Consider the following 72,089-nt stretch of genomic DNA (forward strand, 5'->3'; position numbering starts at 1 on the left):
CTCATCCTCCTATGCATCCCTGTTCTTAAACACTTTTTCTGCTATTCCTAATAACTCAATCAGATTATTCCCTTCAAATCCTTCAATTTCCTGAAGTTTCCTCCTTATATCCAGGGCTGACTGACTGGCAAAAGCAAGATTCATTGCCCCCTGCTTTTCGGGTGCCTCAGGGTCGATTGTGCTACACATTTTATAGGCCTCGATGAGCCTTTCTAGGAAAGCTCCTGGAGACTCATTCTTACCTTGGGTCACCGTACTAATTCTGGTTTACTGCAAGTGCAACTTTTACTTCTGGAAATTAATTTCCTGGATTTTGATGTATCAAGGAACTATATTTGTTCTGAAAATCTCCCGTATGAATTTCCTTTAAGGCTGAATTAATCTTATAAGAGAATTAAAACAATTACAAATGACAAAAAAACTCAAAATAGATATGGTTAAATATCAAATGATGACCCTTATCAAAACATTAAAACATTAGAAAATGTATAGATGCTCAGGAGTAGTTACAGCATTTATCCAAATGTAACCCAAGGTTTATCATTGATTTAGCAGTACTTCCTGAGTAACTTAGCATATCAGGGAAAAGCCTGTGAGTCAAAGGGATCTCATTTACAATTCTGGGTGAGCAAAGAGACCATTTACATTTTCTTAGAAACATCTCAATCTCTAGTGAAGACTAAATATTATCCAATTGTGAACTGTTGCAATAGCAGTTAAGCATAAAACATGTTTACCAACAGATTTCAAAAGCAAAAACCTAGTTCCAACAACCAGTGCCCTAGCATTTCATCCCATTTATCATCCAAGCAAAACTTCAAAGCTTCAGGTTACCAAAGACTCTTGAAGCTACTTTAACAATTACCCACTGAAACCCTGAGACAGACAATTAACCATCAGTTCAGTCATCTCTTTGCTAAGAGATTTCATGTTCCACCTGGGCCCATTCCACTTCAGACTCCATGCTTTCTTGCCAGCAAGAGGGAAGGGCTAGGGAGTCCACGTCGGGCCAGAGAAGGCAAGGAATTCTCCAATACAAAGGGAGTTTCGGCAGCTGCTTGGGAATATTCCTTAAAGTCTCTGTCCCAAGTTAGACTAAACCCAGTTGGCTCCAGTTATAGCCCTTAACACAGGAAATGAGTGATAAAGAAGCCCCACATCTATTATGAGGAATGGAGAGACGAACGTCTGAGTCCCCTTACTCTCTGCCTGACCCATTCCCCCAAACACAACAAACAACACAGCGGACAACAAAAAGACAAGACAAAGACAACTGCAGGCCTAGCGGTACTGCCAATGCTGGGTATTTTCTAGGGGGACTCAAACCTCCTCAACGCTTTGGGGGACTCGAACCCCCAATAACACCCTCGGGGGCTCCAACTCCCCATGACTGCCTAGGGGGACTCGAAACCCCTGGTGACCGTCTACAGGGATTCGAACCCTCTGACCATCTATGTGGACTCGAACACCCCTGACCGCCAAAGGGGACTCTAACCCCATGTCCATCTACCAGCAGAGGGATGGGGCATCTGCGCATCGGCTCCAGCCCTGGGGAGCATGGCTGAATCCAGATTGCCCCCGGTGGACCTTACCCTGGAGCTCCAACCAGAAAGATGAACAAGATTCCAACACTTCCAGAGGCTTTTCCCATAAATTCCGATGCTGGCTCATTTCTTGTTTTTTGATCCCTGGCGCGCCCCCAATGTTAGGGACCGTGACAAAGGAATGAGAGTGACACAAAGCAAAAATCAAGCAAAGCTTTATTTCACGCCAAGCATCAAAAATCAAACTGACAGTTGGGGCCATTTCTTACGTAGAGGCGACAACAATAAGGACGCTGCTCCCAATGACAAAAAGGCGAGGATGACGAGGATGACAACCCTGACAAACAGACTCTGCTCCCTATGAAGCCACTTCAACAGGGCCACTCCCCAGACGAGGCCGCTGTGGACAAGGATGCTCTGGATGAGGCCGCTCCAGACCAGACCACTCCCCAGACGAGGCCACTCTGGATGAGGACACACGCTGGATGAAGTCCGCAACCGATGATGAAGAGGCCGCTCTGGACCAGGCCACATACCGATGGGGCAGCATGCCAAAGAGGCAGCTCCCCGGAATGACACCGCTCTGGAGAGGCCGCAGCTCGGGGCAGCGAGGCGGTCATGGCAGGACCGTGGCGTGGCAGATCGCGGATGACGCTGCTGCTCGGGGAGGCGAGGCCACTCACAGTGGTGCTGCTGCTCGGGGCGGACCTGCTCCCAGCAATGAAGCTCCCAATGCTCCTGATGATCCTGACGCTCCTTTGCTCCCGACGACCCCGGCGCTATCACTCCTACTACTACCCTAATGGCTCCCAATGGCTACTCTAATGGCTACTCTAACTCCTCCTACTAATCTAATGGCTATTCTAACTCCTCCTCCTTCTCTAATGGCTATTCTAAAACCTCCTACTTCTCTAACGGCTATTCTAACTCCTCTTACTGCTCCCAGCCCACCCCACCCCCACCGCCAGCCTCACAGACTAATCTTTATAGAGGTGGTTGATCCTGGCCCACACACAGGTGGCCAATGAGATTTCAACTCAGCACAGTTAATATATGCGCAACCCACTGATTGGATACGTCAGTCAGGCCTGTCCCGCCTCTATATCCGGAGTTTACAAGTAAGTTCCTCTGGCTAACCAGACCCCTACATTAGTACCTACATATGTCCCAACGCTGGGTCCCTGATCCAAAAATAAGAGCAGGTCCTATCCCCAGAAGGCAAGCTGACTCTTGGAAGCTGTGTCCAACCCTCAGGGGAGGAGAATCCTGCATGGCGCCTGAGCTCCTGACACATTCTAAGGTCTCCTGGGACACAAGCCAGCAGGGTGACCCATCAGCATGACTCTCCCTGTTAAATCATCCCCTGGGCACTTGTCTCAGAGCCACCAGATCGAAACTGCCTTGTTCCTGGGATGAAAGAATAAGCTGAGCTGGGCTTTCCAGACATCTATGTGGTGAGCTCTGCTACCATGTCTTTCCATATGGGGGACCATGGAGCCATCCAAACAAACTCCCCCTATCCTGCAGAAGGAAAGCTTGCTGTTCAGAGCAGCTCAGGAGCCCCAGCCTTGGAAAACCTTCATGGCCTCATGAGGTCACCCTTCCATTCATCTAGTATCATAAACACAAACTGCAGAGTGAACGACCATCCAAAACTCGCCCTGACTCAGGTGCTGGAGATCTCGAGTCAGACGCTGCACATTGGAAATGCCATCTGCTCGGCATGGAACGGAACCGGTGCTTGTGCTTTCAGACTTCTGTTCTCACCCATCTGGCCCGCAGCAGTCCAGATTGGGAATTCTAGAGCGAAAAACAGCCTTCTGCCTGCCCTCCAGAAAGTAGGGCCCTATGGGCCTTCTCAGGATCCCCCTGTGAGAATCAAACTGCACGGCCATTGACGGACCCCAATATCCAGGAAGCACTGTGCACTAATGCTCTGTCTGACACAGCCTGAGCCCCGACCTCCTCCCTGACCCAGGTAGCGGGTGCCATCTCCTGCTGGCCAGGGCCCCAGGCTGTCATGTCTAACTAACCTGGGTGTTCAGGTATCAGTGCCCAGACCATAACTCAAATCCCGGCCTATGGGGGAATCCTCAAGCACAAAAGAGCACTCCTCCTTCCCCATGGCCAGAAAAGCTTACTGTGGGGATAGGGGCTGTACCCTCAGAGTGGGAGCCAGCTACATGGCGCATGAGACCACGCCCACTCAGCAGGTCCGCCATGGGCACAAACAGGCATTGTGACAATCAGCCTGAGCCTGCTTTCAAGCCAGCCCCCTCGCTAGATGGACCAAGAGCCCACATATCGGGCCTACCATGCCCCTAGACCCAAATCCTCATCCTCAGTCTGGTTCTCCAGGCACCAGAACACAGAAGCCGACTCTGGAATGCCTGCTATGGTGGGAACCCTGAGACGGAAAACAGCTCTCTTCCCTTCATCCAGAAGGACACCAAAACTGGAAGCCATGCAAATTCCGCACAGAGGCAGAATATGACATGGTCTCTTAAGACCACCCCTCCATTCATTGGCCATCATGGACACAAACACCAGCATAAGCAACCAGCTGACCCTTGCCCTGACTCAGGTGCTGGAGATTTCCATTCAGACGCTGCATATTAGAACTGCCATGCGCTCCGCACTGAACTGAACTGGCACTGGTGCATTCAGAATCCCGTCATCAACATCCAGGCTCACATGCCTGCCAGATTGGGAATTCTGGAGCCACAATACAGACTTCAAAATAAAGAATGCCTCCCAAATGAAGAATGGCCAGAATCCCCATGTGAGGATCAAACTGCACGGCCCTCCATGGCACACCTACATCCTTGGCTGCGCTGTGCACTGATATCCTATCTGACTCTGCCTGAGCCACGACGTCCAGTCAGCCCCACAGGTAGCAGACCCCTTATCCTGCAGGGGGGAGCGGCCATGGCCTGAGGTTGTCATCTCTACCCTACCTGGGTGTTCAGGCATCTGTGCCCAGACCTTAGCTCAAATCCCAGCATATGGGGGAACCTCAAGCACAAAAGAGCACTCCTGATTCCCTAAGTCAGGAAAAGCTTGCTGTGGGGGTGGGTGTCAAACACTCAGAGTGGGAGCCAGCTGCGTGACCCATGAGACCTCACTCACCCATGAGAGCTTCCCTGGTCACAAAGAGACATCATGACCCTAGTCCTGTGATGATTTCAAAAAAGCCCCCTCGCAAGCGTTATGAGGAGCCTGCATAGCAGCTCACAAGCCCAGGCCTGGGATGACCTCTATGGCCACATGAGGCCACCCCTCCATTCATCGGCCATCATGGACACAAACTACAGCGTGAACGAACATCTGACACTTGCCCTGACTCAGTTGCTGGAGATCTCGAGTCAGATGCTGCACATTTTTAATGCCATGTCTCGGCACTGACTGACCAAGCACTTGTGAGTTCAGATTCCGTCATCACCCTCGTGGACCACAAGCCCAGTAGACTGTTCATTCGGGAAACACAACGCTTTCTTCTGCCTGCCCTCCAGAAGGAAGAAGGGTCCTAGGCGTCTGCCCAGAATCCCTGCATGAGGATCAATCTGCACGGTCCTCGATGGCACTCCAATGTCCTAGGCTGCCCTGGGCACTAATGCTCTGACAGAGCCTGAGCCCCGACCTCCCATCAGCCCCCCAGGTAGCGGGCCAAATATCCTGAAGGTGGGATGTGCCAAGGCCAGAGAGTGTCATCTACACCAACCTGGGTATTCAGGCATGTGCCCAGACCATAGCACAAATCCCGGCCTATGGGGGAACCTCAAGATCAAAGAGCACTCCTCCTGCCCCACAATGGGAAAAGCTTGTTGTTTGAATGGGGGTCTAACCCTCAGAGTGGGAGCCAGCTGCATGGCCCATGAGAGCACACCCACTATGGAGGGCGGCCCTGGACAAAAAGAGGCACTGTGAACCTAATCCTGAGCCCACTTTCAAACCAGCTCCTCACTAGCTGGACCAGGAGCCCGCATATTGGGCCTGATATGCCCCTAGGCCCAAATCCTCACCATCAGTCAGATTCTCCAGGAGCCCGGACCCAGAAGCCGACTCTGGAACCCCTGCTATGGAGGGACCCCTGAGATGGAAAACAGCACTCTTCAGTTTCCCCAGAAAGACACCAAACCCTTGGCAGCCGGGCAGAATTCTTACAATGGCAGAATCTCCCATGGCCCCATGAGGCTATCCCTACATTCCATGGCAAACCGAGACCCACTACCCAGACAGAAAAGCCTGTGCTCCCGCCACCCCATCGCCCTTATTTCAGATCGCATGGTACTGCCCTTATGGTCCGCTGATCAGGCAGGGCATCTCCTTGCCCAGAACCCTATCCCAAGATTGTGTTTGCAGACTTTTGTCTCTGAAGCCCTGGCCTACAGGCCGTCCAGGATGGGGCCTCTGGAGCCACAGCACAGGATTCTGTCTGCCCACGAAAAGGAAACTCTGCCCGTCACATTTGCACAAACCCTCCAGATTGGGAGACAAGTTCAATTCCCCTGTACCCACCCCAAATTCATTGGCTGACTTGGAAAAAGGTGCATTTGGACCCATGCCAGACCTCTACCTCCAGGCAGACACTCAGGTCAATGGCCCTGAGTCAGAAGTTGAAACCTGACAAGCCCTTAGGACCGCAACGGAACCCTCGCTTAGGTTTGCAGGCATCTGCCTCTAGAGGCAATCTCTGGAATACCTACATATGGCCCAACACTTGATCCCTGAGCCACAAATAGAACACCACCTATCCCGAGAAGGCAACCTGGGTCTTGAGAGCTGTGTCCAAGCCTCTGTGGAGGAGAATACTGCATGGCGCCTGAGCCTAAGCCATATTTTAAGGTCTCCCTGGACACATGCTATCCTTGTGACCCATGAGAATGAGGCTCCCTGTCACCTCAGGCCCTTGTCACTTTGCCCCAGAGCCACCATATCCAAATGGCCTTGTTCCTGGCCTGGAAGGCTAAGCGGAACTGGGCTTTCAGGCATCCATGTGGTGACTTCTGCTACGACATCTGTCCATATGGGGGACCCTGGTGCCATCCAAATTGACTCCCACTGTCCCACAGAAGCGAAGCTTGCTGTTCGGAGCAGCTCCCAAGCCCCAGGCTGGGAACAAACCCATGGCCTCAGGAGGCCACCTCTCCACTCATCGGCCATCATGGATACAAACCCCAGTATGAGCAACCATCTGAAACGTGCCCTGACTCAGGTGCTGAAGATCTCGAGTCAGAGGCTGCACATGGGAAATGCCATGTGCCAAGGCTCGGCACTGAATGGAACGGCACTTGTGCGTTCAGAATAACATCCTCACCCTCTTGCCACGCAAGCCATCTAGATTGTTCATTTGGGAGCCACAACGCAGCCTTCTGCCTACCCTCCAGAAAGAAGAACTGCCCTAGGGTTCTGCCCAGAATCCCCATGTGAGGATCAACCTTCAAGGACCTCGACCACACCCCATTGTCCTAGGCTGCCCTGTGCACTAATGCTCTGTCTGACACATCCAGAGCTCTGACCTCCAACAGCCCCCCAGGTAGTGGGCCCAATATCTGGCACTTGGGATATGCCAAGGCCTAAGACAGCCAACTCTACGCAACCTGGATATTCAGGCGTCTGTGCACAGACCATAGATCAAATCCTGGCATATGGGGGAACCTCAAGTCTCAAAGAGCACTCCTCCTTCCCCACGATGGGAATAGCTTGCTGTGGGGATGGGGTCTAACCCTCAGAGTGGGAGCCAGCTGCATGGCCCAAGAGAGCACGCCCAGCCAGGAGGGCTGTCCTGGCCACAAACAGGCATTGTGACCCTCAACCTGAGCAGGCTTTCAAAACAGCCCCCTCGCTAGCTGTACCAGGAGCCCGTATATTGTACCTGACATGCCCCTGTCCCAAATATTTACCTTTGGTCGGGTTCTGTAAGCGCCCGGACCCAGAAGCCGACTCTGGAATCCCTGCTATGGCAGGGACATCACTCTTCCCTTCCCCCCAAAAGACACCAAATCCTTGGCAGCCTGGCAGAATCTTCTCAGAGGCAGTATTCCTCATCGCTCCATGAGGCTACTGCTACATCCTGTGGCCAACCAAGACACACAACCCAGGCAGAAAAGCCTATGCCCCTCCTTCCCCATTGCCCTCATGTCCGACCCCGCCGCAGTACCATCACGGTCCGCAGATTGGACCTGCCATCACCTCACCCAGAACCCTATATCGAGTTTGTTTTGGCAGACTTTTGTCCCTGAAGCCCTGGTCAACAGGCCCTCCTGGAAGGGGCCTCTGGAGCCACAGCGTAGGATCTGCCTGTCTACCCGAAGGAAACTCTGCTGGTCACATTTGCACAAACCCTCCACATTGGGAGACACCTGCAATACCCCTGAGCCCACCCCAAATTCTTTGGCCGCCTTGGAACAAAGGTGCATTCGGACCCATGCCAGACACCTATCTCCATGCAGACACCCAGGTCAATGGACCAGAGTCAGAAGATGGAAATTGACATACCCCTAGGACCCCAAAAGAACCCGAGCTTAGGTTTGCAGCATCTGCTTCCAGAGGGAAAATCTGAAATACCTACATATGGTCCAACACTTGATCCCCGAGCCACAAAACAGAACACCTCCTGTCCTAGAAGACAACCTGGCTCTGGGGAGCTGCGTCCAACCCTCAGGGGAGGAGAGAATCCTGCATGACACCTGAGCCACTGCCACATTCTAAGATCTACCTGGACACAAGCCAGCATTGTGACCCATCAGAATGAGGTTCCCTGTCACCTCAGCCCCATGGACACTTTGCCCCAGAGCCACCAGATCAAAAAGGCCTTGTTCCTGGGCTGGAAGTCTAAGCAGAGCTGGGCTTTCCAGTCATCCATGCGGTGACTTCTGCTACGACGTCTTTCCATGTGGGGGGCCCTGCTCCAATCCAAATGGACTCCTACTGTCCCGCAGAAGGAAAGCATGCTCTTCAGCAGCTCACAAACCCCAGCCTGGCAAGACCTCCATGGCCTCATGAGGCCACCCCTATACTCTTTGGCCATCATGGACACAAACTCCATCATGAGAGACCATCTGACACGTGCCCTGAATAGGTGCTGGAGATCTCGAGCCAGACGCTGCGCATTGGCAATGCTCTGTGCTCGGCACTGAACTGAACCACTGCTTGTGCGTTCAGAATTCCGTCCTCACCCTCTTGTCCTGCCAGCCCTCCACATTTTTCATTCGGGAGTCATAATGTAGTTTTCTGCCTGCCCTCCAAAAAGAACAAGGGCCCTAGTGGTCTGCCCAGAATCCCCAAGTGAGGATCAACATGCATGGTCCTTGATCGCACCCCAATGTCCTAGGACGCCCTGAGCTCTAATGCTCTATCGGGACACAGCCTGAGCCCTGACATCCCATCGCCCCCCAGGTAGAGGGCCTCATATCCTTCAGGTGGGATGTGCCAAGGCCAGAGACTGTCATCTGTACCCAACCTGTGTATTGAGGGGGTCTGTGCCCAGACCATAGCACAAATCCCAGCCTATGGGGGAATCTCAAGCATCAAAGAGCATTCCTCCTTCCCCACGATGGGAAAAGATTGACGTGAGGATGGGGGTCTAACCCCCAGATTGGGAACCACCTGCATGACCCATGAGACCACGCCCACCAAGGATTGTGGCCCTGGCAACACAGGCATTGGGAGTCTCAGACTGAACACGCTTTCAAACCAGCCCCCTCACTACCTGGATCAGGAGCCCTCCTGTCATGCGTGACATGCCCTTAGCGCCAAATCCTCACCCTCAGTGGGTTTCTCCAGGCGCCTGGACCCAAAAGCCAACTCTGGATTCCCTGCTATGGCGGGACCCCTGAGACGGAAACAGCATTTTCCCCTTATCCCCAAAAGACACCAACCCCTTGGGAGACAGGCAGAATCCTTACAAAGGCAGAATCTCCCATGGCCCCAAAAGGTTACCGCTACATTCCGTGGCCAATAGAGACACACTACCTAGACAGAAAAGTCTGTGCTCCCGCCTCCCTGTCGCCCACATTTCAGATCCCACAGCACTGCCCTTATAGTCCGATGATCAGGCCGGTGATCACCTCGCCCAGAACCATATACCAAGTTTGTGTTTGAAGACTTTTGTCCCCAAAGCCCTGGATGAAAAGCCCTCCAGGATGGGGCCTCTGGAGCCAAAGCACATCAGAGGTATCATCTGTGGCCTGGATGGATCACACCTTCTTTATCCAGTAGCCTACTCAAGGGCATCTCAGCTACTTCCACAGTTATGCTAGAGTATGCATGGAAGGCTATCAATTTAGGCAGTTCCTTTTCCTCTGAATTAAGAGAGTTGGTCAACATGGCTGTCCCCAAGACCTTGGAATGTAACATTAACTGATGATGACAGGTGTGCTGTCCAGGGATCTTCTTTCAAGGGTAGCAATCATGCCGAATCTCACTCTCCTAGAAGCCTTTGCAAAGGTTTTTCAGTAAAGTCAGGTAGACAGAGCCCTCCTCCCTTAGGACTGGTGTTTCAAAATACCAGGAGATCATGACACGGACAGCACAATGCATCCATGCCCTAGCACGTTTCCTTGAAATGTGACTTTCCTTCCCTTATTCCTTCCCTTATCTTCCATGCTGACCAAGCACCAAAGACAGATCCTTCTCCCTAGAACAAATTGTGAAAAGAACCTATGAAAGGACGATATCACCCAGAGGATGTCAAACCTCCCAGAGATCTCATGATACCCAAGAGGCCTCCCTGTTGATTGAGATCTCTAGACATTTCAGTGGAAATAGGAACACCTGGCTCTCTCTGGAGAAATGTTGGCTGAAAAGATGGTTCACAGATTGTCATGTTCTTTTCTCTTTGAATAGAAAGGTGAAGTGGGAAAGAAACCACAAAGACCACCTGAGTAAATGAACAGGGAATCAGGGCTCTTTTTTGGTCCTTCCCAGGGCTTCCTACCTAAAGCCATAGGACTCATAGCTCATGAGAGGGATTGCTGCTTCAGTGAAGTCTGCTTCTGTGATGTCACAAAGTCTTGAGCTCCTCGCAACCACTCCTCCCCAAGCCATGTCTAATCACTCCACATGGATTTAGTAGTCATGGGTCAGCCAGGATCTGCTAAAGCCCTCCCAAACCGTGGGAGCCTCCTGGGTATTTCACCAAGACAGTTTGCAAAGCAAGTCGGTGTCACCTTCTCCATGGCTGAATTTATAGTCTTTGGCAGGGACTGTCATCACCAGCCCTCTGCAATCCTGAGAAGTGCAAGGATCCACAATTCCATCTTACCCCCAAAAGGTCAAGAAATGGTCAGAACCACAACCAAGCCTCATACCAGGAACTCCACGCTCTGCACATGTGCATGGTCTTCCGACCCAATCAGGACCCTTGTGACCAGGACAAGGGCCACCTGAGGAAAGCTTCCAGTGAACACCCACAAGCATGTCAAAGACATGCTTGTAGTCTTCAACAGCGAGAACACGAGTTCCTCTAGCATCTCCAGTAACCATACCAAGTAGGCCTCCCCATCTTCCAAGCTGACCAAGCTCCAAAGACAGACCCTACACTCTAGAACTTTAGGCCCAGGACAGACTCATCGGTTTGAAGCCAACAGGAGCAATCATGGACCCTGGTGGAGGAGAAACATTCCAATGTGAAGCCATCGGAAATGCTTCCATGCCAGTATCAGGAAGGCAACCTGTATCTACAAAGGGATGACTTGAAGAGAATTCAACAGCCTAAGATCCCTGAGCATTCCCATAGGGTGGTGCAGCTTCCTTCTGTGGAACTAAAAGGAGATGTTGAAGCACAAGCCTGCCTTAAGCCTCCCATTTTCATTCCGCAGTGGTTTTCATGGGATAAAGAAACAGTGCCTGTTCCAGATAATGGGTATGTGCTAAAGATCCAGGTGAGGAGGAACACTGGGGGAACAAGGGGCCATTGCAGCAGGACAGAGAGTGGAAACTCCATGCTGGTGGGGAGATGCAGGAAGATGAAGAAGAGGAGAACAAGCACGAGAGCTCAAAGCCAAGGTCTGGCATTTTAGGATTGTGGGAGGTGATCTGGACCTGGCTACGTGCCATGCAGGATTCTCTCCTCCCCTGAGGGTTGGTCATAGCTCCCAAGAGCCAGCTTGTCTTCTAGGACAGGAGGTGTTCTCTTTTGTGGCTCTGGGAACAAGTGTGGACCATATGTAGGTATTCCAGCGTTTCCCTCTGGAGGCAGATGCTGCAAACCTAAGCTCGGGCTCCATTGGGGTTCTAGGGGTATGTCATTTTCCATCTTCTGACTCTGGTCCTTTGACCTGGGTGTCTGCCTGGATGTAGGTGTCTGCTTGTGTATGGATGCACCTCTGTTCCAAGGTGGACAACGAATTTGGGGTGGGCTCAGGGGCATTGCTGGTGTCCCCCAATCTGGACGGTTTTTGCAAATGTGACTCTTAGAGTCCATGATAAAAGGAACGAGACTGACACAAAGCGAAAATCAAGCAAAGCTTTATTTCGTGCCATGCATCAGAAACCACACTGACCGGTTGAAGCCTGAGCCCCATGTCTTAGAAATCAAACTGACTGATAGGTGCCTGAGCCTTGCTGGGGGCCACCGCCTCCTTGCCCTGGGGTCCCACCTGGAGGCTCCCTGCCTCACCCTCACTGTACCACAAGCCGCTCCTGATTTGGCTGCTCAAGACGAGGCCGCTGCCAACGAGGCCAATCTCCGACCTTCTAGTGACATCGCCACTGCTTGGGTGGCGAGGCCGCTTGGGGGCGCCGCTGCTTGGGACAGCAAGGCTCCCAGCAATGCCTCTCCTGATGCTCCCAATGACGAAAAGGGCGCTGTAACTCTCCACAACCCCAACATTACCACTCCTACCACTCCCCTAATGGCTCCCAATGGCTCCCCTAATGGCTACCCTAATGGCTCCTGCTACCGGCTACTCTAAGTACTCCTGCTACCCCCGCCCCGCATCCTCACAGACCAGCCTTTATAGAGGTGGTTGAGCCTGGCCCACACAGGTGGACAATGGGATTGCAACTCACCTCAGTAAATATATGCATGGCCCACAATAGGCCGTCTCTATCTAGCTGGCCTGGCCCACCCCTAAAGTGATGGGCAGAGTTTCCTTTGGTTGGGCAGGCAGAGTCCTTCGCTGTGGCTCTAGAGACCCCATCCAAGAGGGCATGTCAGCCAGGGCATTGGGGACAAAAGTCAGCAAACACAAACTCAGAATAGGGTTAGGGGCGAGGTGATGGCAGGCACGATCTGCAGACCATGAGGGCAGTGCTGTGCTATCTTAAATGAGAACTATGGGGATGCAGGCACGCAAGCTTCTCTGTCTGGGTAGTGTGTCTCGGTTGACCACAGAATGTAGCGGTAGACTTATGGGGCCATGGGAGATTCTGCCTCTGTGTAGATTCAGCCCAGCTCCCAAGGGTTCAGTGTGGAGCACATGGCATTTCCAATGTGCAGCGTCTCACTCCATATCTCCAGCACCTGAGTCAGGGCACGTGTCAGATGGTCACTCACACTGGAGTTTGTGTCCATGATGGCCGAAGAGTGGAGGGGTGGCCTCATGAGGCCATGGGAATTTTCCCAGGCTGGGGCTTGAGAGCTGCTCCGAACAGCAAGCTTTCCCTCTGCGGGACAGGGGAAGTACGTTTGGATGGCACCAGGGTCCCCCATAAGGAAAGACATCATAGCACAAGTCACTGCATGGATGCCTGGAAATCCCAGTTCCGCTTAGACTTCCAGCCCAGGAACAAGGCCATTTTGATCTGGTGGCTCTGGGTAAGGGCCCAGGGGATGAGTTGACTGGGAGCCTCATTCTGATGGGTCACAATGCTAGCTTGTGTCCAGGGAAACGTTAGAATGTGGCGGGGGCTCAGGTGCCATGCAGGATTCTCCTCCCCTGAGGGTTGGACATAGCTACCAACTGCCAGGTTGCCTTCTGGGGACCGAAGATGTTCTGTTTTGTAGCTCAGGGATTAAGTGTTGGAACATATGTAGGTATTCCAGAGATTCCTCTGGGGGCAGATGCCTGCAAGGCTAAGCTAGGGTTCCGTTGAGGTCCTAATGGTATGTTAGGTTCCATGTTCTCACTCAGGGCCATGGACCTTGGTGTGTGCCTGGTAGGTGTCTGGCATGGACGTTTTTTCCAAGGTGGCGAACGATTTGGGTTGGGCTCAGGGGCATTGCAGGTATCTCCCAATCTGGAGCGTTTGTGCAAATGTGACGGGCAGAGTTTCCTTCTGGTGGGCAGGCAGAATATTGCACTGTGGCTCCAGAGGCCCCATGCTAAAGGGCCTGTTGGCCAGGGCTTTGGGGGACAACGTCTGAAAACACAAGCTCGGGATAGGGTTCTGGTCCAGATGATGGCAAATCCAATCTGCGGACCGTGAGGGCAGTGCCGCAGGATCTGAAATGAGGGTGATGGGGATGCGGGATGGCAGGCTTTTCTGTCTGGGTTGTGTGTCTCGATTGGCCACGAAATGTAGCGGTAGCATCATGAGGCAATGAGGGATTCTGCCTCTTTGAGGATTCTGCCCAGCTCCCAAAGGTTTGATGACTTTCGGGAGAAAGGGAACAGTGCTGTTTTCTGTCTCATGGGTCCTGCCTTAGCAGGGATTTGGAGTCAGTTTCTGGGTCCAGGCGCCTGGACAACCTGACCAAGGTTGAGGATTTGGGCCTAAGGGCATGTCAGACCCGATATACGGGTTCCTGGTCCAGCTAGCGAGAGGGCTGATTTGAAAGCAGCCTCAGCCTGAAGGTCACAATGCCTGTTTGTGGCCAGGGCAGCCATTCTGTGTGGGTGTGGTCTCATGGGCCATGCAGCTGGCTCCCATTCTGAGGTTTAGACCCCATCCCCACAGCAAGCTTTTCCAGTCGTCAGGAAGGAGGAGTGCTCTTTGATGCTTGAGGTTCCCCCATAGGCCCAAATTTGAGTATGGTCTGGGAACAGACCACTGAATACCCAGGTAGGGTAGAGATGAGAGTTTCTACCTTGGCAAATCCCACCTGCAGGATATGGGGCCCTCTGTGTGCGGTGCTGATGGGAAGTCGGTTCTCAGGTTGTGTAGACAGAGCATTAGTGCACAGTGCAGCCTAGGAAATTGTATTGCCGCTGAGGTTCCAGAAGGGTGATCCTCACGTGGGGATTCTGGGCAGACCTCTAGGGCCTTTCTTCTTTCTGCAGGGCAGGCAGAAGATTGTGTTGTGGCTCCCGAATGAACAATCCTGAAGACTGGCGTGCCAAGAGGGTGAGGATGGAATTCTGAACGCACAAGTGCCCGTTCCGTTCAGTGCCGAGTACATGGCATTTCCCATGTGCAGCGTCTAACTAGAGATCTCCAGCACCTGAGTCAGGGCACGTGTCAGGTGGTCGCTCACCCTGGAATTTGTGTCCACGATGGACAACGAGTGGAGGGGTGATCTCATGAGGCCACGGAGGTCTTCCCAGGCTGGGGATTGTGAGATGCTCTGAATAGCAAGCTTTCCTTCTGCAGGACAGGGGGAGTCTGTTTGGATGGCAGCAAGGTCCCCCATATGGAAAGACGTCATAGCAGATGTCACTGCATGGTTGCCTTGAAAGCCCAGCTCCGCTTAGCTTTCCTGCCACGAACAAGTCCGTTTTGATCTGGTGGCTCTGGGGCAAAGTGCCCAGGGGACTGAGGTGACAGGGAGTCTCTCATTCTGATGGGTCACAATGCTGGCTTGTGTCCAGGGAGACCATAGAATGTGGCGGGGGCTCAGGCGTCATGTAGGATTCTACTCCCCTGCGGGTTGGAATCAGTTCCCAAGAGCCAGGTAGCCTTCTGGGGACCGGTGGTGTTCTGTTTTGGGGCTCAGATATCAAGTGTCGGACCATATGTATGTATTCCAGAGTTTGCCTCTGGAGGCAGATGCCTGTGAACCTAAGCTAGGGTTCTGTTGAGGTCCTACGGGTATGCCAAGTTCCAACTTGTGACTCAGAGCCATTGACCTGGGTGTCTGCCTGGAGGTAGGTGTCCAGCCTTTGACTGAATGTGCCTTTTTTCCAAGACGGCCTACAAATTTGGGGTCGGCTCAGGGGCATTGCAGGTGTCTCCCAATGTGGAGAGTATGTGCAAATGTGACTGGCAGAGATTCCTTTGTGGATACAGGCAGATCCTATGCTGTGGCTCCAGAGGCCCCTTCCAGGAGGGCATGTCAAGCAGTACTTTGGGGACAAAAGTCTGCAAACACAAGCTCGGGATAGGGTTCTGGGCGAGGTGATGGCAGGCCTGATCTGTGGGCCGTGATGGCAGTGTGGCAGGGTCGGACATGAGGGCGACGGGGAGGCAGGGGCATAGGCTTTTCTGTCTGGTTTGTGCATCTCGGTTGGCCACAGAATGTAGCAGTAGCCTCATGGGGCGATTGGAGATACTACCTCTAATAGGGTACTGCCGAGCTACCAAGGGTTTTGTGTCTTTTGGGGGGAAGGGAAGAGTGATGTTTTCTGTCTCAGGGGTCCTGCAATAGCAGGGATTCCAGAGTTGGCTTCTGGGTCCGGACGTTTACAGAACCTGACCAAGGGTGAATATTTGGGACAGGGGCATGTCAGGTACAATATACAGGCTCCTGGTACAGCTAGCGAGGGGGCTGCTTTGAAAGCCTGCTCAGGTTGAGGGTCACAATGCCTGTTTGTGCCCAGGGAAGCCCTCCTGGCTGGGCGTGCTTTCATGGGCCATGCAGCTGGCTCCCACTCTGAGGGTTAGACCCCATCCCCACAGCAAGCTTTTCCCATCGTGGGGAAGGAGGAGTGCTCTTTGATGCTTGAGGTTCCCCCATAGGCCGAGATTTGAGCTACGGTCTGTGCACAGATTCCTGAATATCCAGTTTAGGTAGAGATGACTGTCTTAGGCCTTGGCACATCCCATGTGCAGGATAATGGGCCCACTACCTGGTGGTCTGATGGAGTACGGGGCTCTGGCTGTGTCAGAGGGAGCATTAGTACACAGGGCAGCCTAGGACAGTGGGGTGTGGTCGAGGTCCTTGAAGGTTGATCCTCACATGGGGATTATGCGCAGACCCCTAGGGCAGTTCTTCTTTCTGGACGCAGGCAGAAGTCTGCGTTGTGGCTCCCAAACGAACAATCTGGATGGCTTGCGTGGCAAGAGGGTGAGGATGTTATTCTGAATGCACAAGTGCCGGTTCCACTCAGTGCCGAGCACATTGCATTTCCCATGTGCAGCGTCTGACTCGAGATCTCTAGCTCCTGAGTCAGGGCACGTGTCAGATGGTCGCTCATGCTGGGCTTTGTGTCCATGATGGTTGAAAAGTAGAGAGGTGGCCTCCTGAGGCCATGGGTTTGTTCCCAGCCTGGGGCTTGGGAGCTGCTCCGAACAGCAAGCTTCCCTTCTGTGGGACAGTCGGAGTCCATTTGGATGGCATCAGGGTCCCCCATATGAACAGATGTCATAGCAAAATTCACCGCATGGATGACTGGAAAGCCCAGCTCTGCTTAGCCTTACAGGCCAGGAACAAGGCCATTTGGATATGGTGGTTTGGGGCAAAGTGACAAGGGCCTGAGTTGACAGGGAGCCTCATTCTCATGGGTCACAAGTCTGGCATGTGTCCAGGGAGACCTTAGAATGTGGCTGCGGCTCTGGCGCCATGCAGTATTCTCCTCCACTGAGGGTTCGACTCAGTTCCCAAAAGCCAGGTTGTCATCTTGGGACAGGAGGTGTTCTGTTTTGTGGCTCAGGGATCAAGTGTTGGCCTATATGCAGGTATTCCCAAGATTGCCTCTGGAGGCAGATGCCTGCAAACTTAAGCGAGGGTTCTATTGAGGTCCTAAGGGCATGTCAGGTTCCATCTTCTGACTCAGGACCATTGACATGGGTGTCTGCCTGGAGGTAGATGTCTGGAATGGGTCTGAATGCACTTTTTCCAAGGCGGCCAACGAATTTGCGGTTGGTACAGGGGAATTGAACATGTCTCCCAATCTCGAGTGTTTATGGAAATGTGACAGGTAGAGTTTCCTTTGGGTGGGCAGGCAGAATCCTGCGCTGTGGCTCCAGAGGCCCCATCCTGGATGGCCTGTCGGTCAGGGCTTCGGGGACAAAAGCCTGCAAACACAAACTCGGGATAGGGTTCTGGGCGAGGAGATATCCTGCCCGATCGGTGTACCATAAGGTCAATACTGCAGGATCTGAAATAAGGGCGATGGGGTGGCAGGAGCGCAGGCATTTTTTTCTGGGTAGTGGGTCTCAGTTGGCCACGGAATGTAGGACTAGCCTCATGGGGCCATTGGAGATTCTGCCATTGTAAGGATTCTGCCAAGCTCCCAAGGGTTTGGTGTCTTTCTCGGGGAACTGAAGAGTTCTGTTTACCATTTCTAGGGGTCCCTCCATAGCAGGGGTTCAAGAGTCGGCTTCTGGGTCCTGTATTCTGGAGAACGTGTCCGATGGTGAGGATTTGGGCCTAGGGGCATATCAGGACTGATATGCAGACTCCTGTTCTAGCTAGCGAGGCACTGGTTTGAAAGCGGGCTCAGGATTAGGCTAAAAATGCCTGTTTTTGTCCAGGGCCGCCCTCCATGCTGGACGTGCTCTCATTGGCCATGCAGCTGGCTCCCACTCTGAGGGTTAGACCACAATTCCCAGAACAAGCTTTTCCCACTGTGGGGCTGGAGGAGTGCTCTTTGATCTTGAGGTTCCCCCATAGGCAGGGATTTGTGCTATGGTCTGGGCACAGACGCCTGAATACCCAGGTTGGTATAGATGACACTCTCTGGCCTTGGCATATCCCACCTGCAGGATAAGGGGTCTGCTACCTGTGGGGCTGACTGGACGTCATGGCTCAGGCAGAACAGATAGAGCATCAGTGCACAGCGCAGCCAAGGATGTTGGTGTGCCATCGAGGGCCGTGCAGTTTGATCCTGATGTGGGGATTCTGGTCAGACCCATTGGGCCCTTCTTCATTTTGGAAGGCAGGTCGAAGTCTGTGTTGTGGCTCCAGAATTCCCAATCTGGCAGGCCTGCGGGCCAGGAGGTTGATGACGGAATTCTGAATGCACCAGTGCCAGTACAGTTCAGTGCGGAGCGCATGGCAGTTCTAATATGCAGTGTCTGAATGGAAATCTCCAGCACCTGAGTCAGGGCAAGGGTCAGATGGTCGCTCATGCTGGTGTTTGTGTCCATGATGGCTGAAGAATGGAGGGGTGGCCTCAAGAGGCCATGTCATATTCTGCCTCTGTGCAGAATTTGCATGGCTCCCAGTTTTGGTATCTTTCTGGATGAAGGGAAGAGAGTTGTTTTCTATCTCAGGGTTCCCGCAATAGCAGCAATTCAACTTTGGCTTCTGGGTATGGGCGCCTGGAGAACCTGACTGAGGTTGAGGATTAAGGTCTAGGGGCATGGTCGGCCTGATATACGGGCTCTTGGTCCATCTAGCGAGGGAGCTGGTTTGAAAGCAGGCTCAGGATGATTGTCACAATGCCTGTTTGTGCCCATGGCAGACCTGCTGGGTGGGAGTTGTCTCATGCGCCATGCAGCTGCCTCCCACTCTGAGGGTATGGTCTCTATACTCACAGCAAGCTTTTCCATCCATGGGGAAGGAGGAGTGCTCTTTTGTGCTTGAGGATTCCCCCATAGGCCGGGATTTGTGTTATGGTCTGGGCACTGATACCCAGGTTAGTTAGACATGACAGCCTAGGGCCCTGGCCGGTACCATCTGCAGGAGATGGCAACTGCTACCTGGGTCAGGGAGGAGGTCAGGGCTCAGGCTGTGTCAGACAGAGCATTAGTGCACAGTGCTTCCTGGATATTGGGGTCCATCAATGGCCGTGCAGTTTGATCCTCACATGGGGACTCTGAGCAGACCCATAGGGCCCTTCTTTCCGGAGGGCAGGCAGAAGGCTGTTTTTTGGCTCTAGAATTCACAATCTGGAGTGCTTGCGGGCCAGACGAGTGAGAACGGAAGTCCGAAAGTACAAGCACCCGTCTGAGGTTTAACATTTGGGCCTAGGGGCATGTTATGCCCGATATGCTGGCTCCTGGTCCAGCTAGTGAGGGGGCTGGTCTGAAATCGGGCTCTGGCTGAGTGTCCCAATGACTGTCTGAGACCAAGGCAGCCTTGCTGGGTGGGCGTGGTCTCATGGGCCATGCAGCTGGTTCCCACTCTGAGGGTACACCCCCATCCCCACAGCAAGCTTTTCCCATCGTGGGGTAGGGGGAGTGCTCTGTTATTCTTGAGATTCCACCATAGCCCACGATTTGAGCTAAGGTCTGGGCACAGACGCCTGAATTCCCAGGTTGGCTACAGATGACAGTTTCTTTGCTGACACCCAATACCCTTTTTCCTGCACAGTCTCTAGGGGAGCTCTTGTCCCCCACAAGCATGACTCATAGTCCTCAGCGACTATCAGCAAGTCAACATACTGTAACAGAGTGACTCCTGTGTTGGAGTTTCTACTCATGCAAATCCTCGTGTAGTGCCTCGTCTAAAAATAATAACTACCCACAAGGTTGGTAATCCCAATCTTGGTATTTTTGATGGGGAACAAAGGTGTGTTCCATGGAGATTTGCAAGGAACTAGAATCCTATCTCCTCGGAGGCGGTTAATGTGTTTTCTGATCCCTTCCTTTGCTTCCCAGGGAAGGGGGTACTGCCGAACGTGAATAGCCGTAGCCATCGCCTTTAATTGTACCACCATTGGAGGTTGTTTCTTGGCCAAACCAGGGGGCATCCCTTCTTCCCAGACAGTCTCCAAGAGACTAATTAAATCCTGAGGTTAGACAGAAAAGGATGTGTTTCGGGTCTTCCAGTTATAGATGTTGGAAGAGGAGAAAGAGATATAGCTTAGGTGGGGGCGCCTTCTAACATCTGGTAGAGCAAATTCCCAGAGAGGTATCACTGGTGCAGACAGTACTGGTGAAGTAAAAGGGGGATGAGGGGGAAGGAGGAAAGGGGCAGGATAAGGACGGTCTATCTGCTTGGTGGTCCCATAGGTAGATCCCGACTGCGTATGAGATGGACTGGTAAATGCAACTCGGGATCGAGAGTCAGATTTAGGGGATAGATAAAGGGGGGGGGAATTCCACATCCTCCACATCCGATGGAGGTAGGACGGTCTTCTTCCCTGGCTCCCCCTCATATGTCTGTTCTGGTTTTGGTGGTCTGACCTGCCTTAGAGGAAGATAGATGGTTTCATTAGCAGGGGGAATGTGGGACTTGAGCCATGACGGTGGCTCTTCTATCAGATATCGCCAGGCCACAGTGTATGGTATTTGGTCTCGATGTAGATCAAACACCTCACTCAGGATAGAATAGATCTGAGCCAAAGCAAGTGTTCCTTCCGGCGGCCACCCTGTGGAGAAAGTGGGCCACTCTAATTGACAGAGTGTTTTTTAGTTTTCGCGGGTAAACCTTGTCACCTGACTGAGTTCCTTTACCTTGGAAATCCTTGAAATGTTCGAGAACAAGACCTAGGGGTGTCACAGGTCCCTTACTCCCTGCTTGTCCCATTTCTCCAAATACAACAAACAACACAACAGACAATAAAAAAACAAGGCAGAGATAACAATAGGCCCAGCAATCCCCATCCAGAGCCTGCTGCTGGTGGGGACTTCCTTGGTCCCCTGTAAACACAACAAACCACACAACAGACAACAAAAGATCCAGGCAAAGACAACTGCAGGCCTAAAGATTCTTACCCAGTACCTAACACTGGTGGGTGCTTTCTTTACCCCCCAACTGTCTAGGGGGACTCGAACCGGCTGACCTTCTAGGGGACTCGAACCCCCCCTTATGTCTAGGGGGACTCGAACCCCCCATATGCCTAGGGGGACTCGAACTCCCATACACCTAGGGAGACTCGAGCCCCCTGTCAATCTACCAGCAGAGAGATGGGGTATCCCGCATGAACTCCAGCCCTGGGCAGCATGGTCGCTTCCAGCTTCTCCCCAGTGGGCTATACACTGGAGCTCCACAACCAGACAGACAGACAAGATCTCAATAGAGGCTTTTTCCAGAAATTCGAATGCTGGCTCAGTTCTTGTCGTTTGATCCCAGATCAAGCCCCCAATGTTGGGGTCTGTGATCACAGGAACAAGACTTACACAAAGTGAAAATCTAGCAATGCTTTATTTCACAATGTGCATCAGAAATCAAACTGACCAGTAGGTGCCCGAGCCTTGTTGGGGGCCACCGCCTCCTTGCCATGGGGTCCCTCCTGGAGGCTCCCTGCCTCACCCTCACTGTACCATAGGCCACTTCCTGGACGAAGGCCACTCCTGAGGAGTCCACTCCTGATGAGGCCTCTCACGATGAGGCTGCTGCCAAGAAGGCTGCTCCCTGGACGAGGCCCCTCCCCGGACAGGGCCACTCCCCGGGACGAGGCCGCTGCAGATGAGGCCGATACTCGATGGACTAGTGACAGCACCGCTGCTTGGGCAGTGCCGCTGCTTGGGGTGAGGCCACTGCAGATGAGGCCGCTCCCCGGGATGAGGCTCCCAGCAATGACTCTCCTGAGAAGGCCCCTCCCGGCGGCGCCGCTACTCGGGGCAACGAGGTTCCCAGCAATGCCGCTCCTGAAAAGGCCACTCCCGGTGGCGTCACTGCTCAGGGTGGCGAGGCTCCCAGCAATACCACTCCTGACGCTCCCGATGACGAAAAGGGCGCTGTCACTCTACACAACCCCGATACGACCACTCCTACCACTACCCTAATGGCTCCCAATGGCTCCCCTAATGGATACTTTAACAGCCCCTGCTACCCGCTACTCTAACAATTCCTGCTACCTCTCCCCCACAGGCTCAAGGAACACCCTTTATTGAGGTGGTTGAGCCCAGCCGAGAAACAGGTGGCCAATGGGAATGCAACTCAACTCAGTAAATATTTGAATGCCCCACTGATTGGACGTCTCTATCTAGCTGGCCTGGCCTTCCCCGACAGAAGGGGGCCTCTGGAGCCACAACACAGTACTCTGCCTCTCCACCCAAAGGAAACTCTACCCGTCACATTTGCACAAACCCTCCAGATTGGGAGACCACTGCAATGCCCCTGAGCCCACCCCAAAATCGTTGGCCACCTTGGAAAAAAAGCGCATCCAGACACATGCCAGACACCTACCTCCAGGCAGACACCCAGGTCAATGGCCCTGAGCCAGAAGATGGAACCTGACATACCTCTAGGACCTCGATGGAAACCTACCTTAGATTTGCAGTCATCTGCCACCAGAGACAAACTCTGGAATACCTACATATTGTCCAACACTTGATCCCTGAGCCACAAAATAGAACACCTCTCACCCAGAAGGCAACCTGGCTCTTGGGAGCTGTGTCCAACTCTCAGGGGAGGAGATACCTGCATGGCGCCAGAGCCCCTGCCACATTATAAGGTCTCCCTGGACACAAGCCAGCATTGTGACCCATCAGAATGAGGCTCACTGTCACCTCAGCACCATGGATATTTTGTCCCAGAAACACCAGATCAAAATGGCCTTGTTCTTAGGTTGGAATGGTAAGCAGAACTGGGCTTTCCAGGCATCCATGCCGTGACGTCTGCTATGACGTCTTTCCATACAGGGAACCGGGGTTCCATCAAAACTGACTCGCTTGCCCCCCAGAAGGAAAGATTGCTGTTTGGAGCAGCTCACAAGCCCCAGCCTGAGACGACCTCCATGGCCTCATAAGCCCACCCCTCCATTCGTTGGCCATCATGGACACAAACTCCAGTGTGAGCGACCATCTGACACGAGCCCTGACTAATGTGCTGGAGCCACAACTCATACACTGCACAATGAAAATGCCATGTTCTTGGCAGTGAATAGAACCAGTGCTTGTGCATTCAGAATTCCATCCTCAGCCTCCTGGCCATGCAGCCTTCCAGATTGTTCATTCTGGAACTGCAACGCAGTCTTCTGCCTGCCCTCCAGAAAGAAGAAGGCCCCTAGGGGTCTGCCAGAATCCCCACGTGAGGATCAACTGCTCGGAACTCGAAGGCAACCCAGTGTCCTAGGCTGCTCTGTGCACTAATGCTCTGTCTGACACAGCTTAATCCCCGACTTCCTAACAGCCCCCCAGGTAGCGGGCCCCATATCCTGCATGTGGGACGTGCCAAGGCCAGAGACTGTCATCTCTACCCAACCTGGGTATTCAGGCCTCTGTGTCCAGACCATAGCTCAAATTCCGGCCTATGGGGTAACCTCAAGCATCAATGAGCACTCCTCCTACCCCACGAAGGGAAATGCTTGCTGTGCGGATGGGGGTCTAACTCTCAGAGTGGGAGCTAGCTGCATGTCCCATGAGACCACGCCCACCAAGGAGGGCTTCCCTGGCCACAAACAGGAATTGTAACCCTTAGCCTGATCCCAATTTCAAAACAGACCCCTCGATATCTGGGCCAGGAGCCCGCATATCGGGCCTGACATGCCCTTTGGCCCCAATCCTCACCCTCGGTCGGGTTCTCCAGGTGCCCGGATCCAGAAGCTCATTCTGGAATTCCAGCTATGTCAGGAACCCTGAGACAGAAAACCGCACTCTTCCCTTCCCCCCCAAAGTCAACAAACCCTTGGGCACCGGGCAGAATCCTGACAGAGGCAGAATCTCTCATGGCCACAGAATCTCTCCGTGGCCAACCCAAACACACAACCCAGACAGAAAAGACTGCACTCCCGCCTCCCTGTCGCCATAATTTCTGATCCCGAGGCACTGCCATCATGGTCTGCAGAATGGGCCTGCCATCACCTCGCCCCTCATTCTAACCGAGTTTGTGTTTGTAGATTTTATCTCCAATGCCCTGGCCAGTAGGCCCTCCAGGATGAGGCATATGGAGCCTCTGTGCAGGACTCTGCCTGCCCTCCCGTGGGAAACTCTGCCCGTCACAGTTGCACAAACCCTCCAGATTGGGAGACACCTGCAAGGCCCCTGAGCCCATCCAATTTCGTTGGCCGCTCTGGACAGAAATGCAGTCTGACAAATGCCAGACACCTACATCCAGGCAGACACCAAGGTCAATGGCCCTGAGTCAGAAGATGCAATCTGACATGCTCCTAGGACCTCAATGGATCCCTAACTGAGATTTGCAGGCATCTGTCCCCAGAGGCAGGTTCTGGAATACCTACATATGTTGCAACCCTTGGTCCCTGAGCCACAAAACAGAACACCTCCTTTCCCTAGAAGGGAACCTGGATCCTGGGAGCTGCATCCTGCACTCACGGGAAGAGAATCCTGCATGGCGCCTGATCCCCCGCCATATTCTAAGGTCTCCCTGGACACAAGCCAGGATTTTGACCCTATAGCATAAGGCTCCCTGTCAACTCAGCCCCCTGGGCACTTTCCTCAGAGCCACTGGAACGAAACTGTCTTGTTGCTGGGTTGAATGCATAAGCTGAGGTTGGCTTTCCAGAAATCTATGCGGTGAGCTCTGCTACCATGTCTTTCCATATGGGGGACCCTGAAGCCATTAAAACAGACTCCCCCTGTCCCACAGAACTAAAGCTTGCTGTTCGGAGCAGCTCAAAAGCCCCAGCCTGGGAAAACCTCCATGACTTCATGAGGCCACCCCTACATTCATCTGGCATCATGGACACAAACTCCAGCATTAGCGATGATCTGACACTCGCCCTGACTCTGGTGCTGGAGATGTCGAGTCAGAAGCTGTACATTGGAACTGCCATGTGCTCGGCACTGAACTGAACTGGTGCTTCTGCGTTCAGACTTCCATCCTAACCCGTTTGGCCTGAAACCAAACAGACTGGGAATTTTGGAGCCACAACGCATCCTACTGCCTGCCCTTCAGAAAAAAGGATGGCCTTACGGGTCTGCCGAGAATCCCCATCTGAGAATCAAACTACACAGCCCTAGTCGGAACCACAATATCCAGGCTGCACTGTGCACTAATGCTCTGTGTGACACAGCCTGAGTCCTGACCTGCAGTCAGCCCCCCAGGTAGTGGCTGCCATCACCTACAGGTGGGACCAGCATAGCCCCAGCCTGTTATCTCTACCCAACCTGGGTGTTTAGGCATCTGTGCCCCGACTATAGCTCAAATCCCGCCTATGGGGGAACTTCAAGCAGAAAAGAGCACTCCTCCTTCCCCACAGCCAGAAAAGCTTGCTGTGGGCATGGGGGTCCAAACATCAGTGTGGGAGCCAGCTTCATGACCCATGAGACCAGGCCCACCCAGGAGTGCCGCCCTGGGCACAAACAGGCATTGTGACAATCAGTCTGATCTTGCTTTCAAAAAAGGCCCCTCACTAGCTGGACCAGGGGCCCGCATATCGGGCCTGCCATGCCCCTGAGCCCAATGCTCACCCTTGGTGGGGTTCTCCAGGTGCCAGGTCCCAGAAGCCCACTCTGGAATCCCTTCTATGGAGGCAACCCTGAGATTAAAAACATCTCTCTTCCCTTCATCCAGAGAGACAACAAAACCTTGGGAGCCATGAAAAATCCCCTCAGAGTCAGTATCTCCCATGAACCCATGAGAACACGCCTCCATTCCATGGCCTAGCAAGACACACAGCCCAGAAAGAAAAGCCTGCACTCCTGCCTCCCCGTCGCTCTAATATCAGATTCCGAGGCTCTGCCCTCACGGTCTGCAGATTGGGCCTGCCCTCACCTCGCCCCTCACCCTAACCCCAGTTTGTATTTGCAGAGTTTTGTCCCTAAAGCCCTGGACAACAGGCCCTCCAGGATGGGGCCTCTCAGCCACAGGACAGGATTCTGTCTGCCCTCCCAAATGAAACTAAGCCCGTCACATTTCCACAAACCCTCCAGATTGGGAGACACCTGCAAGGCCCCTGAGCCCACCCAATTTCCTTGGCCGCTCTGGACAAAAATGCACATTCTGATGCATGCCAGCCACCTACCTCCAGGCAGACACCCAAGTCAATGGTCCTGAGTCAGAAGATGGAAAACGGCATGCCCCTAGGTCCTCAATGGAGCCCTAGCTGAGTTTTGCAGGCATCTGTTCCTAGAGGAAGGTGTTGGAGTGTAAGGGTCCATGATCAATGTTACTAGACTACACAAAGCGAAAATCAAGCAAAGCTTTGTTTCATGCCAAGCATCAAAAATCAAACTGACAGTTCGGGGCCATTTCTTATGTCTAGCAACGATGACGAGGACCCCGCTCCCGATGACAAAGACGTGTGGACGATGAGGACGACAACACTGATGACACAGACTCTCCTCTCCATAAGGCCACTCCCCAGACAAGGCCACTGTGGATGAGGCTACACACTGGACGAAGTCCATACCCGATGATAAAAATGCCGCTCTGGACCAGGCCGCTCTCCGTCAAGCTGCAAGCCAATGATGCGGCTCCCAGGAATGACGCCACTCTGGTGAGACTGTGCCTTGGGGCAGCAAGGCCAATCTCGATGGTACAATGGTGAGGCGGGTCGCGGGCTGCGCTGATGCTCGGGGTGGCGAGTCCGTTCGTGGTGGCGCTGCTGCTCGGGGTGGGGCAGCTCCCAGCAATGTCGCTCCTGATGCTCCCAATGATCCTGAAGCTCTGACGCTCCCGACGACCCCGAAGCTATCACTCCTACGACTACCATAACAGCTCCCAACGGCTACTCTAATGGCTATTCTAACTCCTCCTACTACTCTATGTGCTATTCTAACTCCTCCTACTTCTCTAATGGCTATTCTAACTCCTCCTAATTCTCTAATGGCTATTCTAAATCCCCCTAATTCCACACCTCCCAGCCTCACAGACTAACCTTTATAGAGGTGGTTGAGCCCGGCCCACAGACAGGTGGCCAATGAGATTTCAAGTCACCACAGTTAATATATGTGCACCCAACTGATTGGATACGTCTATCTGGCCTGTCCAGCTCCTATATCCGGGGTTTACAAGTAAGTTCCTCTGGCTAACCAGGCCCTTACATGCCCCCCCCACTTTTCTTAGGAAATTGGTCTAATCCTTGACATTTCAGCCAGTTATATATTCCCCTGTTGTAAAGGGGTTATATTGAGCATGTAACACTAACTTTTTTATCAGTCCAATTTTCTTTGGTATAAATGACATTAGGGAGGTTATAATACAGGGGCCAAAAAGTAACAGTAGTGCACAGTCGACTGATGAGTTAGCCATTAAATGCTTTGCATAACCTTTTCCATTTTTTTTCCTAATTCTGTTCATCTAATTTCTCACCTATACTTTACATGAACAGGTAACAATAGGAGCAACAATAAACTCAGTTTTTTTAGTTTTAGCTTTAGTCCATGGTCAGCGGGGTCTGTCAACTGCAGCTTCCATCTCGGGGGGCGTCCTCATCCTTAGCTCGTTTTATGTGACCCTCATGAATCCAGGTTCTAATGCCCTCTACTTTTACAGTAAATGGTCCCTTCCAGAGAGGCTCCAATTTCTCCCTTCATAGAGATGCATCCAAACCAAGTCCCCTAGGTTAGTAAGGATGTGGTTCCACGACCGTCTCCGTCCAAGTGTGGACAGTCCAGATACATGAGTGGGCTTTTTTTAAGGACAGACTGTAATGCCTGAAGTGATTGGAGTACAGAGTGATCAGATATTTCTGTTAGGGCAACCTCTTGTAGTTGAGGAGAGAATGGGGTCACACAAACATTAGTTCAAATAGGTTCACCTTGCTTAAATAGAGTGTACATCATGCCCTGAGGAATGAGAAAGAAAGGAGTTCCACCCATCCACCACCAGTCTCCATAATTAGTTTTGTCAAGGTCTCTTTAAGAGTCCGGTTCATTCTCTCTCCTTGCCCGGAACTCTGGGGCAGGTAAGCACAATGTAGTTTCCAATTAGTGCCCACGGCCTTGGCCAATGCCTGTGAGACTGACCTCACAAATGCAGGGCCATTGTCTGACCCGATTGTGAGAGGCAGCGCAAACCCAGCAATTATTTCTTCTAGTAGCTTTTTGGCTACCACTCGTGCCGTCTCATGATTGGCGGGAAAAGCCTCTACCCAGCCTGAAAATGTATCTACAAAAACTAACATGTACATTTGCCCATATTTTCCAGGTTTCATTCTGTAAAATCTATTTCTCAATAAATTCCTGGTACCTTACCTCTTTCCCTTTTCCCTCTTCCCATTTTAGTTCTTCCCACATTAACTGCCAGGCTTTGCCACATCTTTCAACTACATCCTGAACCATAAGCCCTAATTTAGAAACCTGGAACTGCTTGTCTATAAGCTCCTTGAGTTTGTTTATCCCCAAATGAGTACCCTGATGTATCTGGTTTACTAACTTTTTGACTAGTCTTTTAGAAAGAATTATTTTTCCTGCTTCAGTCTTAGCCCAGACCCCTTCATAGTCCAATTTAACCCATTTCTGTAAATACTTTAAATCTTCTTCTGAATTGTTCGGTTTTTCTGATAGGGCCAGACCCGGGAGTGTATCCAGTTCTTGCATTGTTTCTCAGGCTGCTTGCTTTGCGGCTTGATCTGCTAATAGGTTTCCTTTTTAAATCAGAGCAGTCCCCATTTGTGTCCCAGGCAATACATAACGGCCAACTCTTTTGGGTCCCAAATAGCCTGGAGGAGAGCCAATATTTCTCCTCTGATTTTAATTCCTTTTCCATCTGCTGTTAATAGACCCCTTTCCTTTTAAATATCCCTATGAATATGGAATGTAACAAAGGCATACCTGGTGCCCATATACATATTGACAGTTTTACCTTTGGCCATCTGCAGTGTCTTAGTGAGTGCTATCAGTTCCGCTTTTTGTGCCGAAGTTCCATATGGCAGGGCTGATGTCCAGAGATTCGGGTCAGGAGAAACTACCGCAGTCCCCGCATACCTCTATCCATTGACCATGTGGCAACTCCCATCTGTGAAGAATGTTATCTCGGCATCCAGGAAGGGAATGTCTCTGAGATCTGGCCTTATTCCTGCAACTTGGGTTAGGACCTCCCACAGTCATGTGGGTGGTCAGCCAGCTCCTCTGGCAGCAGCGTGGTTGGATTTAGCACTCCCAGGAACTGGAAGGTCACTCTTGGTTCTTTGAGGAGGAGGGTCTGATACCCCGTCACTCAGGCGTTTGTCACCCATCAGTCTGGTGGAGTCCAGAGAAGGCTCTCAAAAGCATGGGTGGTGGTCTAGATAAGATTTTGACCCAAATTCAATTTACTTTCATCCTTGACCAGGAGGGCGGTGGCAGCAATTATGCAGAGGCAAGAGGGGAATCCAGCCAGTACTGGATCTAGTTTCCTGCTAAGATAGGCTACTGGCCTTTGCCAAGGCCCCAGGATCTGAATCAAAACTCCTTTGGCCACCCCTGCATTTTTTATCCACATACAAGTGGAAGGGCTTGGTAACATCTGGGATGGCCAAATGCACTCAGTACAGCTCTTTGTAATTCCAGAAATGTTTCTTCTGCCACAACTGTCCACTCTATCATTGTGAGCTCCCCCCCCCCTTTGCCAATTAGTAGGGAGGTTGGGCAATCTCCTCAAACTGCAGTATCCACAGCCGAAGGAAGTCCACCGTCCTAGAAACTCCCTGACTTATCGGGACCTGGTGGGGCGGGGCTATCTGGTGATCACCTGATTCCTGGAGCAGTGAATGATCTCGTGGAGATCAAAGCTTAGATATGTGGCATGGCTCTTATAGGGCTGTGCTTTCTTTGCTGACACCTGATACCCTTTTTCCTGCAGAGTCTGGAAGAGAGCTCTCGTCCCCAGCATACATGACTCATAGTCCTCATGGCTACTAGGAAGTCAGCAACATACTGTAGCAGAGTGACTACGGGATTGGAGATTCTGTACTCAAGCAAATCCTCGTGTAGTGCCTCGTCAAAAAATAATAGTGGGTGAATTATTGAATCCTTGGGGAATTCTTGTATAGGTGAGCTGGCCTTGGAATCCTTCCTGTGGGTCGGACCACTCAAAAGCAAAAAGGGGTTGAGATTCCCTTGCTTAATATATGCAGAAAAATGTATCCTTGATATCTTAGATGGTATACATGGTTCTTCTGGGCCCCAGGAGGGAGAGTAGGGTATAGGGGTTAGTCACCATCTGGTGGATATCTTCAACCTGTTTATTAAATTCTCACAAGTCCTAATGGGTCAGTACTCCCCAGTCTTGGCCTTTTTGATGGGCAGAAATGGTGTGTTCCATGGAAATTTGCAATGAACTAGGATCGGGTCTCCTCAGAGGTGGTTAATGTGTTTTATGATCCCTTCCTTTGCTTCCCAGGGAAGGGGGTACAGCAGAATGTGAACAGACATAGCCATCGCCTTTAATTGTACCACCACTGGAGGTTGTCCCCTGGCCAAGCCAGGGGGCTTCCCTTCTGCCCAGACCTTGAGGAACTCGACCTGTAGGACTTGGAGAAGGCTCTCCAACTTTGGCTCCTCTGGTTTTGAGACTGGCTCATGAATACAAGGATGTATTCATCTACTGCTTCCATAAGCACCTGTACAATATGTTGTCTCAAGGTTATAGTCATGTCTCTTTCTGAGAACTGAATGCCAGCTTGTAACTTGTGTAGGAGATCTCTTCCCTTCGAGTTATAGGGGGCATTAGGGAGGACCAAAAATCGATGTTTCACTACTCCCAAGGCCAAATTTAAAGTCTTTCTGTTGTCCATTTATGTCTCTCTGTGCCATTTGCTCGTTGTACCCAAACATCCTCTCCAGATAGTTATCCCATAGATTTAAGTAATGATGAAAACTGGGCTCCCGTGTCCACCAAAAAAAAAAAAAAAAATCAATTGACTTCCCCTACACTTCAATTTTTCTTTGGTGTCCAGCATTACTTTTGGGGCCCTCCCTGGCCCAGTGTCCTTTTTTCTTACACTAAGCACGCTGATCTGAATCTAAGTCTTCACCCGTGCTTTCTCTGTACTTAGGCTTTTCCTTCCATTTAATATCCCCTACCTATATCACGTCATGCCAAAACCTTAAACAGCTATTTGTTTGTTTTTCATTCTCCTGTGCATCCCTGTTGTTAAACACTTTGTCTGATATTCCCAATAACTCAATCAGATTCTTCCCTTCAAATCCTCCAATTTCCTGAAGTTTCCTCCATATATCCGGGGCTGACTGACTGGCAAAAGCAAGATTCACTGCCCCCTGATTTTTGGGTGCCTTAGGGTCGATCGGACTATACATCGTATAGGCCTCAATGTGCCATTGTAGGAAAGCTCCTGGAGACTCATTCTTACCTTGAGTCACCGTAGTAATCCTGGTTTACTGCGAGTGCAACTTTTACTGCTGGAAATTCAGTCCTAGGATTTCAACATATCAAGGAACTGTATTTGTTCTGAAAGTCTCCCATATGAATTTCCTTTAAGGCTGAATTCATCTTATAAGAGAATTAAAACAATTACAAATGACAAAAAACTCAGAATAGATATGGTTAAATATCAAATGATGACCCTTATCAAAATTAAAACTTTAGGAAATGTATAGAACCTCTGGAGTAGTTACAGCATTTACTCAAATGTAACCCAATGTTTATGATTGATTTAGCAGTAAGTCCTGAGTAACTTATCATATCAGGGAAAAGCCTTATGAGTCAAAGAGATCTCATTTACAATTCTGGGTGGGCAAAGAAAACCATTTACATTTTCTTAGAAACATCTCAATCTCTAGTGAAGACTTAATATTAACCAATTGTGAACTGTTGCAATAGCAGTTAAGCACAAAACATGTTTACCAACAGATTTCAAAAGCACAAACCTATTTCCAGCAACCAGCGCTCTAGCACTCCATCCCATTTGTCATCCAAGCAAAACTTCAAAGTTTCAGGTTACCAAAGACTCTTGAAGCTACTTTAACAATTACCCACTGAAACCCTGAGACAGACAATTAACCATCAGTTCAGTCATCTCTTTGCTAAGAGATTTCATGTTCCACCTGGGCCCATTCCACTTCAGACTCCATGCTTTCTTGCCAGCAAGAGGGAAGGGCTAGGGAGTCCACGTCGGGCCAGAGAAGGCAAGGAATTCTCCAATACAAAGGGAGTTTCGGCAGCTGCTTGGGAATATTCCTTAAAGTCTCTGTCCCAAGTTAGACTAAACCCAGTTCGCTCCAGTTATAGTCCTTAACATACGAAATGTGTGTGGAAAAGCCCACATCTATTATGAGGAACAGAAGGACGAAAGTCGGAGTCCCCTTACTCTCTGCCTGTTCCATTTCCCCAAACACAAAAAACAACACAGCAGACAACAAAAGGACAAGACAAAGACAACTACAGGCCTAGAGGTACTGCCACCGGTGAGGATTTTCTAGGGATACTCAAACACCTTGACCGCCAGTGGGACTCAAACCCCCGATTCTCCCCTCGGGTCTCGAACCCACGATGACCGCCTAGAGGGACATGAATCCCCTGACTCCCTAGGTGGACTCAAACCCAGTGTTGACAGCCTAGGGGTACTCAAACCCACCGGTGACCATCTAGAGGGCCTCAAACCCTCTGACCATCTAGGTGGACTCGAACCCCCCCAACAACCAAGGGGGACTTGAACCCCATATCAATTTACCAGCAGAGGGATGGTGCGTCCCTGAATCCACACCAGCCCTAGGGAGCATGGCTGCATCCAGCTTGTCCCCAGTGGGCCATACCCTGGAGCTCCAACCAGACAGATGGACAAGATTCCAACACCTCCGGAGGCTTTTACCATAAATTCCGATGCTGGCTTAGTTCCCGTTTTTTGATCCCGTGTGAGCCCCCAATGATAGGGTCCATGACAAAGTAACGTGACTGACATAAAGCGAAAATCAAGCAAAGCTTTATTTCATGCCAAGCATCGAAAATCAAACTGACCAATTGGGGCCTTTTCTTACATAGAGGGGACGACTATGAGGACGCTGCTCCCTCTGACAAAGAGGCGAGGATGACGAGGATGACAACCCTGATGAACAGACTCTGCTCCCTATGAAGAAACTACAAAAGGGCTGCTCTCAAGCTGAGGCTGCTGTGGACGAGGCCACTCTGGATGAGGCTGCACCAGACCAGGGCGCTCCCCAGACGAGTCCGCTCTGGACAAGGTCACACGCTGGATGAAGGCTGCAACTGATGATGAAGAGGCAGCTCCAGAGGCCTCACTCTGATGAGGCAGCATGCCAACGAAGCCACTCCCTGGAATGACGCCCTTCTGGAGAGGCCACAGCTCGGGGCAGTGAGGTCGGTCATAGCGGGGCCGTGGTACGGCGGGTCTCAGGCTGCACTGCTGCTTGGGGAGGCGAGGGCGCTGATGGAGGTGCTGCTGCATGGGGCGAGTCCACTCCCAACAATGCCGTTCCCGATGCTCCCGATGATCCTGAAGCTCCGACACTCCCGACGACCCCGAAACTATCACTTCTAGGACTACCCTAATGGCTCCCAATGGCTACTCAAACAGCTACTCTAATTCCTCCTAATACTCTAATGCCTATTCTAACTCCTACATCTATAACGGCTATTCTAACTCTTGCTACTTCTCTAACAGCTATTCTAAAACCTCCTGCTTCTCTAACAGCTATTCTAACTCCTTCTACTTCTCTAACGGCTATTCTATTCTACTCCTCCTACTGCCCCCCCCCCCCCGCCAGCCTCACTAACTAACCTTTATAGAGGTGGTTGAGCCCGACTCACACACAGGTGCCCAATGAGATTTCAACTCAGCACAGTTATATATGTGCACCCCACTGATTTTATACAGCAATCTGGCCTGGCCTGCCCTGATATCCGGGGTTTACAAGTAAGTTCCTCTGGCTAACCAACCTCCTACATTAGTAGCTACATATGTTCCAACGCTAGGTGCTTTATTGAAAAATCAGGGCACCTCCTATCCACAGAAGGCAAGGTGGCTCTTGGAAACTGTGTCCAACCATCAGGGGAGGGGAATCCTGCATGGCGCCTGAGCTCCCGCCACATTCTAAGGTCTCCTGGGACACAAGCCAGCAGGGTGACCCATCAGCATGAGTCTCCCTGTCAAATCATCCCCCGGGCACTTGTCCCAGCACCACCAGATAGAAACTGCCTTGTTCCTTGGATAAAAGGAAAAGCTGAGCTGGGTTTTCCAGACATCTATGTGGTGAGCTCTGCTACCATGTCTTTCCATATGGGGGGACATGGAGCCATCCAAACGAACTCCCCAAATCCCGCAGAAGGAAAGCTTGCTGCTCAGAGCAGCTCACAAGCTCCAGCCTTGGAAAACCTTCATGGCCTATGAGGTCACCTTTCCATTCATCTAGCATCATAGACACAAACTGCAACATGAGTGACCATCCAAAACTCGCCATGCTCAGTTGCTGGAGATTGAGTCAGACGCTGCACATTGGAAATGCCGTGTGCTCGGCACGGAACGGAGCTGGTGCTTGTGCTTTCAGATTTCCGTACTCACACGTCTGGCCCACAAGCACTCCAGATTTGGAATTCTAGAGCCATAAAACAGCCTTCTGCCTGCCCTCCCGAAAGATAAGGGCCCTATGGGTCTTCCCAGAATCCCCATGTGAGGATCAAACTGCACGCCCATTGACGGAACCCCAATATCCAGGAAGCACTGTGCACTAATGCTCTGTCTGACACAGCCTGAGCCCCGACCTCCTCCCTGACCCAGGTAGCGGGTGCCATCTCCTGCAGATGGTACCGGCCAGGGCCCTAGACTGTCATGTCTACCTAACCCGGGTGTTCAGTTATCAGTGCCCAGACCATAACTCAAATCCCAGCCTATGGGGAAATCCTCAAGCACAAAAGAGCACTCTTCCTACTCCATGGCCAGAAAAGCTTGCTGTGGGTATAGGGGTCATACCCTCAGAGTGGGAGTCAGCTGCATGGCCGATGAGACCTGGCACAACCAGCAGGCCCGCCCTGGACACAAACAGGCATTGTGACCATCAGCCTAAAACTGCTTTCAAACAAGTCTCCTCGCTAGCTGGACCAGGAGCCCAAATATTGCTCTGCCATGCCCCTAGGCCCAAATCCACACCCTAGGTCGGGTTCTCCAGGTGCCCAAACCCAGAAGCTAACTCTGGAATCCCTGCTATGGCAAGAACCCTGAGATGGAAACCATCTCTCTTCCCTCCACCCAGAAAGACACCAAAACCTTGGGAGCCATGCAAATTCCACACAGAGGCAGAATCTCCCTTGGCCTCCTGAGGCCACCCCTCCATTCGTCAGCCATCATGGACATAAACACCAGCATGAGCGACCATCTGACACTTGCCCTGACTCAGGTGCTGGATATCTCGATTCAGACGCTGCATATTGGACCTGCCATGCACTCGGCACTGAACTGAACTGGCACTGGTGCATTCAGAATTCTGTCATCAACCTCTAGCCCTCATTCCTGCCAGATTGGGAATTCTGGAGCCACAACGCAGACTTTGACCTGCTTTCCAAAATGAAGAAGGGCCCATTGGGTCTGACCAAAATCCCCACGTGAGGATCAACCTACACGGCCCTTGACGGCACCCCAATATCCTTGGCTGCACTGTGCACTGATGCTCTATCTGACTCTGCCTGATTCATGACCTTGTCAGCCCCAAAGGTTGCTGACTCCATATCCTGCAAGGGGGAACGGACATGGCCCAAGGCTGTCATCTCTAACCTACCTGGGTGTTCAGGCATCTGTGCCCAAACCTTAGTTCAAATCCCAGCCTATGAGGGAATCTCAAACACAAAAGAGCACTCCTGATTCCCTAAGTCAGGAAAAGCTTGCTGGGAGGGTGGGTGTCTGACCCTCAGAGTGGAAGCAAGCTGCATGACCCATGAGACCACGCTCACCCATGATGGCTGCCCTGGTCACAAAAAGGCATTGTGACCCTAATCCTGAGATGATTTCAAACAAGCCCCCTGGCTAGCTTTACCAGGATCCCACCTAGTGGGCCTTACATGCCCCGAGTCCCAAATCTTTACCCTCGTTCGGGTTCTCCAGGCACCAGGACCAAGAAGCAGACACTGGATGCCCTGCTATGGCTGTACTCCTGAGACAGGAAACATCACTCTTCACTTCCCCATGAAAGACACAAAAACCTTGGGAGCCAGGCAGATTCCCCACAGAGGAAAAATCTCCCATGGCCCCATGAGGCCATCCCTCCATTCCTTGGCCAACCGACACACAACCCAGACAGAGAAGCCTGCGCTCATGCCTCCCCACCCCCCTAATTTCATCCCAAGACACTGCCCTCACGGTGTGCAGATGCTGCCTGCCATCACCTCGCCCCTCACCCAAACCCGAGTTTGTGTTTGAAGACTTTAGTCCCCAAACCCTGGATGACACGCCTTCCAGTATGGGACATCGGGAGCCACATCACAGGACTCTGCCTGCCCTCAAGAAGGAAACTCTGACCGTCACAGTAGCACAAACTCTCCAGATTGGCAGACACCTGAAAGAACCCTGAGCCCACCCAATTTCGTTGGCCGCTCTGAACAGAAATACACAGTCTGAAACATGCCAGACACCAACCTCCAGGCAGACACCCAGGTCAATAGCCCTGAGACAGAAGATAGAAACAGACATGCCACTAGTGTTAGGGTCCGTGATCAAAGGAACGAGACTGACACAAAGCGAAAATCAAGCAAAGTTTTATTTCGCGCCATGCATCAGAAACCAAACTACATTAGAAACCAAACTGCATTAGAAACCAAACTACATTAGAAACCAAACTGCATTAGAAACCAAACTACATTAGAAACCAAACTGCATTAGAAACCAAACCGACTGGTAGGTGCCCGAGTCTTGCTGGGGACCACCACCTCCCAGTCGCTGGGGTCCCCCCTGGAGGCTCCCTGCCTCACCCTCACTGTACCACAGACCCACTCCCGGCATGGCTGCACCATTGGCTCTTGAGAGGCTGCTCCTGATGGCAGCGCTGCCTGAGGCGGCGTGGCTGCTTGCGGTGGTGCTGCTGCTGATACTCTGGCTCAGGGTGGCGTCGCTCGTGGCATCGCAGTGGCGCGGCTGCCACTGCTGCTCTGGTGCAGTGCTGCTTGCGGTGGTGCTGCTGCCGCTGCTGCTCTGGGCGGTGCACGGGGCGATGCCGCTCGCTGTGGCGCCGCTGCCGCTGCTGCTCTGGGCAGTGCACGGGGCGAAGCCGCTCGCTGTGGCGCCGCTGCCGCTCGCAGTGGTGCACGGGGCGATGCCGCTCGCTGTGGCGCCGCTGCCGCTGCTGCTCTTGGCGGTGCATGGGGCGATGCCGCTGGAGTTGGCGCCGCTGCTGCTGCTGCTCTGGGCGGTGCGGTGCAGGGGGCTATGCCGCTTGAGGTGGCGCCGCTGCTGCTGCTGCTCTGGGCGGTGCGGTGCAGGGGGCGACGCCGCTTGAGGTGGCGCCGCCACCGCTGCTGCTCTGGGCGGTGCACGGGGCGATGCCGCTCGCTGTGGCGCCGCTGCCGCTGCTGCTCTGGGCGGTGCATGGGGCGATGCCGCTGGAGTTGGCGCCGCTGCTGCTGCTGCTCTGGGCGGTGCGGTGCAGGGGGCGACGCCGCTTGAGGTGGCGCCGCCACCGCTGCTGCTCTGGGCGGTGCACGGGGCGATGCCGCTCGCTGTGGCGCCGCTGCCGCTGCTGCTCTGGGCGGTGCACGGGGCGATGCCGCTCGCTGTGGCGCCGCTGCCGCTGCTGCTCTTGGCGGTGCATGGGGCGATGCCGCTGGAGTTGGCGCCGCTGCTGCTGCTGCTCTGGGCGGTGCAGTGCAGGGGGCTATGCCGCTTGAGGTGGCGCCGCTGCTGCTGCTGCTCTGGGCGGTGCGGTGCAGGGGGCGATGCCGCTTGAGGTGGCGCCGCCACCGCTGCTGCTCTGGGCGGTGCACGGGGCGATGCCGCTCGCTGTGGCGCCGCTGCCGCTGCTGCTCTTGGCGGTGCATGGGGCGATGCCGCTGGAGTTGGCGCCGCTGCTGCTGCTGCTCTGGGCGGTGCAGTGCAGGGGGCTATGCCACTTGAGGTGGCGCCGCTGCTGCTGCTGCTCTGGGCGGTGCGGTGCAGGGGGCGACGCCGCTTGAGGTGGCCAACGCTGCTGCTCTGGGCGGTGCAAGGGGCGATGCCGCTCGCTGTGGCGCCGCTGCCGCTGCTGCTCTTGGCGGTGCATGGGGCGATGCCGCTGGAGTTGGCGCCGCTGCTGCTGCTGCTCTGGGCGGTGCGGTGCAGGGGGCGACGCCGCTTGAAGTGGCGCCGCCACCGCTGCTGCTCTGGGCGGTGCACGGGGCGATGCCGTTCGCTGTGGCGCCGCTGCCGCTGCTGCTCTGGGCGGTGCACGGGGCGATGCCGCTCGCTGTGGCGCCGCTGCCGCTGCTGCTCTTGGCGGTGCATGGGGCGATGCCGCTGGAGTTGGCGCCGCTGCTGCTGCTGCTCTGGGCGGTGCAGTGCAGGGGGCTATGCCACTTGAGGTGGCGCCGCTGCTGCTGCTGCTCTGGGCGGTGCGGTGCAGGGGGCGATGCCGCTTGAGGTGGCCACCGCTGCTGCTCTGGGCGGTGCACGGGGCGATGCCGCTCGCTGTGGCGCCGCTGCCGCTGCTGCTCTTGGCGGTGCATGGGGCGATGCCGCTGGAGTTGGCGCCGCTGCTGCTGCTGCTCTGGGCGGTGCGGTGCAGGGGGCTATGCCGCTTGAGGTGGCGCCGCTGCTGCTGCTGCTCTGGGCGGTGCGGTGCAGGGGGCGATGCCGCTTGAGGTGGCGCCGCCACCGCTGCTGCTCTGGGCGGTGCACGGGGCGATGCCGCTCGCTGTGGCGCCGCTGCCGCTGCTGCTCTTGGCGGTGCATGGGGCGATGCCGCTGGAGTTGGCGCCGCTGCTGCTGCTGCTCTGGGCGGTGCAGTGCAGGGGGCTATGCCACTTGAGGTGGCGCCGCTGCTGCTGCTGCTCTGGGCGGTGCGGTGCAGGGGGCGATGCCGCTTGAGGTGGCCACCGCTGCTGCTCTGGGCGGTGCAAGGGGCGATGCCGCTCGCTGTGGCGCCGCTGCCGCTGCTGCTCTTGGCGGTGCATGGGGCGATGCCGCTGGAGTTGGCGCCGCTGCTGCTGCTGCTCTGGGCGGTGCGGTGCAGGGGGCGACGCCGCTTGAAGTGGCGCCGCCACCGCTGCTGATCTGGGCGGTGCACGGGGCGATGCCGTTGGCTGTGGCGCCGCCGCCGCTGCTGCTCTGGGCGGTGCACGGGGCGATGCCGCTCGCTGTGGCGCCGCTGCCGCTGCTGCTCTTGGCGGTGCATGGGGCGATGCCGCTGGAGTTGGCGCCGCTGCTGCTGCTGCTCTGAGCGGTGCAGTGCAGGGGGCTATGCCGCTTGAGGTGGCGCCGCTGCTGCTGCTGCTCTGGGCGGTGCGGTGCAGGGGGCTATGCCGCTTGAGGTGGCGCCGCTGCTGCTGCTGCTCTGGGCGGTGCGGTGCAGGGGGCGATGCCGCTAGAGGTGGACACCGCTGCTGCTCTGGGCGGTGCACGGGGCGATGCCGCTCGCTGTGGCGCCGCTGCCGCTGCTGCTCTTGGCGGTGCATGGGGCGATGCCGCTGGAGTTGGCGCCGCCGCTGCTGCTGCTCTGGGCGGTGCAGTGCAGGGGGCTATGCCACTTGAGGTGGCGCCGCTGCTGCTGCTGCTCTGGGCGGTGCGGTGCAGGGGGCGATGCCGCTTGAGGTGGCCACCGCTGCTGCTCTGGGCGGTGCACGGGGCGATGCCGCTCGCTGTGGCGCCGCTGCCGCTGCTGCTCTTGGCGGTGCATGGGGCGATGCCGCTGGAGTTGGCGCCGCTGCTGCTGCTGCTCTGGGCGGTGCGGTGCAGGGGGCGACGCCGCTTGAAGTGGCGCCGCCACCGCTGCTGCTCTGGGCGGTGCACGGGGCGATGCCGCTGCCGCTGCTGCTCGCAGTGGTGCACGGGGCGGCGCCGCTCGTGTTACAGTTCAAGGCGGCGCCGCTGGAACTGCTGCTCTGGTGCACGAGGCGGTGCCGCGTGCTGTGGCGCCGCTGCCGCAGCTGCTCTGGGCGGTGCGGTGCAGGGGGCGACGCCGCTTGAAGTGGCGCCGCCACCGCTGCTGCTCTGGGCGGTGCACGGGGCGATGCCGCTGCCGCTGCTGCTCGCAGTGGTGCACGGGGCGGCGCCGCTCGTGTTACAGTTCAAGGCGGCGCCGCTGGAACTGCTGCTCTGGTGCACGAGGCGGTGCCGCGTGCTGTGGCGCCGCTGCCGCGGCTGCTCTGGGCGGTGCATGGGGCGATGCCGCTGGAGTTGGCGCCGCTGCTGCTGCTGCTCTGGGCGGTGCGGTGCAGGGGGCGACGCCGCTTGAGGTGGCGCCGCCACCGCTGCTGCTCTGGGCGGTGCACGGGGCGATGCTGCTCGCTGTGGCGCCGCTGCCGCTGCTGCTCTGGGCGGTGCACGGGGCGATGCCGCTCGCTGTGGCGCCGCTGCCGCTGCTGCTCTTGGCGGTGCATGGGGCGATGCCGCTGGAGTTGGCGCCGCTGCTGCTGCTGCTCTGGGCGGTGCGGTGCTGGGGGCGATGCCGCTTGAGGTGGCCACCGCTGCTGCTCTGGGCGGTGCACGGGGCGATGCCGCTCGCTGTGGCGCCGCTGCCGCTGCTGCTCTTGGCGGTGCATGGGGCGATGCCGCTGGAGTTGGCGCCACTGCTGCTGCTGCTCTGGGCGGTGCGGTGCAGGGGGCGACGCCGCTTGAAGTGGCGCCGCCACCGCTGCTGCTCTGGGCGGTGCACGGGGCGATGCCGCTGGAGTTGGCGCCGCTGCTGCTGCTGCTCTGGGCGGTGCAGTGCAGGGGGCTATGCCACTTGAGGTGGCGCCGCTGCTGCTGCTGCTCTGGGCGGTGCGGTGCAGGGGGCGATGCCGCTTGAGGTGGCCACCGCTGCTGCTCTGGGCGGTGCACGGGGCGATGCCGCTCGCTGTGGCGCCGCTGCCGCTGCTGCTCTTGGCGGTGCATGGGGCGATGCCGCTGGAGTTGGCGCCACTGCTGCTGCTGCTCTGGGCGGTGCGGTGCAGGGGGCGACGCCGCTTGAAGTGGCGCCGCCACCGCTGCTGCTCTGGGCGGTGCACGGGGCGATGCCGCTGCCGCTGCTGCTCGCAGTGGTGCACGGGGCGGCGCCGCTCGTGTTACAGTTCAAGGCGGCGCCGCTGGAACTGCTGCTCTGGTGCACGAGGCGGTGCCGCGTGCTGTGGCGCCGCTGCCGCAGCTGCTCTGGGCGGTGCGGTGCAGGGGGCGACGCCGCTTGAAGTGGCGCCGCCACCGCTGCTGCTCTGGGCGGTGCACGGGGCGATGCCGCTGCCACTGCGGCTCGCAGTGGTGCACGGGGCGGCGCCGCTCGTGTTACAGTTCAAGGCGGCGCCGCTGGAACTGCTGCTCTGGTGCACGAGGTGGTGCCGCGTGCTGTGGCGCCGCTGCCGCGGCTGCTCTGGGCGGTGCAGGGGGCGATGCCGCTGGAGTTGGCGCCGCTGCTGCTGCTGCTCTGGGCGGTGCGGTGCAGGGGGCGACGCCGCTTGAGGTGGCGCCGCCACCGCTGCTGCTCTGGGCGGTGCACGGGGCGATGCCGCTCGCTGTGGCGCCGCTGCCGCTGCTGCTCTTGGCGGTGCATGGGGCGATGCCGCTGGAGTTGGCGCCGCTGCTGCTGCTGCTCTGGGCGGTGCAGTGCAGGGGGCTATGCCGCTTGAGGTGGCGCCGCTACTGCTGCTTCTCTGGGCGGTGCTGTGCAGGGGGCGATGCCGCTTGAGGTGGCGCCGCCACCGCTGCTGCTCTGGGCGGTGCACGGGGCGATGCCGCTCGCTGTGGCGCCGCTGCCGCTGCTGCTCTTGGCGGTGCATGGGGCGATGCCGCTGGAGTTGGCGCCGCCGCTGCTGCTGCTCTGGGCGGTGCAGTGCAGGGGGCTATGCCACTTGAGGTGGCGCCGCTGCTGCTGCTGCTCTGGGCGGTGCGGTGCAGGGGGCGATGCCGCTTGAGGTGGCCACCGCTGCTGCTCTGGGCTGTGCACGGGGCGATGCCTCTCGCTGTGGCGCCGCTGCCGCTGCTGCTCTTGGCGGTGCATGGGGCGATGCCGCTGGAGTTGGCGCCGCTGCTGCTGCTGCTCTGGGCGGTGCGGTGCAGGGGGCGACGCCGCTTGAAGTGGCGCCGCCACCGCTGCTGCTCTGGGCGGTGCACCGGGCGATGCCGCTGCCGCTGCTGCTCTGGGCGGTGCACGGGGCGATGCCGCTCGCTGTGGCGCCGCTGCCGCTGCTGCTCTTGGCGGTGCATGGGGCGATGCCGCTGGAGTTGGCGCCACTGCTGCTGCTGCTCTGGGCGGTGCGGTGCAGGGGGCGACGCCGCTTGAAGTGGCGCCGCCACCGCTGCTGCTCTGGGCGGTGCACGGGGCGATGCCGCTGCCGCTGCTGCTCGCAGTGGTGCACGGGGCGGCGCCGCTCGTGTTACAGTTCAAGGCGGCGCCGCTGGAACTGCTGCTCTGGTGCACGAGGCGGTGCCGCGTGCTGTGGCGCCGCTGCCGCAGCTGCTCTGGGCGGTGCGGTGCAGGGGGCGACGCCGCTTGAAGTGGCGCCGCCACCGCTGCTGCTCTGGGCGGTGCACGGGGCGATGCCGCTGCCGCTGCTGCTCGCAGTGGTGCACGGGGCGGCGCCGCTCGTGTTACAGTTCAAGGCGGCGCCGCTGGAACTGCTGCTCTGGTGCACGAGGCGGTGCCGCGTGCTGTGGCGCCGCTGCCGCGGCTGCTCTGGGCGGTGCATGGGGCGATGCCGCTGGAGTTGGCGCCGCTGCTGCTGCTGCTCTGGGCGGTGCGGTGCAGGGGGCGACGCCGCTTGAGGTGGCGCCGCCACCGCTGCTGCTCTGGGCGGTGCACGGGGCGATGCTGCTCGCTGTGGCGCCGCTGCCGCTGCTGCTCTGGGCGGTGCACGGGGCGATGCCGCTCGCTGTGGCGCCGCTGCCGCTGCTGCTCTTGGCGGTGCATGGGGCGATGCCGCTGGAGTTGGCGCCGCTGCTGCTGCTGCTCTGGGCGGTGCGGTGCAGGGGGCTATGCCGCTTGAGGTGGCGCCGCTGCTGCTGCTGCTCTGGGCGGTGCGGTGCAGGGGGCGATGCCGCTTGAGGTGGCGCCGCCACCGCTGCTGCTCTGGGCGGTGCACGGGGCGATGCCGCTCGCTGTGGCGCCGCTGCCGCTGCTGCTCTTGGCGGTGCATGGGGCGATGCCGCTGGAGTTGGCGCCGCTGCTGCTGCTGCTCTGGGCGGTGCAGTGCAGGGGGCTATGCCACTTGAGGTGGCGCCGCTGCTGCTGCTGCTCTGGGCGGTGCGGTGCAGGGGGCGATGCCGCTTGAGGTGGCCACCGCTGCTGCTCTGGGCGGTGCACGGGGCGATGCCGCTCGCTGTGGCGCCGCTGCCGCTGCTGCTCTTGGCGGTGCATGGGGCGATGCCGCTGGAGTTGGCGCCACTGCTGCTGCTGCTCTGGGCGGTGCGGTGCAGGGGGCGACGCCGCTTGAAGTGGCGCCGCCACCGCTGCTGCTCTGGGCTGTGCACGGGGCGATGCCGCTGCCGCTGCTGCTCGCAGTGGTGCACGGGGCGGCGCCGCTCGTGTTACAGTTCAAGGCGGCGCCGCTGGAACTGCTGCTCTGGTGCACGAGGCGGTGCCGCGTGCTGTGGCGCCGCTGCCGCAGCTGCTCTGGGCGGTGCGGTGCAGGGGGCGACGCCGCTTGAAGTGGCGCCGCCACCGCTGCTGCTCTGGGCGGTGCACGGGGCGATGCCGCTGCCGCTGCTGCTCGCAGTGGTGCACGGGGCGGCGCCGCTCGTGTTACAGTTCAAGGCGGCGCCGCTGGAACTGCTGCTCTGGTGCACGAGGCGGTGCCGCGTGCTGTGGCGCCGCTGCCGCAGCTGCTCTGGGCGGTGCGGTGCAGGGGGCGACGCCGCTTGAAGTGGCGCCGCCACCGCTGCTGCTCTGGGCGGTGCACGGGGCGATGCCGCTGCCGCTGCTGCTCGCAGTGGTGCAAGGGGCGGCGCCGCTCGTGTTACAGTTCAAGGCGGCGCCGCTGGAACTGCTGCTCTGGTGCACGAGGCGGTGCCTGGTGCTGTGGCGCCGCTGCCGCGGCTGCTCTGGGCGGTGCATGGGACGATGCCGCTGGCTGTGGCGCCGCTGCCGCTCGCGGTGGTGCACCGGGTGGTGCCGCTTCCGCTTCTGCTCTGGTGCACGGGCGATGCCGCTCGCTATGGCGCCGCTACTGCTGTCGCTCGCGGTGGTGCACCGGGTGGTGCCGCTACCGCTTCTGCTCTGGGCGGTGCACGGGCGATGCCGCTCGCTATGGCGCCGCTACTGCTGCCGCTCGCGGTGGTGCGGCTACCGCTTCTGCTCTGGTGCACGGGCGATGCCGCTCGCTATGGCGCCGCTACTGCTGCCGCTCGCGGTGGTGCACCGGGTGGTGCCGCTACCGCTTCTGCTCTGGGCGGTGCACGAGCGATGCCGCTCGCTATGGCGCCACTACCGCTGCCGCTCGCGGTGGTGCACCGGGTGGTGCCGCTACCGCTTCTGCTCTGGGCGGTGCACGGGCGATGCCGCTCGCTATGGCGCCGCTACCCGCTGCCGCTCGCGGTGGTGCACCGGGTGGTGCCGCTACCGCTTCTGCTCTGGTGCACGGGCGATGCCGCTCGCTATGGCGCCGCTACCGCTGCCGCTCGCGGTGGTGCACCGGGTGGTGCCGCTACCGCTTCTGCTCTGGTGCACTGGCGATGCTGCTCGCTATGGCGCCGCTACCGCTGCCGCTCGCGGTGCTGCACGGGGTGGTGCAGGGCTCTTGCTAAAAAGAAAAAAAAACCCCTATCCAGTCTTACAGACCATCTTTTATAGAGGTGGCTGAGCCCCGCCCACACACAGGTGGCCAATCGGATTTCAACCTACCACAGTTAATATATGCACAACCCTCTGACTGAATACGGCTATCTGGCCTGGCCCGCCCCTATATCCGGGGTTTACAGTTCCTCTGCCTAATCAGGCCCCTACACTAGGACCTCAATGGAACCCCAGATGACTTTTGCAGGCATCTTTCCCCAGAGTCAGGTTCTGGTATATTGACATATCATCCAACGCTTGGTCCCTGAGCCACAACATAGAACACCTCCTGTTCCCCGAAAGCAACCTGGCTCTTGGGAGCTGCGTCCACCCCTCAGAGGAGGAGAATGCTGCATGGTGCCTGAGCCCCCACCACATTCTAAGGCCTCCCTGGACACAAGCCAGCATTGTGACCCATCAGCATGAGGCTCCCTGTCAACTCAGCCCCCTGCACACTTTACCCGAGAGCCACCAGATCAAAAACGCCTTGTTCCTAGGATGAAAGGATAAGCTGAGCTGGGATTTCAGACATCTATGAGGTGAGCTCTACTACAAAGTCTTTCCATATGGGGAACCCTGGAATCATCAAAATGAACTCTTCCTGTCCAGCAGAAGGAAAGCTTGCTGTTGGAGAAACTCAGAAGACCCAGCCTGAGAAACCCTCCATGGCCTCATGAGGCCACCCCTCCATTCATCGGGCAACATGGACACAAACTCCAGTGTGAGAAACCATACAACACTCGCCCTGACACAGGTGTTGAGATCTGGAGTCAGACGCTGCACACTGGAACTGCATGTGCTCGGCACTGAACTGAACCAGCGCTTATGCATTCCGACTTCTGTCCTCACTCTCCTAGCCTGCAAGCCCTCCAGATTGGGAATTCAGGAGCCACAACGAAGCCTTCTGCCTGCCCTCCAGAAATAAGAATGGTACTATGGTTCTCCCTAGAATCCCCACGTGAGGATCACCCTGCACAGCACTAGACAGAACCACAATATCCATGCCGCACTGTGCACTAATGCTCTGTCTGACACAGTGAGAGCTCTGACCTCCAGTAAGCCCCCCACGTAGTGGGCGAAATCCCCTGCAGGTGGGACCACCCATGGCCCAAGGCTGTCATCTCTACCCAACCTATGTGTTCAGGTATCTGTGCCCAGACCATAGCTCCAATCCTGTACTATGGGGTAACCTCAAACTCAAAAGAGCACTCCTCCTTCCCCAAGCCAGAAAAGGTTGCTGTTGGGATGGTGGTCAAACCCTCAGATTGGGAGCCAGCTGCATGGCCCATGAGACCACGCCCACAGAGGAGGTACTCGCTGGGCATAAACAGACATTGTCACCATAACCTGAGCCTGCTTTCAAAAAGCCCCCTCGCTAGCTGGGCCAGGAGCCCGCATATCGGTCCTGCCATGCTCCTAGGCCCAAATCCTCACCCTCGGTCAGGTTCTCCAGGCGCCTGGACCCAGAAGCAGACTCAGGAATCCCTGCTATGGTGGGACACCTGAGACAGAAACAGCTCTCTTCCCTTGATCCAGAAAACAGCAAAACCTTGGGAGCCATGCAAAATCCCCACAGAGGCAGAATATCCCATGGACTCATGAGGCCAACCCACCAACCTTGGACAACCGAGACACAACCAAGACAGAAAAGCCTGCCCTCCCGCATCCCCATTGCCCTAATTTCAGATCCAGAGACACTGCCATCACTGCCTGCCTATGGGGCCTGCCATCACATCGCCCCTCACCCAAACCTGAGTTTGTGTTTGCATACTTTTTTTCCCCAAAGCCCTGACCGACAGGCCTTCCATCATGGGGCCTCTGTACCCAGAGTACAGGACTCTGCCTGCCCTCCTGAAGGGGAACTCTACCCATCATAGTTGCACAAACCCTCCAGATTGGGAGACACCTGCAAGGTCCCTGAACCCACCCAATTTCGTTGGCTCCTTCGGACAGAAATGCACATTCTGACACATGCCAGACACCTAACTCCAAGCAGACACTCAGTTCAATGTCCCTGTATCACAAGATGGAAACTGACATGCCCCTAGGACCACAACGGATTGCTAGGTGCATTTCACAGGCATCAGTCCCCAGAGGCAGGTTCTGGAATACCGACATATGGTCCAACACTTGTTCCCTGAGCCACAAAACAGAACACCTCCTGTTCTAAGAAGGGAAGCTGGCTCCTGGGAACTGGCCAACCCTCAGGGGAGGAGAATCCTGCATGGTGTCTGAGCCATCACCACATTCTATGGTCTCCCTGAACACAAACCGGTATTGTGACCCATCAGCATGAGGCTCCCTGTCAACTAGCCCTCTGGATACATCGCCCAGAGCCTTGTTCCTGGGCTGAAAGGATAAAGCTGAGCTGGGATTTCCAGACATATATGTGGTGAGCTCTGCTACCATTTCTATCAATATGGGGACCCTGGAGCAATCAAAAGGAACTCACCCTGTCCCATAGAAGGAAAGCTTACTGTTCGGAGCAGCTCAGAAGCCCCAGCCTGGGAAAACCTCCATGGCCTCATGAGGCCACCCCTCCATTCATTTGGCATCATGGGCACTAACTCCAGCGTGAGAAACCATACAAAACTCGTCCTGACTCTGGTGCTGGAGATCTCGAGTCCGATGCTACACATTGGAACTGACATATGCTCGGCACTGAACTAAACAAGCACTAGTGCATTCAGACTTCCGTCCTCACCCTCCTGGCTCACAAGCCTTCCAGATTTGGAAGTCTGGAGCCACAATGAAGCCTTCTGCCTGCCCTCCAAAACAAGAGGGGACATATGGGTCTGCCCAGAATCCTCACGTCAGGATCACCCTGCACGGCCCTAGACGGAAACCCAATATCCAGGCCACAATGTGCACTAATGCTCAGTCTGACACAGCCTAAGGCCCGACCTCCATTCAGCCCCCCATGTAATGGGCACCATCCCCTGCAGGTAGGACTGGCCATGGCCCAAGGCTCTCATCTCTACCCAACCTGGTTGTTCAGGCTTCTGTGCCCAGATGATAACTCAAATCCCAACCTATGGGGGAACCTCAGCACAAAAGAGCACTCCCTCTTCCCCATGGCTAGAAAAGCTTGCTGTGGGGATGGGGGTCAAACCCTCAGAGTGGGAGCCAGACCTCACCCATCCAGGAGGTTCGTCCTGGGAGCAAACAGGAATTGTCACAGTAACCTGAGCCTGCTTTCAAACAAGCCCCCTCGCTAGTTGGACCAGTAGCCCGCATATCGATCCTGCCATGCCCCTGGGGCCATACCCTCACCCTTGGTCATGTTCTCCAGGCACCAGGACCCAGAAGCAGACTCTGGAATCTGTGCTATGGCAGACCCCTGAGACAGAAAACAGCTCTCTTTCCTTCATCCAGAAAGACACCAAAACCTTAGGAGAGTGCAAAATCCCCACAAAGGCAGAATCTCCCATGGACCCATGAGGCCACCCCACAATTCTGTGGCCAACGGAGACACAGAACCGAGACAAAAAAGCATGGGGTCCCTCCTCCCCAGCGCCCTAATTTCAGATCCGAGGCACTGCCCTCATGGTCTGCAGATCCTGTCTACCAACAGCTTACCCTTCCCCCTAACCCGAGTTTGTGTTTAGAGACTTTTGTCTCCATAGCCCTGGCCCACGTGCCCTCCACGATGTGGCCTCCAGAGCCTGGACTGAGACTCCAGGACTCTGCCTGCCCTCCCGAAGGAAACTCTGCCTGTCAGAGTTGCACAAACCCTCCAGATTAGGAGACACCTGCAATGACCCTTAGCCCACCCAATTCCGTTGGCAGCTCTGGACAGAAACCTGCATTCTGACACATGCCAGACACCTACCTCCAGGCAAACAATCAGGTCAATGGCGCTGAATCAGAAGATGGAACTGACATGCCTCTAGGACATCAACGGAACCCTAGCTGAGGTTTGCAGGCATCTGTCCCCAGAGGCAGGTTCTGGAATACCTAGATATGAACTAATGCTTGGTCCCTCAGCCACAAATGAGAACACTTCCTGTCAACAGAGGGCAGCATGGCTCTTGTGAGATGCGTCCACTTTCAGGGGAGAAGAATCCTGCATGGTGCCTGAGTTCTCACCACGTTCTAAGGTATCCCTGGACACAAGCCAGCATTGTTACCCATTAGCATGAGGCTCCCTGTAACTCTGTCCCCGTGGGGTAGTGCCCCAGAGCCATCAGGTCGAAACTACCTTGTTCCTGGGCTGAAAGGATAAGCTGAGCTGGGCTTTCAAGACATCTATGCAGTGAGCTCTGCTACCATACCTTTCCATATGTACCCTGTAGCCTGGAGCCATCAAAACGGACTCCCCCTGTCCCGCAGAAAGAAAGCATGGTGTCGGAGCAGCTCACAAACCCAGCCTTTGAAAACATCCATGGCCTCCTGAGGCCACCCCTCCATTCATCAGGCATCAAGAACACAAACTCCAGCGTGAACGACCATCTGACACTCTCCCTGACTCGGGTGCTGGAGATCTCAAGTTAGACGCTCCACATTGGGACCTCCATTTGCTTGGTACTGAACTGAACCGGAGCCTGTGCATTCAGATTTCTGTCCACAGCCTTCTGGTCAGCAAGCTCTCCAGGTTGGGAATTCTGCAGCCAAAACTGAGACTTCTGCCTGCCCTCCAAAAAAAGAAGGTCCCTAGGAGTCTACCCAGAATCCCTACGTGAGGATCAACCTGCACAGACCTCGATGTCACCCCAATATCCTAGGCCGCCATGTGCACTAATGCTCTGTCTGACACAGCCTGAGCCCCGACGTAACAACAGCCCCCCAGGTAGTGGGATCCATATCCTGTAGGTGGGACCTGCCATGGCCAGAGACTGTCATCTCTACCTAACCTGGGTATTCAGGTGTCTGTGTCCAGATCATAGCTCAAATTCTGGCCTATGGGGGAACATCAAGCATAAAAGAGCACTCCTCCTTCCCCACGACAGGAAAAGCTTGCTGTGGGGATGTGGGTATAACCCTCAGAGTAGGAGCCAGCTGCATGGCCCATGAGACCACGAACACCCAGGAGGGAGGCCTGGCCACAAACAGGCATTGTGACCCTCAGCCTGAGCCCGCTTTCAAAACAGCCCCCTTGCTAGCTAAAGCAGGAGCTCGCAAATTGGGCCTGACATGTCCCTAGGCCCAAATCCTCACCCTCAGTTGGGATCTCAGGTACCCGAAACCAGGAGCTGACTCTGGAATCCCTGCTATGGCAGGACCCCGGAGACAGAAAAATGCACTCTTCCATTCCCCATGAAAAACACCAAACTCTTGGGATCCAGGCAGAATCCTCACAGAGGCAGAAGCTACCACGGTCCCATGAGGCTACCACTACATTCCATGGCCAACCGAGACACACAAACCAGAGAGAAAAATCTGCGTTCTCTCCTCCTCGTCACCCTCATTTCATATCTGGCGGCACTGCTCTCAAGGTCTGCAGGTCGGGCCGGCCATCCCCTCACCCCAAACCTATCCTGAGTGTGTGCTTGCAGATTTTGTCAGCAAAGCCCTGGCTGACAGGCCCTCCAGGATAGGGCCAATGTAGCCACAGTGAAGGACTCTGCCTGTCACCTGAAGGAAACTATGCTGGTCACATTTGCACAAAGCCACCAGATTAGTGGACACCTGCAATGCCCCAGATCCCACCCCAAATTCGTTGGCCGCCTTGGAAAAAAGGCATATTTGACACATGCCAGACACCTACCTCCAGGCAGACACCCAGGTCAATGGCCCTGAGTCAGAAGATAGAACCTGACATACCCCAGGACCTCAATGAAACCTGAGCTTAGGCTTGGAGGTATCTGTCTCCAGAGGCAAGCTCTGGAAAACCTGCATATATTCTAACACATAATCCCAGAGACAAAAAAACTAAAAACTTTCTGAAAATCTCCTTTCCCCAGAAGGCAACCTGGCTGTTGGGAGCTGCGTCCAACCCTCAGGGGAGGAGAATCCTGCATGGCGCCTGAGCCTCCACCACATTTTAAGGTCTCCCTGGACACAAGCGAGCATTGGGACCCATCAGAATGAGGCTCCCTGTCACCTCAGTCCCATGGGAACTTTGCCCCAGAGCCACCAGATCAATATGAACTTGTACCTGGGTTGGAATGGTAAGCCAAGCTGGGCTTTCCAGGCATCCATGTGGTGACTTCTGCTACGACATCTTTCCATATGGGGGACCCTTATGCCATCCAAATGGACTCTCCCTGTCCCAAAGAAGGCTAGCTTGCTGTTCGGAGCAGCAAACAAGCCCCAGCCTGGGGAGAACTCCATGGCCTCATGAGGCCACCCCTCACTCGTTAGCCATCATGAACACAAACTCCAGCGTGAGCCACTATATGACACATGCCCTGACTCAGGTGCTGGAGATATCTAGTCAGATGCTGCACATTGTAAATGCCATGTGCTCGGCACTGAACGGAACCGGCACCTGTGCATTCAGAATTCCGTCCTCACCCCCCTGGCCTGCCAGCCCTCCAGATTGTTCATTCGGGAGCCACAATGCTGTCTTTTGCCTGCCCACCAGAAAGAAGAAGGCCCCTAGGTGTCTGCCCAGAATTCCCACGTGAGAATCAACCTGAAGAACCTCGATGGCACTCCAATGCCCTAGGCTGCCCTGTGCACTAATGCTCTGTCTGACACAGCCTGAGCCCCAACCTCCCATCAGCCCCCCGGTAGCATCCCCCATATACAGCAGGTGGGTCATGCCAAGGCCAGAGATTGTCATATCCATGCAACCTGGGTATTCAGGCGTCTGTGCCCAGACCATAGCTCAAATCCTGGCCTATGGGGGAACCTCAAGCATAAAGGAGCCCTCCTCTTTCCCCACGAGGGGAAAAGCTTGCTGTGGGGAAGGGGGTCTAGCTCTCAGAGTGGGAGCCACCTGCAAGGCCCATGAGACCATGCCCAACCAGAATCATTTCCCTGGCCACAAACAGGCATTGTGACTCTCTTCATGAGCCCGCTTTCAAAACAGACCCTTCACTAGTTAGACCAGGGACACATATATCGGGCCTGACATGCCCCTAGGCCCATATCCTCACCCTCTGTATGGTTCTCCATGTGCCCGTTCCCACAAGCCGACTCTGGAATCCCTGCTATGCGAGGACCCCTGAGACAGAAAGCAGCACTCTTCCCTTTCCCCCGAAAGACACCAAACCCTTGGGAGCCGGGAAGAATCCTCACAGGGGCAGAATATCCCATGGCCCCATGAGACTACCGCCACATTCTGTGGCCAACTGAGACACACAACCCAGACAGAAAAGTCTGCGCTCTGCCTCCCCATCACCTCATTTCAGATCTTGTGGCACTGCCCTCACTGTCCTAAGATCGGGCCTGCCATCACCTCGCCGCTAGCCCTATACCTAGTTTGTGTTTGCAGAATTTTGTCCCCAAATCCCTGGCCGACAGGCCCACCTGGATGTTGCCTCTGGAGCTGCAGCACAGGGCTCTACCTGCCCACTGGAAGGAAAGTCGGTTCGTCACATTTGCACAAACGTCCAGATTTGGAGACACCTGCAATGCCCCTGATAACACCCCAAATTCGTTGGCCAAATTTGAATAAAGGCGCCTTGGGACACAGTCCAGACCCCAACCTCTAGGCAGACACCCAGGTCAATGGCCCTTAGTCAGAAGATGGAACCTGACATAGCCCTAGGACCTCAACGGAACCCTAGCTTAGTTTTGCAGGCATCTATGTCCAGAGGTAAACTCTGGAATACCTATATATGGTACAACACTTGATCCCTGAGCCACAAAACAGAACACTTCCTGTCCCCAGAAGGCAACCTGGCTGTTGGGAGCTTCGTCCAACCCTCAGGGGAGCAGAATCCTGCATGGTGTCTGAGTCCCTGCCACATTCTAGGGTCTCTCTGGACACAATGCAGCATTGGGACCCATCAGAATGAGGCTCCCTGTCACCTCAGACCCCTGGGCACTTTGGCCCAGAGCCACCAGATCAAAACATCCTTGTTCCTGGGCTGGAAGGCTAAGCGGATCCGTGCTTTCCAGGCATCCATGCGGTGACTTCTGCTACAACGTCTTTCCATATGGGGAACCTTACTGCCATCCAAAAGGACTCACCCGTCCCACAGAAGGAAAGCTTGCTGTTCGGGGCAGCTCATAAACCCCAGCCTAGGAAGACCTCCATGTCCTCATGAGGCCACCCCTCCCCTCATTGGCCATCATGGACACAAACGCCAGCATGAGTGGCCATCTAACACATGCCTGACTCAGGTGCAGGAGATCTCGAGTCAGACTGCATATTGGAAATGCCATGTACTCGGCACTGAACAGACAGGCACTTGTGCTTCCAGAATTCTGTCCTCATCCTTTTGAACTGCAAGGCTTCCAGATTGTTCATTTGGGAGCCAAAATGCAGTCTTTTGCCTGTCTTCCAGAAAGAAGAAGTGCCCTAGGTATCTGCCCAGAATCCCTACGTGAGGATAACCCTGCTAGATCCTCAAAGGCACCCCAATGTCCTAGGCCGCCCTGTGCACTAATGCTCTGTCTGACACAGCCTGAGCCCCGACCTCCCATCAGCCCCCAAGGTAGCGGGCCCCATATGCTGCAGGTGGGTCATGCCAAGGCAAGAGACTGTCATCTCTACTCAACTTGGGTATTCAGGGGTCTGTACCCAGACCATAGCTCAAATCCTGGCCTATGGGGGAACCTCTAGCATCAAAGAACACTCCTCCTTCCCCACGATGGGAAAAACTTGCTGTTGGGATGGGGGTTTAACCATAAGAGTGGGATCAATCTGCATGGCCCATGAGACCACGCCCACCCAGGAGGGCTGCCCTGGGAACACACAGGCATTGGGTGCCTCAGCTTGAGCCCGCTTTCAAACAAACCCCAGCTGGACCAGGAGCTAACTTATCGGGTGTGACATGACCCTAGGCCCTAATCCTCACACTCAGTCAGATTCTCCAGGCAACAAGACCCCAAAGCTGACTCTGGAATCCCTGCTATGGTGGGACCCCTGAGACGGGAAACAGTACTCTTTCTTTCTCCCTGAAAGACACCAAACCATTGGGACCCGGGCAGATTATTCACAGAGGCAGAATCTCCCATGGCCCCATGAGACTACCGCTACATTCCGTGGTCAAACGAGACACACAACCCAGACATAAAAGCCTGTGCTACTGCCTCCCCATGGCTCTCATTTCAGATCCCGTGGCACTGCCCTCACAGTCCACATATTGGGCCTGTCATCACCTCGCCACTAGCCCTATACCAAGTTTGTGTTTGCAGACTTTTGTCCCCAAAGCCCTGGCAGACAGACCCACCAGGATATTGCCTCTGGAGCTGCAGCACAGGACTCTGCCTGCCCACACAAAGGAAACTCTGCCGGTCATACTTGCCCAAACCCTCCAGATTGGGAGACACCTGCAATGCCCCTGATCCCACCCAAGTTCATTTGCTACCTTGGAACAAAGGCGCATTCAGACATATGCCAGACACCTACCTCGAGGTGGACACCAGGTAAATGGCCCTGAGTCAGATGATGGAACCTGACATATGCCAAGGACCTCAATGGAACCGAAGCTTAGGATTGCACACATCTCTCTCCAGAGGCAAACTCTGGAATACCTATATTTGGTCCAACACTTGATCCCTGAGCCACAAAACAAAACACTTCCTGTAACCTGAAGGCAACCTGGCTCTTGAGAGCTTTGTCCAACCCTCAGTGGAGGGGAATCCTGCATGGCACCCGAGTCCCCGCCACATTCTAAGGTCTCCCTGGAAACAAGCCAGCATTGTGACCCAATAGAATGAGGCTCCCTGTCACAACAGCACCCTGGGCACTTTTTCGCACAGCCATCAGATCCAAACGGCCTTGTTCCTGGGCTGGAAAGCTCAGCAGAGATGGGCTTTCCAGGCTTCCATTTGGTGACTTCTGCTACAACGTCTTTCCTGATGAGGGACCCTGTGCCATCCAAACGGACTCCCCTTGTCCCACAGAAGGAAAGCTTGATATTCGGAGCAGCAAACAAGCCCTAGTCTGAGAAGACCTCCATAGCCTCATGAGGCCACCCCTCCACTCGTCAGCCATCGACACAAACACCAGAGTGACCGACCATCTGACACGTGCCCTGACTCAGGTGTTGGAGATCTTGAGTCAGATGCTGCACATTGGAAATGCCATGCGCTGGGCACTGAACTGAACACATGCTTGTGCATTCAGAATTCGGTCCTCACCCTCCTGGCCCGCCAGCTGTCCTGATTGTTCATTCGGGAGCCACAATGCATTCTTCTGCTTGCCCTCCAGAAAGAACAAGGGCCCTAGGGGTCTGCTCAGAATCCCTACATGTGGATCAAACAACACTGACCTCAAGGACTCTCAATGTCTTAGCCGCCCTGTGCACTAATGCTCTGTCTGACACAGCCTAAGCCAGAAACTCCCATCAGCCCCCCAGGTGGTCAGCCTCATATCCTACAGGTGGAAACTGCCAAGGCCAGATACTTCATCTCTAACCAACCTGGGTATTCAGGCGTCTGTGACCAGACGATAGCTCAAATCCCGCAATATGAGGGAACCTCAAGCATCAAAGTGCAATCCTCCTTCCAAACGATGGGAAAAGCTTGCTATGGCGATGGGGGTCCAACCCTTGGAGTGGGAGCCAGCTGCATGTGCCATGACAGCACACCCACCCAGAAGGGCTTCCCTGGCCACAAACAGGCATTGTAACCTCAGCCTGAGCCTGCTTTCAAACCAGCCCCCTTGCTAGTTGGACCAGGAGCATGCATATTGGGCATGACATGCCTCTAGGCCCCAATCCTCACCCTCTGTCTGGTTCTTCAGACGCTAGGACCCAGATGTGGACTCTGGAATCCCTGCTATGGCTTGAATCCTGAGACGGAAAACAGCACTGTAGTCTTCCCCGCAAAAGACACCAAAGCCTTGGGAACCGGGCAGAATCCTCACAGAGGCAGAATCTCCTCTGGCCCCATGAGGTACCGCTACATACCGTGGCCAACTGAGACACACAACCCAGACAGAAAAGCCTGTGCTCCCACCTCTCTGTCGTCCTCATTTCAGATCCCACTGCACTGCCCTCACGGTCTGCAGATCGGGCCTGCCATCACCTCGCCGCTATCCCTATCCTGAGACTGTGTTTTCAGAATTTTGTCTACAAAGACCTGGCGGACAGGCCCACCAGTATGTTGCCTCTGGAGCCGCAGCACAGGACTCAGCCTGCCCACCCGAAGGAAACTCTGCCTGTCACATCTTCACAAACACTCCAGATTGGGAGACAGCTTCAGTGCCGCTGAGGCCACCCCAAATTCGTTGGCGCCTTAGAAAAAAAAAAGCACTCAGACACATGTGAGACACCTACCCCCATCCAGACACCCAAGTCTATGGCCCTGAGTCAGAAGATGGAACCTGACATAACCCTAGGACCTCAGTGGAACCCAGCTTAGTTTTGCAGGTATATGCATCTAGAGGCAAACCCTGGATAACCTACATATGGTCCAACACTTGATCCCTAAGCCACAAAACAGAACACCTCCTGTCCCCAGAAGGCAACATGGCTATTGGGAGCTGCGCCCAACCCTCAGGGTAGGAGAATCCTGCATGGCGCCTGAGCCCCCGCCACATTCTATGGTCTCCTAGGACACAAGCCAATATTGTGACCCATCAAAATGAGGATCTCCATCACCACAGCCCCCTGGGCACTTTGCCCCAGAGCCCCCAGATCAAAACAGCCTTGTTCCTTGACTGGAAGGGTAAGCGGAGCTGGGCTTTCCAGCCATCCTTGCGGGGAATTCTGCTCTGACATCTTTCCATACGGGGGACCCTGGTGCTATCCAAACGGACTCCCCATGTCCCGCAGAAGGAAAGCTTGCTGTTCCAAGCAGCTCCCAAGCCCCAGCATGGGAAGACCTCCATGGCCTCATGAGTCCACCCCTCTACTCGTCGGTCATCATGGACACAAACTCCAGGCTGAGCGATCATCTGACACGTGCCCTGACTCAGGTGCTGGAGATCTGAAGTCAGACGCTGCACATTGGAAATGCCATGTGCTCGGCACTGAACTGGACTGGCAATTGTGCATTCAGAATTCCGTCCTCAACCTCCTGGCCCACTAACCCTCCAGACTGTTCAGTCGGGAGGCACAACACTATCTTCTTGCCCTACAGAAAGAAGAAGGGCCCTAGGGGTCTGCGCAGAATCCGCACGTGAGTTTCAAACAGCAGGAACCTCGAAGGCACCCCAAGTCCTACGCTGCCCTTTGCACTAATGCTCTGTCTGACACAGCCTAAGCCAGAACCTCCCAACTGCCTCCCAGGTAGCGTTCCCCATATCCTGAAAATGGGACATCCCAAGGACAGAGATTGTCATCTCTACCCAACCTGGGTTATCAGGCGTCTGTGCCCAGACCAAGCTCAAATTCCGGCCTATGGGGGAACCTCATGTATCAAAGAGCACTCCTCTTTCCCCTCAACAGGCAAAGCTTGCTGTGGGGATGTGAGTCTAACCCTCACAGTGGTAGGCAGTGGCATGGCCCATGAGACAACGCCCACCCAGGCAGGCTGTCCTGGCCACAACAGACATTAATGACCCTCAGCCTGAGCCCGATTTCAAAACAGCCCCCTCCCCAGCTGAACCATAAGCCCACATATTGAGCCTGACATGCCCATCTGCCCAAATCCTCCCCATTGGTCACGTTCTCCAGGCAACCAGACCCCAATGCTGACTCTGGAATCCCTGCTATGGCGGGAACCCTGAGATGGCAAACAGAACTCTTCCCTTTTCCCCGAAGTACACCAAACCCTTGGGATCCAGGCAGAATCCTCACAGAGGCAGAATCCCCCATGGCCCCATGAGGCTATCGCTACATTCCAAGGCCAACTGAGACACACAAGGCAGACAGAAAAGCCGGTGCTCCCGCCTCCCCATCGCCCTCATTTCATATCCCACGGCACTACCCTCAAGGTCTGAAGATCAGGCCTGCCATCACCTCGCCCCTAACCCTATTCGGAATTTGTGTTTGCAGACTTTTGTGCCCAAAGCCCTGGCCCACAGGCCCTCCATAATAGGGCCTCTGGAGCCACAGTGCAGATGTTCCCTGATTCTTTAGTTGCATATACAACCGAGCGCTCATCAACAGCATATATGCCACACCACCTCCATACCATGAACCACTTCCCTCATTCATGGCGTGTGTCATCCTTCTGTATCCCTGTTTGGTTCCCAGAGTCCTGAGTCTCTCCTGGTTTGTCTCCCTGTCTGACATCTTCTCTTTCCGTTTTCCCTTACTTCTACTAATTTCCATGGTATTCCTCATGGGCCACATATGAATGACACCATATGATATTTCCCTTGGACTCCTTCCGATTTCATTGAAAATAACCCAGCCCTGTGTCACCCATGTCAAGGCGAGTATCAGGGCTTCATCCCGCTCAATGTCGTAGGTATCATCTGTGGCCTGGATGGACATTACCTTCTTTATCCGATTGAATGGCATCTCAGCTCCTTCCAAAATTCGGTTAGAGTGGGCATGGTAGGCCATCAATTTAGGCAGTTCCGTTTCCTCTGAATTAAGGGATTTGGTGATCATGGTGCTCTCCAAGACCTCAGCATGTAACGTTAACTGATGATGACAGGTGCGCTGTCCAGGGCTCTTCTTTCAGGAGTAGTGATCATGCAGAATGTCACTCTCCTTGAAGTCCTTGCAAAGGTGTTTCAGATAAACTCAGGTAGACAGAGCCCTCCTCCCTTAGGACTGGTGTTTCAGAATACTAGCAGATCAGGACATGGACAGCACAATGCATCCATGCCCTAGCACGTTTCCTTGAAACGTGACTTTCCTTCCCTTATTCCTTCCCTTCTCATTCAGGCTGACCTACCCCAAGGGAAGACCCTTCTTCCTAGAACAAATTGTGAAAAGAACCTACGAAAGGACGCTCTCACCCATAGGATGTCAAACCTCCCAGAGATCTCATGATACCCAAGAGGCCTCCGTGCTGTTTGAGATCTCCAGATGTTCCAGTGGAAATAGGAACACCTGGCTCATCTGGAGAAATGTTGGCCGAAAGGATGGTACACCGAGTGTCATGTTCTTTTCTCTCTGTATACAAAGGTGAAGTGGGAAAGAAACCGTAGAGACCACCTGAGATCATGAGTAGGCAATCAGGGCTCTTTTTTGGTCTTTCCAGGGTTTCCTACCTAAATCCATAGGACTCATAGCTCATGAGAGAGGGATTGCTGCTTCAGTGAAGTCAGCTTCTGTGACGTCACAATGTTTTGAGCTCCTAGGAACCACTCCTCCCCAAACCATGTCTAATCACTCCACATGGCTTTCCTAGTCATAGGTCAGCTAGGAGGTGTCAAAGCCCTCCCAAACCGTTGGAGAGTCCTGGGTATTTCACCAAGACAGTTTGCGAAGCGAGTCGGTGTCATGTTCTCCATGGGCGAATTTAAAGTCTTTGGCCGGGACTGTCACCTCCAGCCCTCTGCACTCCTGAGAAGGGCAAGGATTCACAATTTCATCTTACCCCCGAAAATTCAAGAAATGCTCAAGACTACAACCAAGCCTTAGGCCAGGAACTCCACGCTCCGCACATGTGCATGATTCTCTGACCCAATCAGGACCCTGTGACCAGGAAAAGGGCCACTCGAGGAAAGTCCTCATTGAACATCCACAACCATGCCAAAGACATGTCTGTTGTCTTCAACAGTGAGGACACGAGTTCGTCTTGCATCTCCAGTAACCATACCAAGAAGGCCTGCCCATCTTCCAAGCTGACCGAGCACCAAAGGCAGACCCTACGCCCTAGAACCTTAGGCCCAGGACGGACTCATCAGTTTGGAGCCACAGGAGCAAGCACGGAGCCTGGTGGAGGAGCCCCATTGCCCATGTGAAGCCATTGGAAAGGTTTCCATGCCAGGTTAAGGAAGACAACATGTATCTACAAAAGGATGCCTTGAAGAGGATTCAGCGGCCTAAGATCCCTGAGCATTCCCGCAGGGTGGCACAGCTTCCTTCTGTGGAACTAAATGGAGATGTTGCAGCACAAGGCTGCCTTAAGCCTCCCATTTTCATTCCATAATGGTTTTCATGGGATAAACAAACAGTGCCTGTTGCGGATGATGGGCATGTTCGAAAGGAGCCAGGTGCGGAGGAACAATGGGAGAACAAGGGGCCATTGCAGCGGGACAGAGAGTGGATGCTCCATGCTGGTGGGGAGATGCAGGAAGACGAAGAAGAGGATAACAACCAAGGGAGCTCAAGCCAAGGTCTGGCATTTTAGGATGGTGGGAAGTGCTCTGGACCTGGCTTCGTTCCATAGGGGCATAGGTCCATATTGAATAAAGCATGCTCTGGTCCCAGTCAATACTTATCGTTTCTCGTTGTTGCTGCTGTTTTCAACGATGTGCTTGCATGTATGGGACAGAGAGAAACAGCGAGAATGTAATCAGTGAGGGAGTTGGAGAGGGAGAAGCAGACTTGCCTCTGAGTGGGGAACCTGAGGTGGGAGATATTCCAATGAGGTTGGGATAAGGAGGCTCTTATCCTTCTGGGGAAAGTAGCTGAAGGCCGTTTCCGAACTGATGGAGACACACCTGGACGCAATCTTTGTCTTCTTAACACCTCATTGTTCTAGACCAGAACTCCTGCTCTGTTATTGTTTAGAATTGCAGGGGATAGGGTTTTTGCTTGGGCTGCTGTGGCTTGCTGTATACAACGTGCTACTAGTGCTGGCATAGCTGGTCACCGCGAAGTAAGGCATTTGGCTTTAGGAACACTCTTCTCCCAAGCATATTTGGGTGAAGAGAATACCTCCATTTCTAGATTTGGAAGGGTGAATGACACTATGTCTTGTGTTGCTCTGCTTCTGTGGATGGGGCAGGGAGTCCTCTGTGCCTCAGAATCTGGATCTCTGTTTCTGCGCGCAGATGAGGGATGTTTGCAGCTCTGATTTCTCCAAGAAATGTTGGGCCCACTATTTTCACTCTCTTCTAGGTCTCCTAAAATAAGCACCCATTGACATTCATTGCAGTTACTGATTACCCTATGCCCATTATCATGTTCCATCCTTCTTCCTTCTCTCTTTTGCTTCGCTTCTTTTTTTCCCAGTACTTGTATTCCAGGTACCTCTTTATATCCTCAGGTTCTGCCAGCTTCCTGAACTTTGCATCCAGCATGCTAACAAATCTTTTCATAAGGGCCTCTTCATTTTATTTATTTTTTTTACCACCTTTATCTCTATGGTCTGAAACTCCCTGATTCCATCTATGTTTTTCTGATCCAGAGCGAGTATCCTGGCTGCTGCTGAAATCCTCCACCTGGCATGTGACATGTACAGATTTCACTTTGATTTCTTGCCCATGAGCATTTCTTGTTCTTTTGCCTGGGCATCAATTGATTCTTCCATCGTTGCATTAGTTCAGGTCTCTGTATTCTTCTCTGTATTTGAAAAGTGCCTTCTGTTTTCTACCCTGAGAGTAATTTCCTTAGGATGAAGATGTCATGGAGTGCCACTGGCTGAACCTTGATGGAGTCTCCAGTATATGTGTCATGGCCACTGTGTTGGGGCGTGGCTATCCACTCTCTTCTGGGCCAGTCCTCTGCAGAGGCACTCATTGCCTGCCATTCGGAGTGTTTGTTGTCTGGACCAAATATGGTGAGGTTTATCTTGGTCGGCTCTGGGGTGCCTATGAAAGGAGTCTTTCAACCCACTCAACATTACTAAGGCCTGCTGAATGATGTGGTCAAGATAGAGGATGTGGGCAGGGCTTTCTTCTAGTCCCCAATGGAGGGTCTTTTCTCCTGGTACTAAGCAACGTGTCCTAGGAAGGTAGTCCCAACAGGTTTCCAGCGTTGGGACTACGTGATTGCAGGTTAGGCAGCTAATGTCCACACCGTCCTGTCCGTGGCCACTAACTTGGGCTTTATGCTGATGGTTGTGGAACCCCAAGATTCTTTTGCCCCCATCGAGGCATCTCCATGAACAGTGCCTATCACGGATGCACAGCAAGATACAATAATCAAACAAGTATTGTTTCTGATCATGGTTTCCAGGCTGTCTGCACCCGGTTGCTTGCTGGTGTGCTCTGCAGGAGAAACACAGTGTTCTCTGGAGTCTGTGTCTCTCTAGCATGCTGATCTGAGATACCGGGCCTCAAGACCCTTTGGTTGCAAGTAATTGTGCCATTCAGACCGTCTCCATTTCTATGCCAACAGATAGGGGTTAGCATTCAACTTGTGGGTTCCCAGTGTGCTCCTCTCTCCTGGGCCTTTGTTTTTGACCATGGCTCCCTGCCCTCTGAAGCAGCAACTGTCCACTTCTCCCTGAAGACATGTCTACACCCTTCTCCCAAGTCTCTGCAACTTCTTTTCTCTTTCGCTGTTGAGTTTGATTTCAAGGCTTTAGGGTCATTGATGTCATGGTTCCATTGATGTGGTCATCTTCCTGTTGTGTTGATGGCTGAAGACAAGCCTCAAGCTCCCATGATATTTCTGCAATCTCCCTGTCCTCCCAATGAACCACAGACTCTTACCCAGCCTTAAGCAAAAAGGAATCTTGAAACTTGCACATGTGTCAGAAATATGGCGAGCATTGGGCTGCAGCCCATCTGTCAGTCACAGAAAGAAAAGAACATATGATTTCACTCACTCATGAAAGGAAAGAAACATGTGAAAAGCAAGAAAAATGGACACACAATGAGACTCTAACTGGGCACACAAAATTTCGTGTTTCTTCCACGTCAGGTTAGGGAGAGTCTGGGTTTCAAAAAGAGGATTGAATGGGACATTCGTTGCAGGAAATGTGGCCAAACGAGATTGAACATGAGTTTTAATATTTTTGAAGGTGAATTGTGATCCAAACAATAGCTGCTTCATATATCTTAAAATATTCTAAGCTTTTGTGAAATACACCCTCTCTCCCATACCCCCCCCCACACACACTTAAAAGAGTCCCACAGAATTTAGGGAGCTAATGAAGAGTAGCACTCATGGAAACAAACCTCAGAGAACTTATCTTAAGGAAAAAAAGCATTAATGTCAGAAACTGAAAAAACTGGAAAAGTTAACTTCTTACCTCTCAAGAATTTATTAAAGCATTCAGGACAAAACTCTCCTAAACAACCTAACCTAAAAGTCCACTACACACAAGTATGGCAACAAATCCAATATCTGAGAGAAAATGATAAATTCCAAGACACATTCCCTCTACCAAGATTAGGTCATGAACATACACATCTGACGTCTCAGGTAATGATGAAACTGTTTGAAGTATTCCACAAACACCTCCCAATACCCCAAAATCCAGGTCAAACCAATTTGCTGGTCAACACTCCGAGACATTTAATGAAGGCAATGCTGCATCTTCTCATCTATTCCCGAAGTGTGGGAAGAGGGAAGAATCTAATTTGCAATGTCCAAAGACCCAATTCAGATAAGGACCTCATAGGAAACCAATTGCATACCATTTTTATCAGTAAGATAATAAAACTGAACTTCATTCCTTGCCTCTTTCTTTCTTCATCTACATGGGAAACGGCCTGTTTTTCTTTCTTTTCAATACTTTTTCTTTTGTTCGGGAAGCCAGCCTTTCATCCCTCATACTTTTGTGAGATAGGGTTCTCTGATTCTTTAGTTGCATATACCAGTGAGTGCTCATCAACAGCATATATTCCACACCTCCTCGATACCATGAACCAGTAAACTCATTCCTGGCACATCTCATCCTTCTGTAACCCTCAGCTTGGTTCTCAGAGTTCTGAGTCTCTCCTGGTTTGTTTCCCTATCTGACTTCTTTCTGTTTTCCCATGCTTTTAATCATGTCCATGGTTCACCTCTTGGGCCACATATGAGCGACGCCATATGATATTTCCCTTGGACTCCTTCTGATTTCAGAGACAATAACCCAGCCCTATGTCACTCATGTCAAGGGGAGTATCGGGGCTTCAGCGCAGGATTCTGCCCGCCCACCCAAGGAAAACTCTGCCTTTCACATTTGCACAAAACCTCCATATTAGGAGACACCTGCAATGCCCCCGAGACCACCCCAAATTCGTTGTCCATCGTGGAAAATAGGCGCATTCGGACACATGCCAGACACCTACCTTGAGGAAGACACCCAGGTCGATGGCCCTGAATCAGATGATGGAACCTGACATACCCCTAGGACCCCAACAGAACCCTAGCTTAGGTATGCAGCCATCTGCCTCCAGAGGCAAACTCTGGAATACCTACATATGTTCCAACACTTGATCCCTCAGTCACAAAACAGAACACCTCCTGTCCCGAGAAGGCCATCAGGCTCTTTGGATCTGTGTCCAAACCTCAGGGGAGGAGAATCTTGCATGGCACCTGAGCCTCCGTCATATTCTAATATCTCCCTGGACACAAGCCAGCATTGTGACCCATCAGAATGAGGCTCCCTGTTACCTCAGACCCCTGGTCACTTTGCACCAGAGCCACCACATCGAAAAGACCTTGTTCCTGGGCTGGAAGTCTAAGTGGAACTGGGCTTTCCAGACATCCTTGCGGTGACTTCTGCTATGACGTCATTCCATACAGGGGATGGGACCTGGTACCATCAAAACAGACTCCCCTGTCCTGCAGAAGGAGAGTTGCTGTTCGGAGCAGCTCACAATCCCCAGTCTGTGAAGACATCCATGGCCTCATGGGGCCACCACTGCACTGGTCATCCATCATGGACACAAACTCCAGCATGAGTGACCATCTGACACGTGCCCTGACTCAAGAGCTGGAGATCTCGAGACAGAGGCTACACATTGGAAATGCCATGTGCTCGGCATTGAACGGAACTGGCACTTGTACATTCAGAATTCTGTCCTCACCCTCCTGGCCCATCAGCCTTCCAATTGTTCATTCAGGATCCACAACACAACTTCTGCCTTCCTATGGCCCTAATATCAGATCCCGAGACACAGGCCCCACAGTCCGCAGAAAGGGCCTCCCATCACCTCAACCCTAACCCTATTCTGAGTTTGTGTTTGCAGATCTTGGTCCCCAAAGCCCTGGCCAACAGGCCTTCCAGGATGTGGCCTCTGGAGCCAAAATGCAGGACTCTGACTGCCCACCTGAAGGATGCTCTGCCCGTCCACATTTGCACAAACCCTCTATATTGGGAGACACCTGCAATGCCCCTGTGCCCACCCCAAATTGTTTGGCGGCCTTTGAAAAAACCTGCATTCAGACACAGGCCAGAAATCTACCTCAAGTCAGATACCCAGGTCAATGACCCTGTGTCAGAAGATCAAACCTGAAATAACCCAAGGACCGCAACAGAACCCTAGCTTAGGTTTGCAGGCATCTGTCTCCAGAGATAAACTCTGGAATACCTACATATGGTCCAACACTTGATTCCTGAGCCACAAAACAGAACACTTCCTGTCCCCAGAAGCCATCCTTGCTCTAAGGAGCTGCGTCCAACCCTTAGAGGAGGAGAATCCTGCAAGGCGCCTGAGCCCCTGCCACATTCTAAGGTCTCCCTGGACACAGGCCAGCATTGTGACCCATCAGAGTGAGGCTCCCTGGCACCACAGCCACCTTGGCCCTTTGCCCCAGACCCACCAGAACAAAACAGTAGTGTTCCTGGGCTGGAATGGTAAACAGATCTGGGCTTTCCAGGCATCCATGTGGTGATTTCTGCTATGACGTCTTTCGATACGGGGGACCCTGGTGCCATCCAAACGGAGTCCCCCTGTCCCACAGAAGGAAAGTTTGCTGTTCAGACCAGCTCACAAGCCCCAGACTTGGAAGACCTCCATGTCCTCATGAGGCCACACCTCCATTTGTCGGCCAACATGGACACAGACTCCAGTGTGAGCGAACATCTGACACATGCCTTGACTCAGGTGCTGCAGATCTTGAGTCAGTCGCTCCACAGGGGAATGCCATGTCCCCGACACTGAAAGGAACCAGCGCTTGTGCGTTCAGAATTTGGTCCTCAAACTCCTGGGCTGGAAGCCCTTTAGATTGTTCTTTCCAGAGCCCTAACGAAGCCTTCTGTCTGACCTCCAGAAAGAAGAAGGGCCCTAGGGGTCTGCCTAGAATCCCTACATGAGGATCAGCCTGCAGGACCTGGACAGCACCCCAAAATCCAAGGCCACCCTGTGCACTAATGCTCTGTCTGACACAGCCTGAGCCCCGACCTCCCATCAGACCCCCAGGTAGCGGGCCACATATTCTGCAGGTGGGACCTGCTATGGCCAGAGTCTGCCACCTCTACCCAACCTGGGTATTCAGGCGTCTCTGCCCAGACCAGAGCTCAAATCCCAGCTTATGGGGGAACCTCAAGCATCAAAGAGCACTCCTCCTTGCCAACGATGGGAAAAGCTTGCTGTGGGGATGAGGTCTAACCCTTAGAGTGGGAGCCAGCTGCGTTACCCACGAGACCACGCCCACATAGTAGGGCTGTCCTGGCCACAAACAGGCATTGTGACTCTCAGCCTGAGACTGGTTTCCAACCATCCCCCTTGTTAGCTGGACCAGCAGCCCGCATATTGAGTCTTACATGTCCCTAGGCCCCAATCAGCACCCTCGGTCGTGTTCTCCAGGCACCCGGACCCAGAATCCATCTCTGGAATCCCTGTTTTGCAGGACCCCTGAGACAGAAAACAGCACTGTTTTCTTCCCTCCGAAAGACACCAAACCCTTGGGAGATGGGCAGAATCCTCACAAAGGTAGAATCTCCCATGTCCCCTTGAGGATACCACTACATTCCGTAGCCAACCAAGACAAACAACCCAGACAGAAAAGCCTGCACTCCTGTCTCCCCATCACCCATTTCACATGTGTGAAATCACACATTTCAGTTCCTGCAACCCTGCCCTCAGGTCTGCAGATCGGGCCGCCCATCACCTCGCCCAGAACCCTAAGCTGAGTTTTTGTTTGCAGACTTTTGTCCCCAAAGCCCTGACTGACAGGCCACCAGGATGGGCCCTCTGGAGCCACAGCACAGAACCCTAAGGAATCGCTGCCCATCCACATTTACACAAACCCTCCAGATTGGGTGACACCCAATCATTGGCCGCCTTGGAAAAAAGGCACATTCAGACACATGCCAGACACCTACTTCCAGGCAGACACCCAAGACCATGGCCCTGAGTCAGAATATGGAACCTGAAATAACCCTAGGACCTGAATGAAACCCTAGCATAGGTTTGCACGCATCCACCTTCAGAGGCAAACCCTGGAAAACATACATATGGTCCAACACTTGATACCACAAAACATTTTTGAAAAATGTTTTTCAAATTCAAAAAATTTGAGCCACAAAACAGAACACCTCCTGTCCCCAGAGGGCAACCTGGCTCTTGGGAGCTGCATCCAACCCTCAGGGGAGGAGAATCCTGCACGGTACATAGCCCCCACCACATTCTAAGGTCTTCCTGGACACAAGCCAGCATTTTGACATATCAGACTGAGGCTCCCTGACACCTCAGACCCCTGGACACTTTTCCCCAGAGCCAACAGATCGAAACAGCCTTGTACCTGGGCTGGAAGGCTAAGCGGAGCTGGGTTTTCCAGGCATCCATGGGGTGATTTCTGCTATGACGTCATTACATACGGGGACCTGGTACCATCAAAACGGACTCCCCCTGTCCCGTAGAAGGAAAACTTGCTGTTCGGAGCAGCTCACACCCCCAGCCTTAGAAGACCTCCATGGCATCATGAGGTCACCACTGCACTCGTCATCCATCATGGACACAAACTCCAGCGTGAGTGACCATCTGAACATGTGCCCTGACTCGGGTGTTCGAGATCTCGAGTCAGACGCTACACATTGGAAATGCCCTGGCCTCGGCATTGAAAGGAACCATCACTTGTGCATTCAGCATTCCATTCTCACTCTTCTGGCCCATCAGACTTCCAGATTTTTCATTCAGGAGCCACAGTGCAGGCTTCTGCCCCCCAGAAATAAGAAGGGCCCAAGGGGTCTTCCCACAAACCCCACATGAGTATCAACCTGCATGGACCTCGACAGCACCCCAATGCCTACGCAGCCCTGTGCACTAATGCTCTGCCTGACACATCCTGAGCCCCGACCTCCCATCAGCCCTCCAGTGAGGAGGCCCCATATCCTGCACATGGGACGTACCAAGGCCATAGACTGTCACCTCTACTCAACCTGGGTTTTTAGGGGTCTGTGCCCACACCATAGCTCAAATCCCAGGCTATGGGGGAACATCAAGCATCAAAGCATCAAAGGACACTACGCCTTCCCTATGAGGAGAAAATCTTGCTGTGGGGATGGGGGTCTAACCTCCCAGAGTGGGAGCCAGCTACATGGTCCATGAAACCATGGCAACACAGGAGGGCTGCCCTGGCCACAAAGAGGCATTTTAACCTTCAGCCTGAGCCTGCTTTCAAACCAGCCCTCTTGCTAGCAGAAACAGGAGCCCGCATATCAGGCCTGAGATGCCCCTAGGCCCCAATCTGCACCCTCAGTTGTGTTCTCCAGTCACCCGGACCCAGAGCCAACTCTGGAATCCCTGCTCTGGCAGGGCCCCTGAGACAGAAAATAGTACTCTTCCCTTCCCCCCAAAAGACACCAAACCTTTGGGAGCCGGGCAGAATCTTCACAGACGCAGAATCTCCCATGGCCCCATGAGGCTACCGCTATATTCCGTGACCAACCGAGAAACAGAACTCACACAGAAATCCTATGCTCCCGCCTCCCCGTGGCCCTCATTTAAGATCCTGCGACATGGCCCTCACAGACTGCAGATCGGGCCTGCCATCACCTCGCCCCTAGCCCTATCCCGAGTTTGTATTTGCAGATTTTGTCCCAGAAGCCCTGTCTGAGAGGCCTTCAATGATGGGCCCTCTGGTCCCACAGTGCAGGACTCTACCAGCCTACCTGAAGGATGCTCTGCCTGTCACATTTGCACAAACCCTCCAGATTAGAGGAAACCGGCAATTCCCTTGAACCCACCCCAAATTCTTTGGCCACATTGGAAAAAAGGCGCATTTAGACACATGCCAGACACCTACCTCCAGGCAGCCACCTAGATCAATTTCCCTGTGTCAGAAGATGGAAGCTGACATAACCCTAGGACCTCAATGGAAACCTAGCTTAGGTTTGCAGGCATCGGTCTCCAGAGGCAAACTCTGGAAGACCTACATATGGTCCAAAACTTGATCGCTGAGCCACAAAACAGAACACCTCCTGTCCCCAGAAGGCAACCTGGCTCTTGGGAGCTGCCTCCAACCCTAAGGGGAGGAGAGAATTCTGCTTGGCGCCTGAGACCCCCCACATTCTAAGGTCTCCCTGGACACAAGCCAGCATTGTGACCCATCAGAATGAGGCTCCCTGTCACCTCAGTCCCCAGGCACTTTTTCCCAGAGTCACCATTTCCAAACGGCCTTGTTCCTGGGCTGGAAGTGTAAGCGGAGTTGGGCTTTCCAGGCATCCATGCGGTGACTTCTGCTACGACGTCTTTCCATCTGGTGGACCCAGGTACCTTCCAAACAGATTTCCCTTTCCAGCAGAAAGAAAGCATGCTGTTGGGAGAAGCTCACAAGCCCCAGCCTGGGAAGACCTCCATGGCCTCTGAGGCCACCCCTCCATTCATCGGCCATCATGAACACAAACTCCAGCGTGAGTGAGCACCCAATGTCCTAGGCCACCCTGTGCACTAATGCTCAGTCTGACACAGCCTGAGACCCGACCTCCCATCAGCCCCCCAGGTAGCAGTCCCCATATCCTGCAGTGGGACATGCCAAGGCCTGAGACTGGCATTTCTACCCAACCTGGGTATTCAGATGTCTGTGCCCAGACCATAGCTCAAATCCCAGCCTTTGGGGGAAACTCAAACTTCAAAACACACTCCTCCTTCCCCACGATGGGGAAATCTTACTGTGGAGATGGTGGTCTAACCCTCAGAGTGGGAGTCAGCTGCATCAAAAGTGAGTCCACGCCCATTCAGGAGGGCTTCCCTGGCATTGTGACCCTTAGGCTGAACCCGCTTTCAAAACAGCACCCTGCTAGCTGGACCAGGAGCCCACATAGAGGGCCTGACATGCCCCCTAGCACAAATCCTCACCTAGAAGCCGACTCTGGAATTCCTGCTATGGCGGGACCTGTGAGACAGAAAATAACACTCTTCCCTTCTCCCTGAAAGAAACCAAACCCTCGGGGCCAGGCAGAATCCTCACAGAGGCAGAATATCCCATGGCCCCATGAGGCTACTGCTACATTCTGTGGCCAACCGAGACACAAAACCCAGACAGAAAAGCCTGTACTCCCGACTCACCTTTGAACCAATTTGAGATCCCCTGGCACTGCCCTCACAGTCCGTAGATTAGGTCTCCGATCACGTCGCCCAGAACCCTATCCCGAGTCTGTGTTTCTAGACTTCTGTCCCCAAAGTCCTGGCCAAAAGGACCTCCAGGATGGTGTTAGGGTCCATGATCAAAGGAATGAGCCTGACACAAAGCAAAAATCAAGCAAAGCTTTATTTTGCGCTATGCATCAGAAATCAAACTGACCAGTAGGTGCCTGAGCCTTGCTGGGGGCCACCGACTCCTTGCCCTGGGGTCCCTCCTGGAGGCTCCCTGCCTCACCGTCGCTGTACCAGAGGCTGATCCCTGAGACAAGGCCGCTCCTGACGAGGCAGCTCAGGACGAGGAAGCTGCCAACAAGGCTGCTCCCCGGATGAGGCCACTTCTCACGAGGCCACTCCTTGGACTTGTGACAGCGCGAGCAGCAGTGCAATGAGGCCACTCTGGATGAGGCCGCTCCCGACGAGGCCACTGCCAATGAGGCCACACCCTGGACGCCGCCACTCTGGACGGGGCCACTCCCCAGGACAAGGCCGCTCCTGACGAGGCCGCTCCCCAACCGTCTAGTGACAGCGCCACTGCTTGGGTGGTGAGGCTGCTCGCAGAGGCACTGCTGCTTGGGGCGGCAAGGCATCTGCAGATGAGGCCACTCCCCAGGACGAGGACACTGGCAATGAATCCAAGTCGTAATGCCTTCTACTTTTACTGCCGTGGGGATGGTCAAGATAACAGTAAATGGTCCCTTCCAGTGAGGCTCCAAGTTTCCCACTTGATAGTGACATAAGCAAACCAAGTCCCCGTGTTGGTAAGGATGTGGTTCCACCTCCATCTCCATCCCAGTGTGTGCAGTCTGGATCCCTGAGTGGGATTTTTATTAAGACAGACTGTAATGCTTGCAGTGACTGGAGTACAGACTGATCAGTCATTTCTGCTAGGACAACTTCTTGTATTCTAGGATGGTGGGTGGTCTCCCAAACATTATTTCAAATGGGGTCACCTTGCTTGTAGGGTGAACATCGTGCCCTGAGGAGGGCAAAAGGAAGGAGATCCACCCATCCACCTCCAGTCTCCAGAATTAGTTTTGTCAAGGTCTCTTTAAGAGTCTGGTTCATTCTCTCTACTTGCCCAGAACTCTGGGGCCGGTAGGCACAAGGTAGTTTCCAATTAGTGCCCATGACCTTGGCCAATGCCTGTGAGACTAAACTCACAAATGCAGGGCCATTGTCTGACCCAATTGTGAGAGGCAGCCCAAACCTAGGAATTATTTCTTCTAGTATCTTTTTGGCTACCACATCTGCCGTCTCATGTTTGGCGGGAAAAGCCTCTACCCACTCCATATTTGCCAGGTTTCATTTCTGTAAAATTTATTTCCCAATAAATTCCTGGTTCCTTACCTCTTTCTCTTTTCCCTCTTCCCACTTTAGTTCTTTCCACATTAACTGTCTAGCACTGAGCACATCTATCAACTACATCCTGAACCATATGCCCTAATTTAGTAACCTTGAACTGCTTGCCTATAAACTCTTTAAGTTTGTGTATACCCAAATGAGTACACTGATGTATCTGGTCTACTAATTTTTTGCCTAGTCTTCAAGGAAGAATGGTTTTTCTTGCCTCAATCTTAGCCCTGTCCCCTTCATAGTCCAATTTAACCCCTTCTGTAAATACTTTAAATCTTCTT

The sequence above is a fragment of the Meles meles genome, unplaced genomic scaffold (assembly GCF_922984935.1).
Source record: "Meles meles unplaced genomic scaffold, mMelMel3.1 paternal haplotype, whole genome shotgun sequence".
NCBI lineage: Eukaryota > Metazoa > Chordata > Mammalia > Carnivora > Mustelidae > Meles > Meles meles.